Consider the following 72,089-nt stretch of genomic DNA (forward strand, 5'->3'; position numbering starts at 1 on the left):
AATTAAGTGGCGACTCTATGTCAATAAAGCAAGTCGGTGTGGGATGCATGCCTTAGGCTCAAAAAAAGCACAGCGCCCATAGGAATTTTCATAGCTAAGGCAGTGGAGGAGAAGAAGGATTGATGTTTGCTTTTAAAATTCACAAAGAAGCATAGAATTCTTAACCCCTTAAAAGGGAGGGGGAGGGGCTCCTTATATAGGCTTAAGGGGGCGTTGGGAGCAAGCTAGGACAACCCACATCACTTCCTTTACCGCCTCCCTTCAAAAATGTACCAAGATTGAGTTTCTAAAAATAATTCTACCATGTTTGGATGCGCACGCGCAAATATTGTACACACGCGCAACCATTGTGCACACGCATAGATAAGGTGCGCACACACGAGGCATGTGCACATGCACTCTTTGCCATGGTGCATGTGCCATCCCTGCATGGACTTCATGATCTTGGCTTGCTTATGGCCCAAGTAAGTCTGTATTGCCTCTAGATCAATGTTTTTGATGAAAACGGATCAATAATTTTGTAAAATGCATTTGATCAGAGCACAATCGAGCTTCTCTCTCTTTCTTGGGGTTAGAAAGTTGGTTTCCAGTTAAAAATGGGTGCAGTGGTACACAAAGTTGATTTTTGGCCAAAATGGGTTTGTACAACAACTTTAAACATCCTTTAAACATTCTAAAGATAAAAGTAATTTACCATTTCATCATCGGGAAGCTTGTAAGCACCCGAAGTCTTACGGTTAATCAAATTGGGGTGTCTACAGTTACCCCTCTTTAACAGAGCTCAAACAATCATGAAGTGATGAGAAGCGAATGTCAAAGATCCGCGACCATCCCAACTGACATGACCTTAAGGCTTAAGGCAGTGCCATACATTCATGCAACTGATCGGACCCGCAGGTTCCCTACGTATCCTTATTCGCAAAGAATTAGATCAGTGTAATTTGGGGGCGGTTGTGCAACAATTTATAAGTGAGTGAGTGTGAGCAATTATCTAAGCATGCATTCTAAGAAGAGGAGAACAGGCGATACCTACCGTACTCACGTGGCCATACCTTTGCCAAGTTCCTTTTCATTCTTTTCCAAGTTGTGTCAATCTTGCAAAATTTTCCAAGGAGAGCCATTCCAAATAATACACACCGCAGTGTAGTTAGAGTGATGCCATTATGATGCCAATAATGCTAATATATGCCATTCCATGCTCATATTGACGAGTCATGGGTCTGTTCCATGTTTGTATCGACGAGTTATGGAGGTGTTGAATGTTAAGGGGTGTCATCTTATGCTTGTATCGACAAGTCATATGGTTTAATAGTTACCAAGTAGTGCCTTTTCATGCTTGTATCAACAAGTCATGGGGTTTAATAGATGCCAAGTAATACCTTCCCATCGTCATATCGACGAGACATGGGGGTTTAATGGGTGTCATTAACGCTTGCATTGGCATGACGTGAAGTTTATTAGATTTCAAGTGGTGCCTTCCCATGCTCATATGAACGAGACATAGGGGGTTTTTTTTAGGTGCCAAGACATGGGGTTTATTAGATGCCAAGTAGTGCCTTCCTATGCTCATATTGATGAGTCATAAAGGTATTAAATGCCATTCCATGCTCACATCGGCAAGAAGTAGGGTTTGTTAGATGCCAAGTAATACATTCCCATGCTCGTATCGATGAGTCGTGGAGGTATTAAATGCCATTCCATGCTCACATTGACAAGATGTGAGGTTTATTAAATGCCAAGTGGTGCCTTCCCATGCTTGTATCGACGAGTCATAGAGGTATTAAATGCCATTCCACGCTCGCATTGGCAAGATATGGGGTTTATTAAATTCCATTCCACTCTCGCGTCGGCAAGACATGGGGTTTATTTTGATGCCAAGTGATGCCTTTTCCATGCTCGTATCGACAAGACATGGGAGTTTATAAGATGTCATTCCACGCTTGCATCGACAAGGTGTGGGGTTTATTAGGTACCAAGTGGTTCCAAATTTGCCAAGATGTACTAAGTGGTGCAAAATGTTTTGCCAAAATGTATTAAATGATGCCAAGTGCTTGCCTAGATTTACCATATGCCAAGATTTACCAAGTGTGCTAAGTGTATGCCAAGTTTTTGACAAAATTTACCAAATAGGTGCCAAGATTTGCCAAGTGTGCCATGATGCCAGACATGATTTTGAGAAATGTTTTTGCCATGCCAAATGTTGTGGCTATGATAAAATGATGTGCCTCGAAAGGCATGCCAATGCTTGAGTTTGAGTTCAGAATATACCTGGGTGTCTAGAGGGTGTCTAGAGGGTGCCATAAATTGGTTATGCATGCTAGGCATGTGGACCACACATGTGCCAACATAGGATATGGTCGCATATATTTGGCCAATGTGTGGTTCTGTTATAACCCAGAGGTTTTAAATGGCTTTGAGGCTTCATTTCCTTCACTTCCACTTATGAAAAATCCTCTCCTTCCTCTCTAGCTTTTTCTTTTCTGATCTTGGTGATCCCTTGTTGCTCAATGGTTCAGGTTTTTGTTTGTCCTTTTGGATTCCTTACTTCGTAACCTTCGTTTCTACTGAACGGTTTCGAGTTTCAACTACGTTTTGCTCATTCCCAAGTACTCTTATTGTTTCTCTATATTTTCCAACTTGTCTTCCATTGTTGTATGTTTTTATGGCTTTATAGAGCTTTATAATGACCTTTTGACTGTTTCTCATGAATGCAAAGAGTTTTCTCGCATGTTTCCTTTGTGTATGAGAATATTTTCTCATGCATGACACTTTTTTACCACCATTGTCTCATATTGCCTATAAATACACATGCTCTAGAGTTTTCGACCCATTTTTGACACTTTTTCACTGTATTTTCCACCTTTTTGCAGTGTTTCTCACGATTTTGGCTATTGTGTTGCTTGTGACAGACTTCCTTATGGTTGGGCAGTTTTCACCTTTTGATCCTGCTATCTATGTGCCTTCTACCCATGCTTTGCGGACCGGGATGGACTGATTCCCTGAGATGGACGTGGACAGCCCTCGTTCAGTGATTCTCCAAGAGCTGGAGCAGCACTTGTCCTATATAGGCTTCAGGGTATGACTACATTTTCTTACATACTTTTTATATTTCTCTGTTTTTCTTATTGGTTTATCTATCTCCATGTTTTTTTTTTTTTTTTTGCTCATATTCTATTCGTGGCTTCAGCTCCACATCAAGATGCTAATTGGCTTCTAGTTGGTGGTCTCCCCGTTCTTCTAGACCCTGATCTCACTCGTCAAGATGATGCGCTGAGGCATTTCCTGGGCGTCACTTTGCCTCATGAGAGTGAACTGGTTCCATACTAGTGGTTCTATATCCATTTCTGACACCGCCGACCGATCTCTCATATTCAGATTGCCCACTACACCAGAGGATTCTATTTATACCTATTCGGGAGCATTTTATTTGCGAATAGGTCTAACAAGGTCCGTGTCCGTCTACTAGCCTTTAAGGTAGATATGGACTAGATTGGGGACTACGACTGGGGACTACAACTGGGGTGATGCAGCTTTCACCACCATGTACAGTTATGTGAGTACTGGCTCGCATAACTATGGTACTGGACTGCCTTGATACTGGAGCCTGTGTGAGGTATATTGCTCACTATCTTTCCTTTATTTCTTGTTTGTCTCTCGATACCATCCATTTATTGCCCACTTATTTATTTGTTTTTTGTACTTGCTTGCAAATGTAGTTCTTTAAGTACTTCCTCAAGGTAGGTCCTGGGGTACGAGGTGTCTCTCTAAACGTCTTCCCTCAAGCTATCTGATACTAGAGGGCTCATAGGGATTGGCAACATCCCTCCCAATCTTTTTACTGTCACTGAGTATCAACAGATGTTTGACACCATCTCCCACGACCATGTGAGTTTTACTATCTTGTCCATATTTCGACTGCTTGAGTTTCTCTTATTGTTATAGTGATCATTGTATTGCCCTTTTCAAATCATATGACGTCCTTGGGCGGTTAAGCCCCCCTATTGGTGAGGATTGGTATCCAACTCTTCCAAGAGCTACTCGATAGTGGCTTTTGCTGGGGGCCTATTTTGTCAGGTTTAGGACTTGGTGGAGCAGGTCTACCGTTAGTCTCTAGCATGGCCCACCCATAGATTCTAGCATCTCTTTTAGCTAGCATGAGGGTTGAGGATTCTTTTACTAAAGAGGAGTTCCTCATTGTTCGTGGCGGCACAGATACTAAGGGGTTGTTGGTGAAGGGGGACTACATGGAGTACATCTAGTCCTACTGGGAGGACGATTAGTGAGAGTTGCGTTGGGTCCTGTCATCTTCCCATCTGGTCGAGGCCGATGATAAGGCCAAGTTCTTGCTCCAGTTTTGTGCGTGACACTGGCTAGAAGTGTGGGTGTTGTGACACTATTTAAGGGCTGGCCGGTGATGCTTTATGCCATCTCAGTGATGGTAGGAGAGGGCATAGTAGCATTGTCTATTCCTAAGCTAGCCATCGTCCCTTATCATCTCTCTCCTAGGGTTGAGCATGTATTCATTTGTCTTTGCAGTTTCTACCTCCTTGTCTTTGCCTTTCATCAATGTTGATCTTCGTTTCCTTTTCTGATATAGGTTCCTCGTGCATATGTGGAGGCCTGTTATAAGACAGTGGCAGGACTGGTAGAGATGGTTCAGAGGTACGAGAGTGGCACCTATGCCCCGAGTTAGGTATTCTTCTTTCCAATGATTCCAATTGCTCTGAAAGTCTGGCATGATTTTGAGTCTTTTCTGATTCCTGGTAGGGTGTTGGCCCGTCCAAGCATGTGAGAGGTGTTGTTGGAGGGAGTGATTTCGATGAGGATTATGTTGACTCTAACAGTGAAGAGGACTAAGCAAAGATTGACATTAATTCTCACAATCTCAGTACCCATCACCTTGCCCAAGTTAAATAAACATTTACGTTATCATATAACTTTTATAATTTAGTTGCACTAATCCTCATCACATAATTTAAATTCATGACAACCATTCATTTTCTATCTCTCCAATTTCGCATTTTTGATTCCACAAATATGAATGTAGTACACTAAATCATTAGAAACACCTATCCAACTGATTTATGAACCTTTCATCATAACTAGGTTTCGTACCCACTAATTAATCTTTCTTATTTTCATTTATCACATCTAGTTCACATACTCAACATGGTAAGGAATATTAACTCATCACTTTACCTCATTTCTAATAAATACTAAAGTAGAAATTAGGACTTTTATATTTCACATACCTTAAACATGTTTTGTTGTCTCCAAAATCTCTTAACCAACAATAAGGACATTAGGTTAAATTTCAAAATCCAAAACCCTAACTCAATCTACATGCCTTTTTGAAATCTCTACAAAAATCAAACTTTTCCATGCAATAGAGATAGCACATATCTATCTATAGCAAAGTATTAAAAATGAGCAAAAAAACTCCCTACCTCAAAGAGAAAAGAGGAGAAAAGCCCAAAAATTCAATTTCGTTAGAATTCAATCTCCACCGACCAAAATGTAGCCCTTGGCATGCTCGTTGTTTTGATACAAAGAACTAGTATCAAATACTCTGTGGACTTTGATGGATTGGAGGATTTGTGAGTTTTGGGTAAGAGTTTAGAAAGAAGTGAGAGAAAGAGAGTTTGAGGAGAGAGAGAGAGAGAGTGTGTGTGTGTGTGTGTGTGTGTAAGAAAATGAGTTTAGGCCCTCAAATCTAATTAAAAGTAGCTTTATTACAAGCTGAATTTGAACAGACCGCTCGAGCAGTGATTGAAAGCTATTAATATCTCTACTTTCTCGAACAGACCGTTTGAGTGGTAAAAAGTGCACTCTAGTGGTGAATCAATGCTTGTAGTATGTCAGACAATTTTGAAAAATAGGGCTGGAAGGGTCTATGGACCACTTGAGCAGTAAAACTTACGCTCGAGAGAACTATGCTCACAGTTCAGATTTGCAAACTTCGAACAAGCCTAACTCTTTCATCCAAACTCCATTTTGGGTTGCTCTTGTGCCTAAATCAAAACCCTAAAAATAAGCTTTTCAATAGTTCTAATTTCATGTTAAGATTCAAAGTATTGAGAGAAAAAATGGTAAAAAAATGAATACTACTCAATGAGACAATTATCTAAATCAAAGTTTTTGGTCTAATTTTACTCCACCATCATCAAGGCTCCAAAAGTAAAATGATAAGCCTGAATACATAAGTTCAAGTCAGTTTCAAGACCCGGGGTATCACAACCCTGCCACACATGAGGCCATACCTACCCAAGTCTAATTTTTATAGGAGGGCTTTTACACTTTTGTTTTCCGTGCTTACACCGAAAACTTGAATATTAAAGATGTCATACCCCAAACTCGCCCCTAAAAGTTCGGGCATGACCTATACAGGTACGGACACATAACCTGATATACATCATATATGGGGCCTAAACGAAAGCATTTAATATTACGAAGTAACATAGAATAACATCCATTGAGCTAAAACTAACATGCCAGGATCACATACGTGAGAGCCATTTATCTATATACATACCCATACACATAAATCAGCGTATATCCGAATATTGGTAAAGAAGGGTATATACATACATTTTAACCTTAAGTAAATAAATAAAGTGCAAGCCAAAATTTTAACAAAACTTCACATAAATGCATGGGCTTGGTTTGGGAGTCTGGGCATACTGAGGTTGACAATTGAAGGGTGAGCATCAAGGGTTAAGACGGACTTCCAAAGTAATTACCTGCAGAACAGACATAACACAAAGTGAGCGGAGCTCAGTGAATAATAGTACATAAATGATTCAATGCTCAACTTGAAGTATAATACATATTAATGCATGCATAAAAAGGGTATAAGGTTAATTGATTCTGCACTACTTTCATCACGGCCTTAAGCCCAGTCTTGAAACATAATGACTTAAAACATAATATCTTGAAACAAAATGGCTTTAAGCCCTTGAACTGAGTGGTAATAGGCCCTTGAACATATTGGCATTAAGCCCTTGAACTTGTGTGTATGAACTCAAGAGGTGGCTCGCACAGATTCTAGAGATGACTAGCATAGCAGCACTTAGTTCCGCACAGCACTTTGTTTCATACTAACAGATCTTACAGATCATACAAAATGGCCATACGCCTCATAACTTTCACAGAACAGCTTTCAGCCTCATAACTTTCACATATGTATGGACTCAAGAGATGGCTCGTACGAATTCTAGAGGTAACTCGCACTGCAATACTTAGTTCCGTACAGCACGTTGCTCCATACCAAAAATACAGAATGGCCTCTGGCCTAATTGATCATATAGAATGGCCATAGGCCCAGATTAGCTTTAGGCCTAGTTCATATATGTATGGATTCAAGAGGTGTCTCACATGGACTCTAGAGGTGGCTCACAATGTAGCACTTAGTTCCAAGTAGCACTTTGTTCCATACCAGTAATTAATAACCATACATATCATGTCAAACTATAAACGGAAACAAATTCATACATATGCATTATACTTGAATCATAAACAGAACTCAGAATTCATACTTGATTATATTTGGCACTTCGCTAGCGCTAACAAATCAATAAAAAGCATTCTTGTTAGTTCCATAAGGGAAGCCTCTGATACTGAAAACTTATAACATACGTGAACTTGTAACATACCTAAACTTGTGCATACTTGAACTTGTAACCTATGTAAACTTGTAACATCCTTGAACCACGATATTATTACCCCTGGGTAAGGGTCGTGAGCTACGGATGTCATGAGTACTTTACATATATGGACAACTGTTCATTAAGTCAAAACGTAACATACCCGAACATAGAGCATTTCTTGTTATATCATGTCATTACAGTACACTTAACAAAGACAGAACAGTTTACATCATAATGTGAGTCACATGACAAGGTCATTGATATTTAATTCTGTCTTCAGGTTGGGTCATCCGTAAATCAATCCGTTGCTTATCATAATGCTTAGCAGGTATTAACGTATAAAACAATCCGTGGTCTTAACTAATTATTCATTAAGAAATGGCGTAGTTCACTTGATCAATTAATAGCATATAGAAGCATACACCTTTGTTTGATCGTTCATATGTGTTACCATAGTTGACTTGTACTTAACAGAGTACTAATGGTAGCCGTTACATCATTCACATGAGTTAACATAGTTAACTCAAGTTTAACAGGACATTCCTAATAATTATTAATGAGAGATAAGCACATTTACAAATTGAATGATTTCAGAGATACGTGAATACCATGGTTCCATAGTGCTTGTACGTTCCCTTTGTTCATCATGAATCACTATAGCTATCTTGCAATTAACAGAATGTTAGTCTTCTTTGTCAACAGTAATATCGCTCAATAATGCCTCTAGATTTTCCAATCAACACATTGTTAACTTGATTACTTGCAAGGAACAGCATATTAACGATAAAAATCATTAACGATAATTGAATGTATGACTGCCGTACTACTACTCACAGTGTTGTGGCGGAGCGCTACTTCCCCCTGAAGCGTGTCCTACACACATGCAAAGTTCACAAATTAACTTCCATTTTTCCTTGTCAAATTACTTCCTGACTCATTACGTTTCGAATGAATTTACAACCATCCTAAGATCATCAGAAAAATATTTTAAAAATATCAGAGGGTCGAGCACGCGAAACGGAGCCGATCATTTTTTCCAGCTTGGGCCGCACGTGCGGCTGTGAGCCCCGCACGTGCGGCAGTGCTTCCCACACGTGCGGCAGTGAGCCCTGCACGTGCGGCGATCTGGGCAGATTACAGTTCGAAATTTCAGCAAAACTCAATTTTTGGTGAGTATTCTTAAAGCTCAAAATAGATCTTTTAATTGATGAAATATGGTTCAAAAATCATAGACATAAACATTACAAACATATATCAATCCCAACATAACCATTACTAACATTAAATAGCTTATCTTGACCATATCTCCAATCAACCAAGTGACAAGAGCATTTCTCAATTCAATAATTGGCACACACACAACTTTAATTACAACCCCAAATCTTACAAATGAAAGGGGGAATTCTTACTCAAAGTTAAGAAAAGACTTAATTAAAACAAAATTCGCATACCTTGAGCCTTAAACCCTACAACTCCTCTCGATTCCCCCATCTTTCCTCTTGATGAGTTTCTTCCTTTCAAACCCTTTCTTTCCTTCTCTAATTTTCTTCTCCCAGGAGATATTTTGAGCTAAAAGGCTCTTAAGTCCCAATATATATATATATATAAATATAAAGTTAAGTTATATAAGACAAACCTTAATCAATTTAATCTCTCCAAACCAAATTTCTACAACACATGCTTATTAGTACATAAAAACTATGACGATCTCAAATATAAAATAAATTTCAGATTATCAAGCCGTTAAGGTGTTCAATTTCTGATCTGAACATCATAATTGTGACAGATATGTTTTCTTATTAAACAGATATAGATCTATAATTACAAGGTTCACTTAATGAAACTTAATTTTCTCATGAACCTTCACAATAAGCATTTAAAGGCACAGAATAAAGGGACTGAAAATATATCAAAAAACATGTACGAGGGTCGGGTTATTACAAAAGATGTTAGATGCTACAAGGGAAAAATTACACTAACTCGTAAACACTCATCAAAACATAACTCGTCATACTAGGAGTCCAAAAATGTATCGGGACATTTATATAAGTGGGTTCAAGTCGGGTTTAAAATTCGGGACACTACATTATCTAAACTCTTTTCTTACTTATCTTTTACAATAGTTACTTTCTTACCTTTATCTAATATTATTATAAGTCGAATTTCATTTATAATTTTTAATTAATTGTCTTTAATTTTTTCATTAATTTCTTTTAATAACTTAGGGGATGTTTGATAATACAAGTCAGTACTTCAAATTGAATGTATTAAGTGATAATCAATTAAACTCATTTAATAAATACAATTAATATCACTTAAAAATTTAAGTGTCTCTTAAAATATAAGCTAAATGTTAAGAAAATTTAAAGTTATGAAACTTATTTAATTCTGACTGAATTTATAAACACTAAATATAAACATTGATATACACTATTATAAACTCACTACCACCGCCACCATCATCGCTACCACTCCTACTCCTACCACAATAACTACTAGGGCTGGGCATAGGGTCATCCGACCCGCCCTATCCGAACCGAACCGCACGCATGTGAGTGGTTTCGCAAACACATTAGGCTAGGGTGCGGTTTGAATTTTATATAAATTTCGATTTGCGGGCGGGTTGCGGGTTTGAACCGCACCCGCCCAACCCGCCCGCATTAAATAATTTTTTTTTCCTCTTTCAAATCTAAACCGTCCATCTCTTCTCTCACTCACCTATACTATAACAAACAAAACAAAAGAAGAAAGAAGCCCTAAATCTAATCGGCTCCTCTCCTCCCTCACTCTCTCTTAGTCTCATCTCACTGTCTCTCTTTCTCACTCTCTTCCCGTTTCTGCACACACCGATCACTCTCATCTCATTGCACCGATCATCATCGCACAGCACAGCCGATCTACTTCATTCACAGGTGAACTCTGTCTCTCTCTCTCTCCCGATCGTTGATTTTTTGTGGATGAACAACAGAACTGATTTTTTTTATCTCCGATCTACTTCACAGGTGATCTCGCAAGTGATCTCTGATTTTTTTCATCATCGCACAGCCGATTTTTTTCATCGCACAGCCGATCACTCTCTTTCTCATCTCATCGCACCGATCATCATCGCACAGCCGATCTGCTTCACAGGTGAACTTTCTCACTCAATCTCTGTCTCTCTCTCTCCTGATCGTTGATTTTTTGTGGATGAACAGATCTGATTTTTTTCATCTCTGATTTTTTATTTTTGTTGTGGGATCTGATTTTTTGTTGTGGGATCTGATTTGTTGTTGTGGGATCTGATTTTTTGTGGACCAAAACAGATCTGATGGGATCTGATTTTTTGCAATACCTCTTGAACTTGTCACAGCTCTGATCATCTTCTTGGTTGGATTCTCATCATCAAGAAACAATTTTCGTTTTGAGACTACCTTGAAATGCTAATCGATTCAGAAAAATTCAATAAATTGAGTGAATACATCTTTCATTCTTAATTATTTCTCTATCATATGATTAAAATCAAAGCAATTTGTTATATGGTGGAAACGCCATTTTAAATCTGATAATAATTTTGTTTTCAATTCATAGAAAAGGAAAATGAAAATAAAAATGGTTTTATTTTTTTTACTGTGTTCAATTGTTGCAGGAACAAGAAAATATATGTTATGTTACAATTCTTTTACTCTTTACACGATTTTTACAAATCCAATATTATAGTGAATTACATTTTTATAGTATTTAGAACAAAATATGAAAACCTTGTTCTGAATTACAAATCAATTTTATTTATTTATTTATGTTCTTACCATATTGTATTGCAAAACAATGTAGTATTATATTAGCAAGTTGACAATGAAAAAAGTTCCATAAGTTGGCATATGATTATAAAATCTGGGTAAACTATAATTGTCATAACAATGTACTATAATTGTCATAATTGATTATAGAATCTGTTTGTTCTATTTGTTTATTTAATGTCTGTAAAATTGATTCTGTGATTGTATTTTTGTAATCTAGTTTAAATGGAGGATAGTATTCAATCTCCCGCAATCAATCTTATACCTCCGGAATCCTCTAATTCTCAAATGAATCCTCTCTTAGTCGAACCCGAACCCAAATTAAGCCTCCTAGAGCCCCAAAGAGAAAGAGTGAGAGTGGAGAGGGGATAGCACCATCCATAGTTTGGGATCATTTTGACAAGGTTGTAGGGACCGATGGGAAGCGTAGAGCCGTATGTAAATATTGTAAGAAAGAGTATATGGCTGACTCTAGAACTCATGGGACTAGTAATTTGAGGAGTCATACACCCAATTGTAAAGAATATCCAAATAGGGATACAGATGGTCAACAAACACTAAATCTTAAACCGAAGCAAAATGAAGAGGGTGTTGAGGTTATAGCAACAATTTTTAATTTTGATACTTGTAAAAGGGCTCTTGCGGAGATGGTGGTCATTGATGAATTGCCATTTAGATTTGTGGAGGGTGTTGGGTTTAGAAGATTTTGTAATGTCATGCAACCCAAATTCACACCAATTCCCTCTCGTCAAACCATATCTAGAAAAGTGCTCAATATATTCAAGAATGAAAGGGATAAGTTAAAGAAGGCCATGAAGGGTTGTAGAATTTGCTTCACTACGGACACTTGGACATCTATTTAGAATTTGTGTTACATGTGTTTGACTGCTCATTTCATTGATGATAACTGGAAACTTTAAAAAAGAATCATAAATTTTCAATATATAGACATTTGTTTATTTTTTCATTTCTTACTATCTATAATTGAAGATTAAAGTTTATATTTTTTCAATTTGTTTGTGTAGGGTTCATCAACCAAATGCATGGAATTAGAATTGGAATTTGCGAAAGTTGAATTGGATGTGATTCGTGAAGATGAAGTTTGATATCTTAGAAGTGTTTTAATTTTATTTCATGGGTTTGTATTGAATGAAGTTTAAGTTTGACAACAATTTTTTTTTTTAATTGCGTTTTGGTTTTGGATGAATGTAACTTAATGAATTTTTTTTTTTTTTTTTTTTTTTTTGCATTTTGGATGAATGTAAGTTAATGAAGAATTACTCTTCTTTTTTTTTTTCAGAGGTTAGGAATGATGAATGTTGAATTTTTAATGAAGGATTTTCTTATTTGGATTATGAATGATGAATGTAGGATAGGATGAATGCAGGATAGGATGAATGCAAGTTAATGATAATGTAGATTTTGAATGATTTGTTTAGGTTATGAATTGAATTTGTTGTGTTTTTTTATTTTATAAGTTTTTTTATAAGCTTTAGTTCATTAATTATTAATGTTGGAGCATTTTAGAAAATATGAGAAAAAAGGTCCAAAATAAAGATTGACAAAATGGGAGAAAAAAAAGGTTTAAAAATAATTTTTTTGAAAAAAAGTTCAATCCGCAAACCGCCCGCAACCGCCCGCACAACCGCAAACCCTATCCGCACAAACCGTCATATACCATATTTTCGTGTTGCCATAGAGTTCTAGAGTCAGCCATATACTCTTTCTTATAATATTTACATACGGCTCTACGCTTCCCATCGGTCCCTACAACCTTGTCAAAATGATCCCAAACTGTGAATGGTGCTCTCCCCCCTCCACTCTCACTCTTTCTCTTTGGGGCTCTAGGAGGCTTAGGTTCAGGTTCGGGTTCGACTAAGAGAGGATTCATTTGAGAATTAGAGGATTCCGGAGGTACAAGATTGATTGCGGGAGATTGAATACTATCCTCCATTTAAACTGGATTACAAAAATACAATCACAGAATCAATTTTACAGACATTAAATAAACAAATAGAACAAACAGATTCTATAATCAATTATGACAATTATAGTACATTGTTATGACAATGATAGTTTACCCAGATTCTATAATCATATGCCAACTTATGGAACTTTTTTCATTGTCAACTTGCTAATATAATACTACATTGCTTTGCAATACAATATGGTAAGAACATAAATAAATAAATAAAATTGATTTGTAATTCAGAACAAGGTTTTCATATTTTGTTCTAAATACTACAAAAATGTAATTCACTATAATATTGGATTTGTAAAAATCGTGTAAAGAGTAAAAGAATTATAACATAACATATATTTTCTTGTTCCTGCAACAATTGAACACAGTAAAAAAAATAAAACCATTTTTATTTTCATTTTCCTTTTCTATCAATTGAAAACAAAATTATTATCGGATTTAAAATGACATTTCCACCATATAACAAATTGCTTTGATTTTAATCATATGATAGAGAAATAATTAAGAATGAAAGATGTATTCACTCAATTTATTGAATTTTTCTGAATCGATTAGCATTTCAAGGTAGTCTCAAAACCAAAATTGTTTCTTGATGATGAGAATCCAACCAAGAAGATGATCGGAGCTGTGACAAGTTCAAGAGGTATTGCAAAAAATCAGATCCCACAACAACAAATCAGATTCCACAACAAAAAATCAGATCCCACAACAAAAATAAAAAATCAGAGATGAAAAAAATCAGATCTGTTCATCCACAAAAAATCAACGATTAGGAGAGAGAGAGACAGAGATTGAGAGAGAGAGTTCACCTGTGAAGCAGATCGGCTGTGCGATGATGATCGGTGCGATGAGATGAGAAAGAGAGTGATCGGCTGTGTGATGAAAAAAATCGGCTGTGCGATGATGAAAAAAATCAGAGATCACTTGCGAGATCACCTGTGAAGTAGATCGGAGATGAAAAAAATCAGTTCTGTTGTTCATCCAAAAAAAATCAACGATCGAGAGAGAGAGAGAGACAGAGTTCACCTGTGAATGAAGTAGATCGGCTGTGCTGTGCGATGATGATCGGTGCGATGAGATGAGAGTGATCGATGTGTGCAGAAACGAGAAGAGAGTGAGAAAGAGAGACAGTGAGATGAGACTGAGAGAGAGTGAGGGAGGAGAGGAGCCGATTAGATTTAGGGCTTCTTTTTTCTTTTGTTTTGTTTGTTATAGTATAGGTGAGTGAGAGAAGAAATGGACGGTTTAGATTTGAAAGAAGAAAAAAAAAAAATTTATTTAATGTGGGCAGGTTGGGCGGGTGCGGTTCAAACCCGCAACTCGATCCCAACCCGAAATTTATATAAAATTCAAACTGTAACTTACCCTAATGTGTTTTAAAACCGCTCACATGCGTACGGTTCGATTCGGATAAAGCGGTTTGGGTGGATCGGATGACCCTATCCCCAGCTTAGTAAATCCCGCCGAACCATTTCCCCCTCGGCCCTCACGGACAGGACAGGACAGGAGTGTCTCACTAGCTATCTCTCAATCACAGCCGCCCATCAGCGAAGTCGCATCCACCGGCGAGCGAGGAGCGATGGCTCACCAACAGCCGTACGATCCATACTACCTCCACCAAGCACCGGAGTACGGGTTCAACAACGATCGCAACGGCATCAACACCCTCTTCGTTTCGGGCCTCCCCGACGATGTCAAAGCCCGTGAGATCCACAACCTCTTTCGCCGCCGTTCCGGCTTCGATTCTTGCCAGCTCAAGTACACTGGTCGCGGCAGCCAGGTTCTTCTATATACTCTTTCCCGAGAAAATGCGTGTTTTTGTTTTCATTCTGTTTGGTTACTGGGAAAGCCGGGGAGAATAGAACGAATACCCTGCTTCAACTTATCATGACTTTTAACTGAAAAATTTGTGTTTTGGATGCGTTTGATTGCGTTTTGTTTTCCTACATTTGCTTTGAGACCAAAATGAGCGATTTGTGTTTTTGTATTTTGATGATTTAGGGGCTTAGGGTAGAACTATTAGACAAAAGAGAAGAAACTGTTACAAGTTTCATTATCAAGTTTTTATCTTTTTAGTGAATTTTGGCATTATAAAGGGTCACACTTGTTTGGATTGAGGTGTTTAGGGAGAAAAGAAAAGAAATGAAGAGAATGTTGGTTTTCATCACTTCTTTGGATGATTAATGAAGTGAGAAATGGTGAATAAAGACAAATTCTTGAAACTTGGGTTTTGTTTATGTATGAAAAGGGTTCGAGAAGGTCCTATGGAAATAGAAGGGTGAGGTTAGAGATGATCAATGGTAGCCGTGTAACTCAAGAAATGGAGAAGAAGAAGGATAGATGGTTGGGTCAAAAGAGGAAGCGAAGAGGCTAGAGAGAGAGAGAGAGAAATGACATAGCCCCCATGAGATCCTCACTTTCACCTCTCAAGAATGAAGAACTATGGATGGGTCTCCAATTTCATTTTATTCATCCTCTTGAAGGCTGTGAGTGGGTGCATATTTATAGGCTACCCAAGAGTTACTCCCTGAGAAGGTTGTAACCAATCAAGGTTGAGCCCATGTGCAAGCACATGTAAGTACATGGGGAAAGATCTCTCTAACCGCCTTGTCCGATGAGGTCGCTTTCCTGAGGACATCTTATTATTTCTCTAGATATCCACGAGAATGATGAAACCTCAAGAATATTGCTAACTTTTCAGCGAACCTTTCTTGTTAGCCACTCCAAACCAATAATCCCCAGGGGTAGCCTAAGAGGACGTCCTGCTGCAAATAATGCCAAGTCCGATGGACCCCTCGGGTCATGCCACCATGACTTTGAGTATAGACTAGTTTAACTGAAGCGTGAATTTATCTTCGAACTCACCGTCTTCGAGATCGGGTTCTTTATTTGGTCTCGCTACACTTATGGTTTTTGTGTGTCGATCTCGGAAATAGCTTCGAGCCCACAAGTATTCTGGGACTCATTTATGGAGTGACTTCTAGATTGCTTTGAATTCGTTCGAAGCCAAATGATTTGGATGTCTAGGTTTGCTTTCCAACCCTTTCGAGTCCGACCTCAAGAGATCTCTAGGTTTGTGAGTCCAAACCTTTTGGAGTTAGAGCGCAGAATCGGGTCTTGTTTGATTTGTCTCTTGAGAGACTTTTTGAGAAAAAATTTCAAAAATTTGTTTGGTTGAAAATTTTTGAAAAAAAATAAAAAATTCAAAATTACTTTTCTCTCTACTATATATTAATCAATCACTTTATTTCTAGAACATATATCTATCTCATTAGTTTGTGAAGTTATCAACTTATTCAACTTGTTGAAATACAATTTTTATGTTTTCTAACCAAAAACTCAGTAATAATCATTCTGTTATTGATTTTCATTTTTCTTGTACATTTTTTTTCCTTTTCCCCATCATGTTCTCAATATGGGTTTCAAAATATATACATAAATTGTTGCTTGTCATTTAAGTGCTGTCCTGATTTAATTAGAGAATCATTGTCACTAGGTGAGAAATTATAGTAATTTTCTTTATTTTCTCACTTCATGATCCAAACAGAGGCTTAGGTTGGACTAGTTAAGAGAATCGAGAAGAAACTATTACGAGTTATATTATCAAAATAATGTTTTTTTTTTTTTTGTTTTTTTGTTTTTTTGTTTTTTTGTTTAAAGTGATAATTTTGGCATTGTAGAAGGTTAGTAATTACTCAATTTTTTTTGGGTCTCCTAATCTCTCCACTTTTGAAGAGATTCAAAAAAGGGTTTTGAGTTCCATTTCCCCCCATTTCTCTCCTCTTTAGTAATCCAAATAGGTGATTAGGACAAAGGGAAATTGTTTTTTTCCCCTCTCCAAATCACCCAATCCAAACGGGCTGCATGTGTTTTTATATTCTTCTAATGTATTATTTAATCAGTGAATGTGAGAATAATATTTACAAGTATTTTTGTATTCTTCTTACTATTAATTTTGTTATTTTAGAGTGTGTTTCTCAGTGATCATTAATGTTGTGTTTGGTTTACGGATTTGGATAGGGATTTAGAAATGGAAAGGGAAAGGGAAAGGGAAAGGGAAAGGGAAAAGGTAGATGAAATATTAATAAAATATAACTACATTTCACCTATATTTCACATACATTTTCCCTTTTCCTTTCCAAATTCTTATCCAAATGCATGAACCAAACACAACCTAAGAGTTGAAACGATTGTTGTTACAACGTTCACTAATTTTACGGGTTTGTTTGTTAGGATACCTTCAGGGCTGATTGAATTGCACAAAGTATATTTATGAATTATGATTATACCTTAGTTTGTGAAGTTATCAACTTATTCGAGTTGTTGAAATACAAACTTTATGTTTATTAACCAAAAACTTGGTAATAGTACTTATTCTGTTATTGGATTTCATTTTCTTGATCTTTTTTCCCTTCTTGTCCTCAATATGGGTTTCAAAAGATATACAAAATTTTTTGATTGTCATTTAAGTGCTGTCCTAATTTAATCAGAGAATCATTGTACCGCCATCACTATTTTTTTTTTATTTATAATTATTAGTTATATATATATATGTATTTTTAATTTTTAAATTTTTAAATATCATCACTATTACTATCACATCTTGACACTGTTTAGTGTAGGCCTTATGGTTCTTCTCAACTATTTTATACATGTACGCATTCTTGATTTGAATTTACATTGCAAGGCGTGATATGTAAATTCTGGGAAACATCATCTTTCTAGCGTAAAAACATGAAATGTTGAAGCATCGCATCAGTTTTGCTATTTCACCCATTCTGTTCTCTAAGAAGGGCAAGCTTTAGCTTTTCAATTCTTAGTTGGGAAAAAGGTTGTGTTACGTATTAATAAATAAATAAAATAGAAAATACTTTTCTTAATAAAGTGAGAATACTGTCACTGCCAGAAATCCCTGGGATTTTTATTGAAGTCAAAGGTGTTGGAGATGGTTGCTCAACTCAAAATAGAGGAATGACGTATATGGAGAATTTATTTAGTGCTTCAGGATTTAAGCCTTTGCAGTATAAGTGTTACCTGTACTTCAGTGGTCGTCCTTGTAAAATTTCTATACTATCCATCTTGGTTGCTTGTGTGAGACTTTCTTGATCATTTTTTCTGTATCATGCTAAGAATTTTCCTCCTTATTGAACCTTTACATTATAAATATGACTCCTACATCAAGTTAATACTTTAAATTATCTTAACGAATCTTTGTTACCATTCTTTTGAAAATGTTTTGTTTGCTTTTATTCTATGGTTGGTTGCCAAGTTAGTTACTCAATGCTATGTTACCTGGAACGTGGATCGTTCTGATATGTGGAACGGAAACGGAAACGGAAACATGGTACGCTACATGTTCTAAAATGTAGTACGATAAGGGTAGACTTGTATCTATTACACTTAAGAATTTAAGGTACTTCTACAGTAATTTTTTTAACTATTATGCATCTAATAAAATATATATATATATATCCATTTTTTTTTTATTTTATGTTTTTGTCTTGTCAAAACTTAAATCACCTTAAATTTTTGTTCATTATACTTGATTTTTATTCCTCCTAAGGTAACATTTTAAGGAAATATATTGGAAAAAACTTTTAGGATTGCTTTGGATCATTAAATTTATCATTTTGGAACGGAAGTGTACTTACCAATACGTAATTTGCTAGGGTATTAACGTTTTCTGGTAACAAACACTCAATGTACATGTATAATATGATCTTTATTGTATGTGCTTCATAATTAATGCCACAATGATGACTCACTAATTATTTAGTCAACTTGTTTCATAGGTGGAACATTTATCAATAATATATTAAAAAATGTGACTTTCTAAAAATATTTAAATTGCAACAATTTGCTCTTTATGATACAAATAAAGAAGTATTAGATGATCTGTTGCAAATTGAATTATGCTAAGCACATAATGGTTGGGCCATGTGATGTAGTAGAATGGATAGGTTAGGTGTCTATTAAGTAGGCTATTAGTTGTAGTCTATAAATAGGTGATGTAACACTCGTTGTACTTAGTTTTGGAATAAAGAATATGCATTGTGATTGGAGCAGAGCTTAGTTTCTCTCTCTAGCCCTTGGGGGTTTTACCCTTAATTGGGGCATTTGTCTTCTCTCTCTCAATTTGATCTTTGATTTGGCATTTGGATTTCATCATTTGGTATCAGAGCTTCAAGTTTATTGTTCCTAATTCATGTTCTAAATGCATGAATTGTGAGAGAGATACATACCTGAAATTTGAAACCCTAATTCGCAACCATTCTAGATTTTGATACAATGCCCCAATCCCTTCATGTGCTTCGTTTGGTTACCAAGTGACTTAGCAATTCGAGTTGGCAAGAACCACGAATCACAATCATGATCACAGTTGTTGTGTGGGAAGCCATCACGAAGCAATAGTGGAAATCCCGTCGAACTTAAGAAATAGAATCGAAGTTTGTTGTTCGCAAATCTGTCTCAGATCGCAAAGGTGTTCTCAGCTCGCAATCATGAAAGTATTATTGATTCGAGTTCGCGAAAGTGGTTCTTCGCTGTTGAGTCAATCAATCAACTTCTTATCTCAAGCTTTGACTTTAAGCTTTGATTAGTGTGTTGTTCAATTTGAAGTTTGATTTCGCAATTAACAACTTGGGTTACGATAAGATTCGATTTCAAAACCCCAAATCTGAGCTCAAATTTGAAGTCTTAGCCAAGATCCGACATTGTGGCCAAAATCCGGCTTCGATTTGACATCCTAGCGGAGATCTGACTTTGATCCGCAAGCCTAATGGAGATCCAAACTCGATCCGATTGTTTTTGTTGAGATCTGAACTCGCAATTAGATTGTAATCTCGATTTTGACATTAGATTCGATTCTTATCAGACTTCAACTAGGATTTCTTGGTTGTGTGACAATAGACAACTTCAATTAGGTGAGAACCCTAGCTGGGAGTGTTGATCTTGGTGCAAGTATGGAGCATCATGAAGCCCTGGCTAGCTATTGCGATCTTGTTCTTACCCAAATTGAAACCAGTTAAGCCCTAAGACCTGGGTTCTTGATTGTTGGTTGCATTCGGCGTTGACATTGAGTTCGAAGTGAATTTGCGTGGAGCAGACTATTGAATCATATTTGAGTTCTTGTTCTTCGACTTGGCTAGGTATTCTTTGATTTTTCTTCAATTGTTCTTTGTTTGTTTCTTGGATATTGCACTTCTTAAATGAATTTGCTGTTGGTATAGTCCACTATATTCTTGGTTGGTGGCGTTGTGCTTCGATTTTTATGCTTCTTGGTGATCTTGGGATAATATTCTTGTGTTGGACTGTTCCTATTACATCTGTGTGAATTGAACTGTTCATAACATTGAATATTGTACTGTTAGTATCAATGGTTCAACAAGGAAGAGGTCGTAGGGGTAGTTGTGATAGGGTTTATGCTACGAATTTGGGTGAAAAATCCATTACAAATCTCTCAATTGGAAGGAGCAATGATGCAAGTCCAAATCAAATTCATAATGAAAGAGATGAGTTGAAGCAAATGAGTGGACGACTTGTGGCATCACAAGCCGCCATTGAAATTTTCGAAAGCTTCAAAGAAATTATTTGAAGTTTAATGTTGGGACTCGTTTCATACCTCTTTATGATGTTTCGAGTTGAGTAGGTTGCTTCTTGTGTGCTCAGTTCACATTTGTGCCGAGGAAAGAAGGAAAGAACGCATGCAATGCTGAATTCCAACTCGTGATTAGCTACTGTCATGGTTTTGCCTAATGAATGCATCATTCGTCCTATCATTGTGTCAATTTTCTCAGCTTTGTGTTGGAAGATGTCATTTGCTAGCCATTAGCCTCATTCTGATGGAATGATTACTCTTCTCCACAAGTATGCAGGCTGGAGGTGAAGGGGTTTGGAAATGGGGGTCTATCTGAGTTTTAGCGAGAGGGTATGGACACACCTATGGTTGTTGAGCCAAGGATGCAGGGATGAAGTTCAATGTATTTGTAGAAGGCTAATTTGAGAGAATCATGTTTGTTCTTGAGCAAGGAAACGCAACACCAATTCCTTACCTATGGTTACATGAGTAGTGTTACATTGAGTTTAGTTAGCGGTTGCTTAAACTTGAGGACAAGTTTCTTCAAGAGGGAGAGTCTGATGTAGTGGAATAGATAGGTTAAGTGTCTATTAAATGTGTTATTAGTTGTAGTCTATAAATAGGTGATGTAATACTCGTTGTACTTAGTTTTGGAATAAATAATATACATTGTGATTAGAGTAGAGCTTAGTTTCTCTCTCTAAGCCTTAGGGGTTTTGCTCTTGAATCAAGTGGTTCTCGCTGTTGAAGTCAATCATTCGTGACTTCATTTTGTGGTCTTGGATTGATTAGAAATGGTGACTACATCACAATTTCGAAGTTAAAGGGCATATCGAATCAAAGTTGCTGTTTACAATCGTGATCATGATAATGACTTGGGTCCTCTGATTGGAGTTCGAAATCAACCTCCGTGACTTTGTTGCGGGCTTGCAACACTGTTCTTGCTATCTAGTTTAATCGAAGCTTGACTTCGTTTTGTAAATCGACTTGGGTTCTTCGACTTTGACTCAAGGTCGACTTCAACTCATCCAATCGAGGTCTAGCAAGTGTTGTGCCCAGTTCTTGACCTGGGTTCTATTCTCATTCTGCCCTCTCGAGTTTCAATTTGCAACTCGCGACCAAGTCTAACTCTTCATCACAATCTGCCTTCGCAGGACCATTCACAATTGTGGTTTGGGTTCCAATCAAGCCAAATTCGTCGACTCTCTTGTTCCATGTTCGTGACTTCTGATTTCTGTTTGCAAATTCTGCAATTCTTGATTTGGGACTTCATCTTCTTGATTTGATTCTTGCACTTGATTTTGAATTGTTGGTCTATATCTGGAATTGGAATTTCATTGGGGCCTGTTTCTTCTTGTTTATATTGTGATCTTGCACTGTTTGACTTGTTTGCACTATTTGGACTAGTTGGTCAAATTGGATTTGTGATTATTGTGAATTTGAATATTTGGGAATTTCCAAGGGCTCGATGAGGATGAGGTCGAGGTCGAGGTCGAGGTTGAGGTTGGGGTGGTTGTGGTAGGGCTTATGCCTTGAATTTGGGTGATGATGCCGAAGATAATGGGGTTCCATATCAAAGAGAAGAAATGATCAAGATGAAAAGGCAAATTGCCACATTAACTAAGATGGTGCTACGTCTCCTACCTCCTATTGAAGGTAGTAATGGTTCCAAGGATCATCGACTTGATGATTCCTTCAATGCTCCATAGAGGCTTAGAGCACATTCCCATGAGTTTGATTCTAAATGGAATGACACCGTAAAGGATTTAGAGTTTCCCAAATTCTGTGGAAGCTACAATCTGGTTGTGTTCGAGGAATGGTTTAAGACAATTGAGAGTCATTTGGAGTGTTATGATGTGCCGGAAGCAAGGAAGGTGAAATTGGTCTCTCAAAGCCTCGAAGGTCGTGCCTTTGATCGGTGAAAACCATTACAAGTTAGTAGGCAAAGAAATGGACAAGAAAAGGTTAGGGAGTGGAGAAAAATGAGAAAGAAGCTCAAGGAGCACTTCTTGCCTTCTAATCACACGCCACCTTTGAGAAGCACCAAAAGAAGGGCATTTCAAATTTCAGACATCACTACCAAAGAGGCTTTGCAATCGAACAACCATCCTATGACTACATCCAAGTTGGTTACTCAACTAATGTGGGAATGAAAGAGACTTTTGATGATAGACGTCATCATAAGATGCTCTTTGACAAGGTGGTTGAACCAAGGTATGATGAGGAAGAAACTGCTAACTTTGGTGAAGAAGACATGGAGGACAATTGTGGCCAAGAACAAGATTATGGTCAAGTTCTTTCCGTTTGTGACGAAGATTTTCCCTTCTTTGATCAAGATGAGGAGGAACAAGACTATGATCAAGATTTTGCCATCTTTGATGATGATAGTGAGTCATTGGCTTATGAGGAAGTTGACGTTTGTGAATATAAAGAAGAAGTTGATGTTTGTGAGTACAAAGGAGTTACAATTTTTGATAATTATGATGATGAAGGCGACCTTGTGAAGAGTGAAGGTGTACATGAGGATGAAGAAATATTGCTTCCTATGAAGGTAGTGGTTTTAATCCGACCTTCTATCCCTTTTCTATATTCCATGAAAATTATGGTGGAGAGTCATAACATTGAAGTTACATGGTTGTTGAATGAACTTTGCTTCCGAGAAGTGCCTTTAGGCTATCTTCAAAGCCATATGTTCTACTTTGTGTTGAAGAGGATGAGTTTGTTCTTGAGTCATGCGAGAAGCGTTATTTTGATGACATCTTGCTTCCAAAACGACATGCTACATGGGTGGCCTATTCACAACTCAACATGGCTTAGGTTGATGTGCATGAACGAGAACTTGTTTTCCTGGAAGGATATTTGCTAGGGTGATCTTGAATAAGGACTTGCAACTACTTAGCCACTTCCCTTGTTGTTGGGTTCTTCTTGCACTAACGCCATTTCCTTTATTATAGATTAGTTTCCTTTGTGGAATTTGTTTGTATTGTACTTTCTAGTTTTGTGTTTCTGTTCTAGTGCATTGGTTGTATTTTATTTGTCTTCACTTGAGGACAAGGTCTTTCGAGTGGGAGAGTATGATGTAGGATATCATGTGCTTGGCATGTGATAGTTAGAGGTGGGAAATTGTAGCCTATATCTAGAGGAGTCATAACTACTTTGTAACCAATTCTTGAGATAATAAACATTGATTGATTGAGATCTTCTCTCTATATTCTCTCTCTCTTGTTCTTGATTGGGCCTATCATCACCATGTAAATGGCTCTTAGAGAGAGCCTCAGTAAAGCCTTTTGGAACTTTGGTCTTGAAAAATCTAAAATCACTTTAGTGATGTTGTTCTTTTTTTTCCATTTTTCTCCCCCAAATAAATTAAATTAAATTTTTTTTAAAAAATTTCCAAGGTTCTAACTTTTGGTAAGAGAATGTAGTAGGAGATAACACCTTGAAGGCTTCATTTCTTGTTTGCAGGTTGTTGCTTTTGCCACCTTTGTTAATCATCAATCAGCAATGGCAGCTCTGCATTCCTTGAATGTAAGACATATCTTCATTACCAGATATATATCTCACTGTTTAATTCTTATTCTACCATTGTGCTAGATATAGATGGTTCTGTAAAGTTTTCAGAAGTATATTTTTCATGGAGCAACTGAAGGTGTAATGATAAAAATGGAGGAACATCCTTGTAATGAAACCAAATGAGAACAATGTTGTTTTATGCATTGAAGAAATATCATCAAACTACTTTATGCTCTCTCTTTTTCTTACCTTTTTTATGAAGAATTGTTGTGTAACATTGTAATTGAATTTTAGAATAGGAAAGAATTTATTCAGAGATTGAGTTGTATGATGAGTGATCAGACTGCTCAAGATGCTGGACTAGCTGTTTCTCCCACCTGATCAAATTTAGGATGACATTAGTTCTGCATCCTTGTTGACAAGCTCCACTGTTACTGATAATCTATTTCAAATGTGAAAAAAAAATGTTTCTCTTTGAATTGGAATGTTTTTTGTTTGTTTTTTTGGTGGTTTGTGAGTATTTGTCATCATCAGTGGAGTGAGATTTCTGCTAGAAACATATATTGAAACAGATGATACCAAGGAAAAACAGAAATATACAAAAACAAGAAGAATGGATAAAGAAAAGAATTGAAAGCAATCACTGTCTAATTTAAGCCTTTGGATCTTCCTCAATGATTTAAGTTACGTAGAACCATATGTTTAAATAAGGAGAATAATTGATGCATTTCCAAATCATTGTAACTTCCTATCTGGTGGTTACAATGGTTATTTTCAGGGTGTAAAATTTGACCCGCAGACTGGATCTGTTCTCCATATTGAAATGGCCAGATCAAACTCAAGGAGGAAACGTAAACCAGGTATGCAATTTTTATATCATAGTGATGAATTCTAGTGTTGCAAGATGTTTCCTAAATGAGTGCAGAAAATTGTTGGTTATGAACTTTTGACCTCCGTGACTTGAGATGCTTAGCAAAGTGTTCATTGGTCACAGGAAGTGGAGCCTATGTTGTCATTGACAAAAGAACTAAAACTACGGCTGATGCCCAAGAAACATCGAGTGATGATGGTAATTTGTTTTATAAATTATGAACTCATTGAAAATAAATGTTGATAATGTCCAACTCTTGCTCTCTATTCTATGATGACTTTTTCCCTCTTCACTTTTAATAAATAAAAAACAAATGATGTTGTAACTTTTCTTTGCTACTTTTTTGTTCACTTGTTATTGCTTGACAATGATTTAGATTTCACTAGAGGGAGGCACTGCCTCCTGAACTTGATTTTATGGCTCACAAGCACATATTGGGTACCTTTCGCAGATTCAGGTGCTAGTGAATCTGATGAACCTTCTGGGGCCAACCAATCTGACTCTGGCGATAAGAGTGAATTAGCAGTTGCGAAAAGGTTGAGAGCATTTATAAAGCATAACAATTATTTAATTACAAAATCTAATTGATGTCTTTCAAAATTTGCAACTCATTAGCATATTAATTTTTAATGTTTATGCATGTTGGAATCATTTTCAGTGATCGCTAACTTGATTCCGTCTGGTAATTGGCAGTGGTGAGACAGTTGGTGGTGCTGAAAATACTGTAGCTGCTGAAAATGTGAGTGAAAATTTCTTGAACACTTACTATTTTCTTTTTTTTTTTTTCCCTCTTATTTATCGACTGTGGAGTTGTGGTGTATAATTCATCAGCAGATTCCCAGGATTGTATTCTTGCTCTCTACTTGATTGCCGTTGAGTTGAATTTACTTTTTGAGATATGTGCTGACTTTCTAACCTTTTGCGACTTTTTAGTCCGAACACCTTGTATATATGAATAGACACAAAGCCACTAAACAGATTACCATGATAATAAAAAAAGAAAACAAAATATTGCATTATACTCTGTTTTTTTTTTTTTTTTGTTTTGGCAGCCTTCTGTATTATATAAGGTGTTTTGGCTGTCTTCTCTAACATATAATATTTTTGTGTATGTGCTGGTGACAATCTTTTTTCTCCGCCTCTAAAACTGGTTATTTAATTATACATTCTGGGAGGAGAGTTATAAAGTTTGCTTAAATGTAAGTAAAGAACCAAAAAAAAAAAACTGTTTGTTTGTGTAATGTGTGGCTAAATTCTAATTATTTTCTGTAAACGCGTTAGGCTCAGTTCCTCTGGTTACTGGATATTGCAGGAGCAGACAGAAAAGACAGTTGATGGTGTCTCACCATGTTCCACTTTGTTCATTGCAAATCTAGGTCCAAATTGCACTGAAGATGAACTGAAGCAATTTCTATCTCAGTAAGTTTATCTGCGAATCCTATTTATGAATACATTCATAAGTGTATACATATATTGCTTTTCTCAGGTTTGTTCTCTGATGTTTTGTATAGCGTTGTCAATTAGATGATTAAAAGGCTTGTATATTTTTGGTGCCAGATATACTGGTTTTAAGGTGCTCAAGGTGCGTGCTAGAGGTGGAATGCCAGTTGCATTTGCTGATTTTGAGGTATCCAATACTACTATTACAGCAGCCATAGGTGTTACGCAGTAGGACTTCTAATAACTAATATGGGTAATTACATAAATAACCCTTGGGTTTTATACATTTAACAAATTTTGGGGGTTTTAATTTTTTCAATTTAAACCTTGAACTTTTTAAGCTAGTCTCAATGCAAATCATCCGTTCTTTTCCATTTATTATAGCCACTAATGAAAGAGGGATAATTTTGTCAATTTACCCATCTTCTTTATCCCTTCTTTTCTCTTGGCAACCTAGGTCCATCACCATCCACCCATTCATCGCGAACACACTGCAACCCCCAACATTTTCCCCACCATCCACAACCCCCACCTGTTCCCCACCACACACTACCACCCCTTTTGCCACAACTGCTGCCACCTCCACCGCTCATCGCTTTCCCATCACACGTAGTCACCCACCACAGCTATGCTCTCCTAAACTTAAACTGATTCCACGAGACCCAATCAATTAGGAGATCATAACACGATCATGATCACACCTAGCAAAACCCACATAGCCAAACCTAAAACCCAAGAAAGACTGGTTCCTATTGACAACGATATGGGTGCGCCTCTATGGCTGTACCACCCAACTCCAATTTATTTGGAAGCAAGTTTCTCTGTTCTCACCCCTTTCTATACAAATTTATATTTGTTGGATATATTCAATGGGAAACACGAGGTGGTGATGGTGGGAGGTGGGTTGGTAGAGAGAGGTGGAGTGCTCATGGTAGTGGCGATGGAAGGTGTCATGAGGGGGGTGAGGTGGGTTTTTAGAGACAAGTGTGGTGGGGGAAGCGGCAAGGGAAGGAAGGGGTGGTTGTGGGTGGTGGCCGTGCCACCATCAACTGGGTTTGGGGCTTACAGGGCATGCGAATAAGAGATGGAGAAAGAGAGGTAGAATGACAACCATGGTGGTGGGATTGCTCTTATAGGCATAAGAGAGAGGGAGGAGGGGACAAGAAAGAAAAAGAGAGGAATCATAAGCTGAGTAAATTGACAAAATTATCCAGAAGTATGAGTAAAATGAGTAAACTGATAGATATGGACTGTGGAGGGTTGTGATTGTCATCAAGTTGAAAGCTTAGGGTTTAAATTGAAGGGTTAAAATGTTATAGGGATAACACCTTTTGGTTATTTATCTAATTTCCCCGAACTCATAACCATATCATTCCTTCCCATTTTTTAAAAATCAGGGCATCATTTGTCACCCAACGCTTTTAATATTAGCATATTATAAAACCTTAGAAAGATAACATCTTGTGTTTGAGAGAACACTTTCTTTATTGGGTTTACAGTAACAAGCAATGGGCTTCTTTGTTGAGTTGAATGCAAAGGCAACCCCTATACTTGAACTTCATTACATCAAATGAAATGTTAATGGTGAGCAATTATTCACCACCACCAACAGCAGTGAAGTGGTCATGCCACAAACTCATCCCAGCCATTGATTTGTGTGGGTCTCAAACAGTAATGACACGGCCATGTGTCATGGGCTGGCTCTTTCTAGAAGCACAGCGGAACATTTAGGCGCTTGAACTCAACCAAGTGTCAAGCCCGCCCAAACTCTTCTTCACCATCCAGTGTTGAAACTTAACCCGTCATGTCAAATGCAAGCCTAATGCTATGTCTAGCACGAACAATTCCCACAAGGAAGCTCTGGCTTCCATGCCACAAGTAGGATAAATGCCCGCAAGTGCATCTCACGCAGCTCATGTTGCTTCATGGTGCCAAATTTGCCCTTGAGCAAGGCGCTCGCCCAACTGAGGTCTAACTCAATCAAGGCGTCTTGCGCCAGCATGACTCACAACTGACCCAACACAGTGTTACCCAATTGTGCACCGATCTAGAACTCTCAATTTAGTTGACAAGCTTTTCCTCTCTTGAATAGGGTCTCTTGTTGCGCCCGTCTCAAATAGTTCGCATGTGCCCACAACTCAAATCCTCATGCATGCATTGACGTGCTAAACTAGCCACCAAGAGTCATTGCGCACGCGAGGCATTGCACTAACGTGTAGCATGTGCATGACAACAAATGTCAGTAGCCCCCGATTAGCATTCCGCCTTCCCACAAGCTCTGCACAATGTGTCTTGCATGATGGCAATGCTTCATGACATTCAAATATTAGAATTTACGGAAATGCCACCAAGGCATGCTTGACACCCACTAGTGTGCAAGCATGGGCGGGTGGGTGTGCGTGCAAAGGCGCAGGGCGTGCATTGGACTACTTGGAGCCAACACACCATGTTGGGGTGCCATGCCACTTGCAAGAGTTGCGAGCTGAAGAACTGTTAGCTCGTGACACCATGCCACAAGTTCATCTCTGTGGCATGGGATTATTTTGCGTTAATGAATGTCAAAATCTCATCTAAATGTTTTTATCTTGTCAGGATGTTGAACAAGCTACCATTGCCATGGGTGCTCTTCAAGGAAGCTCGATACCATCATCAGATCGGGGAGGGATGCACATAGAGTAGCATTTTTCAACTTTCCTCGTGCCTTTTATTATGATTTCTGAGTACTTGTATTTTTTTATTTTTATTTGTTAACTTTATTGCTTGGTGCTCTTCAGGTATGCAAGGTCTAAAATGAGGAAGTCGTAGTAGAAAAGTAAAGAGAGCCTTCCACCAAATCCTCCACTGTTTCCTACTTGGAGTTCAGAGATGTTATGTAATTTTGTTTCTTAGACATGATGATTTAGATGCCCTGCACTGTAAGATAAGGAAACATTGTTTCTTAGACATGTTGATTTCAGGGTTTATTGATATAAATCTGTAGTGGTTAGGGCATTGTAACTTTAACATCAATCATTCTATAGTTTCAATTTTGCAAATTGTTGCCTTGAATTATTTCATTGATTGTCTTCTTTAACCTACTGAAAAATTAAGCATGTACTAAGAAATAATTTTGTTTACAGCCCTCTCTGTACTTTCAAATTGAATTAGCAAGGGATGCACACCAATGCGTGTGCTACGAGCTATAGTTTATGAATAAAGAAGATGAATAGAAATTGGAATTTTAACCATTTGAATTAATTTGATTTTTTCACATGATAATTTTTAAACTCCGCAATTGGCAGGGATAGTTTGAAACTAAAAGTTCTAGAAGGGTAATTTAGTAGTTAGAATTGTTGTGATTAAACTTTTCATGCCAAGTGACTTGAAGACTATATAATAGTATAGATGTGTAATTTCTATTGTAAGGTATAAGGCTTTTTATTCTACATTGACTAGCTAAACTTTGTATTATATTTTAGCATTGTCAAAATGTGTTAAATTTGGTACAAGGTTTAACTATAGATTTTGTTTTTGGCAAAAATATAAGAACTTCAATATAATAGAAAAGAAAGCATACATGGGAATTCAACATGACAAAGGTTTAACTATAGTTAAAATTTGACAGTCCTTTTTGTTTTTACATCTTTGTGATTTTTTTTTTTAATTTAATTTTTTATTTTTTATTTTCTTGAGGAAAGACATTTTTGTGATCAGATCCACATATATTATTTTTATTTTGCATTTTGTGAGAAGAAAAAAATGAAGAAAAAATAGCATTTACACCATTGGATTGATATTTGCTAAAAAAATAGTATTTTAAAACTCTTCATTGGTAAAATATATCAATAATTAGCCATTTAGTAATTGAACCCTTAGAGATGCTCCAACAGAATTATACGTTTGATTGAACGGATAATGTTTAATTTGGTAGCTTTTTCAAGTTATTATATGGTAACCTAGAACTCTTTTAAAGGGGTAAATTACAAATACACTTTTTGAAATTTATTTAAAGTACAGATTGTCCCCTATAGATTTGAAAATTACAAATATCCTTTTATCAAAAATTTTTTATTTAACAGAATTAATTAAAAAAAAAGAAATTCATAATTACTCTCTAATACAATAATAAAATTACGTAAATTATTAATTGAAACATATTTATAATATCATTAAAAACTATTAATTAACTTCATAATTTATTAATAAAAATGATAATTCGTTACGAAATTAAAAATCTCAATGGGTAGAATGTAATTTCTAAAATTACAGGGAACAATTCGTATTTTAATCAAACTTCAAGAGGTATATTTGTAATTTATTCTTTTTAAAGCGATTTTTCAAATTTTTTTCCCCCTCTCTAATATATAATACTTGCTTTACTAGTATAAAAACAAACAAAAAAAGAGGTTCAATTTGATCACATTAAACGTACAATTAGACAGAGAAGTGATAGTTGCAAGAAACTCAAGTATGCAAAAACATTAGGAGAGGTTAAAAAGCATTTTATTGATGATTTCACCATTCTAGAGGGAGATTGGGAAGACTACAAAGGCAAGTGATCAAGCACCATCATTAACCTATATATTCATTCCTATGCTGTTATGACAGCTACCTAGCTAGAATCTTCAAACATGAAGAAACAAAACCCACAAAGAATAAACCGAAAACACATTGATGCACCCAAGTTCTGACCTTGTCAGTTGGGATCAATCTACTTCATTTCCAAAGTGTAAACTACAAAACCCTCCTTTTTCTAATTCCCTTATATATATATATATATATATATATATATACTATACAAAAACAAAATCTTGATAGCATTAGACCCAAAAAAAAAGAAATGAAAAAAAGAAGTGAAATACAATAATGTACTTCAGCATATCTATCATTCATGCCATTGCAGTTGGAGAGTGAAAGAGGTCTTTACTAGTCATCGTCCTCACCTGACATCCTCCAGGCATTGTCCCTTTCCCACAAAGGTGGCCTTAGAGAAGTCTCGAGGGAGAGTTTCCCATGTAACCCTTCCAATGATTCGTTTAACATTGGACCACTGTATTGTTGTTGCTGCTGTTCCACCCAAGTCCTTCCGCTCTGACTACCCACCTCATATCCAGGTGCTGACATTTGATTAGAGTCCATAACTGTGTCCCCTTGCAGTATACGGTGCTGCTGTTCCACCCAAGTCCTTCCGCTCCGACTACCCACCTCATACCCAGGTGCTGACATTTGATTTGAGTCCATAACTGTGTCCCCTTCCAGTATACGGAGCACCTGTTACCCCAAAAAATGTGAAACAAATCAGCAGAAGCCCTGCCAGAATGAAGACATCTGACCCACAAAGATGAAGGCAGGTATTTTATACTCTTATGCTGGGAACCTGCTTCATGAGAAACTTAAATGAACTTTTAGCACTTTAGTAATGTTATTCTATTTTTTTGCATTTCATTCCACTTTTTTTTTTTTTTTTGTTAAGTATTTTTCATTCCACTTTCTAAAACAAAGGAAGACCATGTGATGTCCTCAGGGAAAATGCTTAAGATATATCTCCAGAAATCAGAACAATAAAAAATAAGCCAAAATCTTGGCTCAAAACCATTTGAACAGATTATAAAGCTTACACTGAAGCGTGTAAACTGCCAGTGAGAGACATTAAAATAAATAAATTCAACTTCTTATGTATATATATGTAATCTCTTACTTGTGACATGCGAGGCCTTAAATGAGGATCCCGTCGAATGCACAAGGATCCAGCGTGTAGCATGCAATTGACCTCATGTTCATCATAGTTGTTTCCTAACCGTGGATCAACCAGTTCGTCAATGGCATATTGTTCAAGTAGTGGACGTGCCTGTTCCAAATCAAAGGCATAAATATCAAGGAGAAGGAAGAATCTACCGTGGAGGACCAAGATTAGCATATAATTTAGTTTAATTTTTATCTATTTGCTTCAGCAAGTGACATCACTTCCCAACAATACCATACCAACACTTATACACCGACTTCTGTGCATATATGTATTTGATGCTGCGTGGCAAGCCTCAGTGGCACCACGTCACCTCCACATCAATAAATGGATTTCCAAGTGGCAAGCATCAGTGGTGTCACATCATAAGCATCTGAGGAGTGTGTTGAGCCTAAGTAGAAACATGTGGATTAACTCCACACTAATGGGCCTAGCCATCTAACTGTAACCGCACTTGGTGCTTTAGACTTGAACCATGGCTCCAAGGGACAAGGGCAACACCCCTTGTTTAGACCAATGACTCTCCACTCAGGCAAGGCATAGGGCACACCGAGATATCTCCATGGTGATTCCACAACACTCCTTGGCTAGGCCGATGAACTTGGGCTTGGACATTGCCCCTTGACTTGGTAGAGGCATGATTCGGTACCCCTCAGGTTGGCCAGGTGATTCTTGGCGAGGGTATGACCCACTTATGACTCAGTCCCTCTTCAAAGGATATCTTCAGAAGCGCTCATGCTTCGGCCAAACGGAATTCTCCACCTTGAGCCAAACATCTCTTCATACTTGGTTTTTTAAATGACACATTGTGCTATTATGCCTAACTAGGCTGGGAACAAGGCCTAGGGACCACCTCAGGATTGGTGCCACAACATGGGGTACTTGAGAGACCACATATCCCTCACCCAAAATCATCTGTGACTAGCGGATTGACAACTAGGGCAAAGAGATTGTCAAAGTTGTTTGGTTCACCCCCCTTAGTGTGGCTCCACCTTTACCCGTCTTAGACAATAGAGCATTTTCTCGTACCTGGTGTGCAGAGAAGTTATCTGTTAAGTCCAACCTACCATGTGGTTGCGGAGAAGTTGTCTGTTAAGTCCAACCTACCACGTGGTTGTGTGCCTACCTTATAGGAAGAGGACATATAAGCACTGTCTAAAACATAGCAGAAAAAATAGGAAAAAAGTACTCACATGACACTATACAATTGCAAGGGCACACCACGTAAGATATAGGCCGGACCACCTAGATAATTTCTGTAGTGAGCACCTATCACATACCTCTATCAATATTCCACATTCTATTTTTCGGAGACTTGTATGGGATTCTATATCCCCATGTCTCCAGGCTTACCTATAAAGGAGGCCTATTCCCTCCATATACAACTATGGGCAACTATCAAAGTTAATATGGATTTGCATAATCTCCCTAAGCTCCCTCTGATTGACACAGCTTTCTCCCTTCACTGCCACACACACACTCTCTCTCTTCCAAACCCACCCCCCCCAAAGGATACCTCATCTCTGCCATCTCCACTTCTAGTTATTCCATCATCATCTCAGTGCCTACTATAATTCCCAGCAGGCCCACGGTCTACCCACATCACCAGTGATTGTTCGCAACTTTAATGGGTAATAATTGGTCAATACACAGAATTTCATCTAAAACACACCCATTCAGTGAGGCACTGCTGACCCTTCGGCCGGTTAAGATCCACAGCTTTTCTTCCAGTAACAAGCTCCACCAAAACCACCCCAAACGAATAAACATCAGCTTTCTCCGTGATCTGGCCACTTTGAGCATATTCTGGAGCCAAATACCTACATTGAAGCATAATAATTTTATTTGATTTCATAACTCCACTGATGGTCTGGGAGAAAATTAAAGCTATATCTCAAGACATACCCAAAAGTTCCAATTACCCTTGTTTCCACTCCAGTGTCTCCATCGGGTTGCCATCTCGCCAAGCCAAAGTCTCCTACCTAGCAAATGAAGAATGGGGTAAGATTCCACTATTTTAAAACCAGTCTCATGGATGTGCATCTTCAATCATGGCATAAACAAATCAGAACATTAAAACTAATAAAATCAGAAAAGGGTAATTGAGTTTATGAAGAGATTAAAGTATTATGACCACAAATATATCTACTGTGTCAAAAGTTACATTCTTCAATGTCACGGCAATTGACTATTAAGCATAACACGTACTGGATTCTGAAGAATTTCATAGAGTGAGTCAACAATTTATCCAAACATTACGTCTTCATCAGACAACTTGAAATACTAACATCTTGATTCCTGATTCTTTGATCAATAGTAGAGACTATAATATAAGATCTTGATTCCTCATTCACAATGTTCTGACCTCTGTGAAGTTCTTCTATGAAATGGAGGTGTGCTTTTGTAGAATTCATTTAATAGGACATTAAAGGTCTACATTTTTCATATGGCTTTATTTTGTATGCAACTATGCATAATAGTGCATGAGTTGTGCCTGCTTTAGGTGTTATTTATTTATATAGCAATTTTTTTATCAGCTTATTTATATAGCAATTAACATAAACAAATATGTAAATAAAAGAGATAACAAATTTGCATACTAATGGCTCGAAATCATGGGTGATGAGGATGTTGTTGGGCCGCATGTCTCGGTGGACAATGCATCCCACTCTGCATTCTTCATGAAGATATCGCAGCCCTCGAGCAGCTCCCACCGCAATTTTTTGACGTGCAGACCATTCTAATGGATCTTGATGACGACCTGAAAACAGCAAAATCCTATATCAAGTTTAGTTACAATTACAAGGAAAGGGTAAATGAGCTTAAACTCTGAAAGATGAGATTGAAGGACCTGTAAAGAATTTTACAGAGCAGTAAATGAGCTTAAACTCAGTCCTAGTTCCAAATTTGGTCAGTTAATGCAACAAGAATTTTACATTTATATCTGCCAAAAAATCCTTACACCCGAGTCATAACTGTAGACATGGTTCATTTAATGGATAGGACAGATCACATTTCATATGGACACAACCAAACTAAACAGAGTAAGACTAGAACGCTTCCAATAATGAGCACGTGTGACATCGCATATGCCAAGGCTTTAATATAAATACAAGTTTACGAAAGAAATCCTGCAGGCAAGAGTTTTTTTTTTCTTTTTCTCACAATGGTGTTCCATTGCATTGACTACATATTTGTATAAATAGAGTGGATTTGCATTGTTATAGCATAAAATACTCCAAAATAGGGGGAAAGGCAAATTACCATATATATGAGAATCTAGTGACCCGTTGCATATATATTCGTAAACCAGCAACCTTCTACTGTTCTCAATACAAAATCCAATTAACATAACAACATTTCGGTGCTGAGCACAACTGAGGACTTCCACTTCTGAGCAAAACTCTTGATCACCCTGAGAACTTGCCAATTTGTGTTGCTTGACAGCTACTGCCTGACCATCTGGCAGGACACCTCTGTGGACAGATCCAAAACCTCCTTCCGCCAAAAAATTAGCTTGTGAAAATCCTCCAGTAGCAAGCTCCAGCTCAGCATAGGTGAACCACCTTGGGGGTTTTCCAAACACAGGTGCCTTGTGTTGACATATTGAACACAGAGGAGGGGGCCCAAGAGGTGCATTTCTGGATAGAGAAATTGCTTCTCTCACATTTCCACTGTAGTCTAGATCAGATCTGTAATTTGGTAATCCAAATCCAGCTTCTCGATCAAGTTTAGAGAATTTCTCTAACAAAGCCTTGGTTGTCAATGTATGAGGACTTGCATTGGATCTTTGTGAGCTTTCTTCCAGGTGTTGTGACGATTGATGATGAGGATTGAGAACTTCTGTCATCCATGGTTGGAATCTTAAACTTGATGAAGATGAAGATAAGTTTCCACTGTCTGTATCTGAACTTGATTCATCAATATCAGGAGTTTCCTTTGTGCCTAACGGTTCCTCTTTCTTCAAGTCCCTATTAATTTCGGAAATGAAAAATGGTGAGGTTCCAGGATCTGAGCTCGATACTGATGAAGTTCCAGCTTCAGTTGCAGTAAATAGCTCCGGACTGCTAGTTGGAGTCACGACAGGTCCTCGAACGGATTCCATAGCATCAGTCTTGTTTCTAGATTGTTTCTCAGATGATTGATCTATCTCAGATGGTAATGAACACACTGCTTCAGCTTCCTTATAGGGTGACCCAACCAAGTTTAGACGCAGAACCTTTGGCTGGGAGCGCTTCATAACCACAATGTTGCATTGTAGCTCTTCCATACAGCGCTTTTCTTCATGCTTGAGCTGTCTGCAATGAATGCAAACATGGATCACTCATGTAAAGAACATGAATGCCAAATCAAAGATCAGCAAATAAGAGCTAATAATTTACTAAAGAAATTGAAAACACAAATTAATGGAATTGAAAACCCCCATCACTAAACAATCTTATACAAGTAAATTGCGTGCCTCAAAACTAAAATTATTACTTGTCCAGTACAACCCAATTAGCTCGAGTTCTCTTGGCCTCCGCAGCTACTGCCCCACATGGTGATCCAGAAACAATTTTTATCTTCACATTTATCTATAAAAGTGTCAAAGTATATATCACATGTTAGAAGGCATGGTTTGTGTATAATAACACCAAACATCAAAACACAAATACAGGCACTGACTTTGTTGGGATCATAAACATCGTGGAGCTGAAGGATCATCTGGGAGCAGAAATCTGTGATATCGGATTTCTGCTCCAAACTTGTTCCTGTATGAGACCTTCGGTGGCCACTGGCACAGTCTCCTGCAAATCTAGGGAAATTCCATAATTTCCTACCTGAATAATAGGGGAATAAGAAAATAATTGTCAGTACTATAAAATTGGAAAGACATGTAATATGCAAAGGAGACTTGCCTTACTAAGTTACATCATAGTTGTAGTGTAACTTGGTAATATACAATTGCCAAACATATTCAAACCCCAACACAAAGCCAAGGTCCCAAAACTCCCAAGTAAGAAACAAGACAACTACAGCCCATTTTCTTGTTATTGAAAAAGTTATATAATAGGCGAATCTGTTGATAACACATTTAAGTATAAAATAACTGAAAGCGAGTTTGACAAATTTAAGTAAATAGCCAATTTCATCAAGCTGCACAAGAAGTACCAAAGAGAAATGAGGAAATAATCAAGAGAAGCACACTTGCATTTCCATGCCTGGTTAAATTTTGATTCCGTGCAACAAGAATGAACAATCAAAATAAAAATATTCCTATGAATGCATCATGAGACAAAAAAATAACCATATCAAATTAAAATTTGACAGCCATAAAGGAAAAAAATGAAAAAAAATCTAGCATTGATTAGATAACCAAATTAGTGGAAGAGATCATGAAGAACTTTCTTAAAATTGAAGAAAAGTATTTACTAGGTAAGTAGATGGATATACTCTTTAGTCCATACAACCATGAAAAGGTTGCCGAACATGTTAATCATTTACAAAAAAATAATAAATTAAAATTACATCATCTAGCAAAAAGAAAGATTTATTGTAGGCATCAAACCCAAAATGAATTAGTTATGGTTGGATGGACCTCTGTTTGGTTGGAGAATTTGGAGAGGAATTTGGGAAGGGAAAGGGAAAAGGTGTGTGAAATTAAGTGAAATATAGGCATATTTTATTCACATTTCACCTATATTTTCCATTTCTCTTTCCAAATCATGCTCCAACCAAACATAGCATTAGACAATATGAACCAAGTTTGGAGATGTGAGACAAATCTCTAACATTGCTAAGTTCAAATCTACAGGAAGTACCCATGCTATTTGATCATGAAATGCAAAAACTTCTGTGCCCCTTGCCAATAAGAAAGAAATCATTACAGAAAGAAAACTAATGAATATAGCACAACTTAAGCATAAAGAATAATGAATTTACAGGGCAGAGAAAGGTACCCGAACTTTGAGAAGCTAACACAACTAGCAGTGTGATACAATCCCCAGGCTGAACAACATGAGTCAAAGCCCAAATCAGAGCAGTCTTGGGGATTTCCTTCGATGCCTTAACAGCGACAATAACTACCTTTTCATTGACAACCAAGTCCCTTTCTTGCTTCCCTCGCTTCAATTCCCGATTCATTATCCCAGAAAACAATAATGTTATGTTATCCACACTCCCTTCTCTCTCACTCTCAGCAGATCCAATCCTCCTAACCCATCACACACAATTACATGATTTCATAAGAACAAAACCCAGAAAACCAAAAAAGAAAAGAAAAGACATACATGATTATTTGAATTATTGCATACAATGGCCCATCCACCACCAAAGCTATAAATCTCCTGTATGTATGTATAGCTGACAGTCTCACTTTAATCAACAGTGTACAAGACAGTTTTTACCAACACCACTTCAAACCATTTTTTTATTTAAAAAAAAATCAAATAAATAAAAGCTTTATTCTAACAAAAGTGGTCCTCTGAAATAAAAGATAACCCATAAAAAGTAGTCAATTCAATTTAATTCATTGTGCTAGTAGAGATAATTTTTTTTTTTTTTTTATATATAAAAATTTTGCAATGAATATTCGAAAAATAGCCAGATTAGAGTGGATCTGCAGAAACTTGGGTTGAGAGAAGCAGATGAATCCAAAAGCAATGAACCACTGGGGGTGGTGGCCCAGTGGAGAAAGCAACTCGTCTTTACGGGCATGATCCAGGGTCGAATCGTGTGGAGTGTGGAAGTGTACTCTTTGAAACCTCTTCTCTACTTCGATTCGAATCCTCGGCGGCCTATGACGTATAATTGAACTCTACTAGTGCTTTGGCAGTGGGTCCCTCTTACATGATGGGAATTAATTTTTGACTGACAACCGATTATTCCTCCGGAGTCAAGCCCACGGAGCCGTGATTACACCGCAGACAATTTTTTTCTTGTTTAAAAAAAAAAAAAAAAAACAATGAAAGCGTTATCTGTGGTAATGATTTCGAACATGCATCAAAACACTGTTGGGCACATGATGTACTACTGCAACACAAACGAAACGAAACGAAACGACACGACACAACACAACACACAAAAAAAAAGTCTGACCTCAAAAGCGCTAGTTTTTATGTCCTTTCAAATCAGATAGTCAAACGGTGAAAGGGCCAGGTTTATGAGCTGCTTTCCAGATCCAAACACAACACACCCACTTTCTCTCTCACTATATTGAGAGTGGACCATAAGGAAAAGTCGAGCTCAGATTCCCAAACTTCATGCCTCACCACCACAATGTTAAAGCAGCCAAAAAAATTGTAAAACCTCAAATTCAAGCTAAAATTCTCAAAATCAAAGTCCGCAGCTGAAAAACCTGAGGATTGAAAATGAAGCAGAATCATCCAAACACAGCATTCAAACATATAGATAGATACATACACATATATCCATATATATATAGAAATATAATATTATAGCTTACTACAACTAGTGCATTGAAGAAAGTTGATTTTGACGAGAAAAGCGTTGTTGGAGTTGTCGATCTCTTTATCTGTGTTTATTGTTGTTGTGCTTTCACATCAAAGCAGCAAAAACACACGCCAAAGATATACAGACAGAAAGGAAATTAAATAGGAGAGAGAAAGATAATGAGAGAGAGAGAGAGTGCGCGACAGTGAGAGCGACAGCGCCAAAACTGTTGAATAAACAAGTATTAGGGGTTTTAATTCAACTACCTCACCGTCCGACCCATTTAAATTTGATTTATTTAGGGGATGTTTGATAATCTTTTCGTTGTTGGTTTTTTTTTTTTTTTTTTTCCGAAGTACCAAAAAAAAAAAAAAAAAAGATAATCCTTTCGTTTTTAATTTTTAATTTATTTTTATAAAAATTTTAAGAATAATCATAAAAATTTATTTGATAATTTTTTAGTTTATAAATAATTATCTTAGTTTATAAATTTGAAAAAAAAAATATAAACTCAAAAAATGAGTTTACGTTGATTTTAAACAGAAATTTAAAAATTTGACTAACAAATTTTTTTTTTCAAATAATTTTTTATTTAAATTAAGTTTTTTCTTCAAATAATTTTTTTTCAATTATTTTTTTTAAATAATTTTTTTTTAATCAATTTTGTTTTTCAATTATAATGTGTATGATCTCATTGTCATAAATAATAAAATATAAATATAAATATTTTATGCCTGAATAAATATATTTTTTAGTTTATATTTTTAAAAATTTTCTAACATTTTGTTCAATCTAAATGCATTTGTAGTTTATGTTTGTCTAAAAATAAATAAAAATCAATTTATAACAATTTTGTAAACATAAATAGAAAACATAAACGTTACCAAACGTTACCTGGCAACCTTTAATTTTTTAAAAAAATTTCACCTCTTTTTCCTTTGTTTTGCTGGGATAAAATTTGGGAAGATTTTATTATTAAGTAGATTTATTATTTAATAATTTTTATGATAATTAATGGTATTTTAATTATATATTATTAAGGTTATGTTTGGGAAGTAACTTTGGACTAAAATAATTATATAAGATAAAATTTACTATTTTAGTCAAATAGAATAAAATGTCATATTTAACTCATAATTATTTTATTTTTTCTTTCAAAAAAGTCTAAAAAGTCAAAAAGCTTATTTCAAACGAGACTTTTTAGCCTCAGGCGGCCTCGTTTAGGAACAAGTTTTTTTTATAACTCATTGACTTTTTGGCTAAAATACGATATAAAAAAACTAGTATGTTTGGGATAATTTTTTAATTTTTTACAAAAATATGTGTAAAAAGTAAAGAGAAAAAGAAATTTTTGACTTTTTGGTATAAGTTCTTTGTTTTTTTTTATTTTTTTGGGGACTTTTTGGTTTTTAGACTAATATAATTGTTTTTTTGGTGACTTTTGGGTTTTTAGACTAAAAAGTGATATTGCCAAACGAGTCAAAAAATAAAAAAGCCAACCCACGAAAAAATTATTACTAATTGTTAATTCTTAGTAATAATTTGAAAATTTTGTTACAAAAATATCATTAATTATAAGTTTTAGCAACAGTTTAAAAAAATGATACAAAAAAATTCAATAATTTATAACTTTCAGTGATGTTTGAAAATTTTGTCACAAAAAACGTCACTAATTGTAAGTTTTAGCGACAATTTGTAAAATCGTGACAAAAAAATCACTAATTGTCAACTTTTAGCGACATGTAAAAAATAGTCACAAAATATTATTTTTAACGACAATTATATTAAGCCTTATTTTAATAAGACTTAATAAAAATTAAATATAATTATTAAGACCTATTGACAGTATACCTTAAAATTTAGTGTTACAACGATACTAATTACGTTGTATCATTAATAAATAATAAAGGGAAATTGTGGGATAGTGATATAATTAAAAAAAATTATTATACAATAATGTAATAGTTTATAATTTTAATGATTAATATATATAAAAATTGTCAGTTACTTTTTTTAAATTTTAAAATCTACACCGAAGTGGAATTTCTCTTATAATAAAATTACATATGACAAATAAATCTCACTTTCAATAAGTAAATTATCTTGCCACATCATATATATATATATATATAATATTAAAAATAGTGTTTGCTCTTAATTTTTCTCTCTCTTTTGTGGCACATTTCTCATTTTTTTTTCAAATTAAAATACCACATCAATATATATTTTTACCAAAATTCCTTCTAAAATTTAGTATTTGCAAAAATTCCACTTAATCTAAATTACCCATAAACAAAGCCTAATACAATTATACATACTAAAAGTACTTTACCAATTAATATATTTATTTAAGTTATATTTTTGTATCACGAAAGGTTAAAATTAGCAGAACAATATTTCTTTTTTTGTGTTATAATTTATAATTATTATTTATATTTATTTAATTTTTATTTTTATAGCTTGATAGAGTTAAAATTATTATATGTGTTGATTTAAAACACTTTTATAAAATGCTAGGACTAATATTATCAAAATAAATAAAAATATTTTTTACCTTTTAACTTTTTTTTCCCTCCCTTTTATGTAGTGCATCTCTCTTTTTTTCATTTTTCAATTTTTTTTTATATATTAAAATTCCAGATCAATACCCTTACCAAAATTCTTTCTAACATTCAATAATTAAAAGATTTTTACTTAATCTAATTAAACATAAACAAAACTTAATAGAATCATACATACTAAAAATAGTTTACCAATTAATTTTAGGGGGATGCACCAATAAATCCCAAATTTGTATCTTGTAACCCATTTGGTCCTATGAATTTTCTTATGAACCGTTAGGTCCTATCCCAATGTTAATGACCATTAAACATCAAACATCATCATCGTCAAAACAACAACATCATCATCAAAACAATATCAAACATCACAACATCATTATCAAAACAACATTAAACATCACAACATCATCATCAACATCAAACATTATTATCATCAAACATCATCAACATCAGATTTATTTTCAAAAAAATTAAAATTATTGCTCGAGAACCATCATCAAATTCATTATAACATCAAATCCATCAGATTAAAAGAGAGAAACAGTGTAATTTTTAAAAAGTGAACAAAAATTGAAGGAAATGCAAAACATATTATACACAAGAAATTGAACTACTTCACAATCTTTAAAGATACAAAAATCTATGAGGAATAATACCCATAAAACATATCTCTAGAGAGAGAGAGGGAGGCAATAATAATAAAATACCCTTGGAGATAAACATTGCCATAGATTGGGAGAACAACAGAGGACCCAACTGGGTTGACGACCGACGAAGAAAACATTGATTTCCACCACGACTTCTTGTTACTGATTTTCATAACCTGATCCTGATGTTGATGTTGACGAAGGAGATGAAACAGAGACACCCAAAAGCATAGCTACTACTACCATCACCAACATAACCACCCCGCCGCCTAGGGTTTTACGATCTGAGAGAGAGATGGGCAATGGTTCTGTCTGAGAGAGAGAGGGGCAACGACCCTACCCTCGCCTTTGTCTGGACCCACATCGCCGCCGTACAAATGAACCACCACCACCGCGGCCGTATCGACGCTGCCAACAACCTCCTTCCCTTGCCCGAGACAACGATTTGAAGAAGAAGATGATCGTTGTAGAAGAAGAATCATGGATCTGTCTGTTGGGAAGTCGATTAGGGCTCGTGTTGATTTGATCTGATTTGAACATCGCTGAAGAACATCATGCTGTTGATGATGTTCGCATATTTTTTTTTTTTGGGATGATGTTTTGTTAATGTTTGATATTATCGATTGGTGCAGTTAATGTTGCTAATGTAGCTAATGTTTTGATGATGTTAATGATATTGATGATGTTGCTGATGTAGATAGTGGGACTAAATGGTGCATAAGAAAATTTGTATGACTAAATGGTTTAACTTTTTACCACATAGGATTTACTGGTAATTTTTCCTTAATTTTATTCTACTTTTTTTTTCTTTTTTAAAAAAAATTAAATATAAAAAATATTTATTTTTATGAAATTTATTATATATATATATTTATGTAAGTTATATTTTTATAATGTGATAGAGCTAAAATTATTAAAATACACATAAGTAATTTATTTAAAATTAGTATATGTATTGATTTTTTTTTTTTTTTGGTACAAGTATATGTATTGATTTAAGTAATGCTTTTATGGAACGATACAACTAAAATTATTAAAATAAATAATTAGAATCATTATTTAAAATTTAAATTATTGCTTCTTTTTTCTCAAATTTAACGATTATTTTAAATATTTTATATATTCAAAAATATAAATAATTTAACTAAATTTTATAAAAAAAATATTTTAAAATAAATATATTTAGTCCGTACATCACACGGGTTAGGTACTAGTATATATAGTAGTAAATGGCAATGGCATGAAGTTATTGGATAGTGATAATAATGACATGGTATTGTGGTTATGGGTAATGTTATGGTACATTATATGTACACTTGTTATATATTTTGGTGATATATGTTACGTATTTTTGTGATAAATTTTAAGTATATTTTTTTTGGGTAGAATTACTATAATTTGTGATTTAAAAATGAAATTAAGCATTTTGTACTAATGTTACACATTTTTAACATTACCACAAAATACGTAACTTTATTTTTGAACTACAAATTATAGTAATTCTACCAAAAAAATTATGTAATATTTATCACAAAAATACATATCATGGTGCATATGGTCCATCTTCTTGTTTGTTTTTGTCTCAAGGTAACCTGTAAGGGCATAATTTTTGTCTCGTCCACATAGCTTGGCTATTAGTTGAGATGCCATATGGTGGAGAGTGATTGGCCGAGGTATAGAAGCAATTCACCACCTCATCCGAGGTGATTAGCGAAGGACCAGAGTCCTAGTGCATGTTGACTCCTAAGTTAAATAGATCGGGACTCCCCAAAGAGATCAATCTTAATCCGGCTAGGAAATGAGAATCCTAAGTGATTTGTTATTCCTAAAAGGGAATAAGAGTTCTAGTAAAATATGATTATGGCAAGGACTCTTTATAAAGGCAGACACCTCACGGGTCAAAAGTATGTGTGACTTTATTGCTTGATGTAGACATTTCATTTTGACTGGCCTTAAAACTAAGATGCCTCCTTTTGATTGCCCAATGATGACAATCAGAATATGTTTCTCACACAATTCTCAAGAAGAGAAATGGAATTTGAGCTTTATTCCCAATCCTAAGTCTATTTTAGTCAAGTGTTTCAGCCCTGTCGGACACCTGGAGTGAAGTTGGATTGAAACAGAGCGAAATGGAGTCAAAACAGAGCAAAACGGGTGTTTTCTTCTTTGGCAGGTTGACCGACCGCTCGATCGGCCGTCTAGAGACAGATTTGTCCAGTTTTGGTGTTGGTTCAGGTGGGGCACTTCACAACCTATTCTTCTAACCGATTATGCATTGAATGCATGAATACTCATCCTCTATTGCTTGGTGCTTAATCCATTGAAGGTAATGCACCGCTTTTGTCTTCCATTAGCTTCATTAGTGCTTCATTAGTGCTACGTTATCTTCATTAATGCTCCATTCTTGTCTTCCGCCATTTCTCTACTTGCATTGCCTATATGTATACATCCTTAGCATGCAACCAAAGCTTTGTTGAAAGCTCTAAAATCCTGGAAACCCACACCTCCAAGACTTTTTGACTTGGCTCCTTTCTACCAAAAGTTACTCACAAGTATATTAAGCGAAGAACACAATTTCTTGAGAAAAAGAAAACACACCATGGCATAAGTGGGAATGGCTTGAGCCACCGAATTTATAAGAGTTTGTCTCCCAACATGGGATAGGAGCTTGAGTTTACAACCTTGAAGTTTGTCCCATCATCCTTTTTACCAAGAAATTATACGCCTCAGTCTTGGATCTTCTGCAACATGACGGTAGCTCCAGATACTTGGAGCCCTCTTTGGCCAAAAACCATACCCAAATTTGTTATTTTAAACGCAACCCAACATTTGAGGAGAACTGAATATTAGATTTCTAGAAGTTGATCAATTGGCCAGATGCATCCCCATAAACTTTTAGAATTTTAAGCAGATTTGGCATTGAATAACATCTGCTCTGAGGAAAAGCAAAACATCATCCGCAAAAACAAGCGGGACAAATTAGGCTAGCTCTCCTTACTTTCATTCTTGAAAATTATGTCCTTGTTAAACCTTGTTGAATTAGCTTTTATAAAACATTCGCCACCAAAAGAAACAAATAAGTGGACAACGGATCTCCTTGCCTAAGGCCCCTAGATGATATGAAGGACGTACGCTTAGCTCCATTGACAAAGACAGAAAAAGTGATCGTGACCACACATTGCATAACCCAGTTTGTTGACCTATCATGGAAACCCATCTTTTGTAGTACCGCTCGCAGAAAATCCCATTGAACTCGCTCATATGCATTGTTGAAATCCAACTTGATTGCCATGTATGATACCTTGCCTTTTTTTTTTTTTGCAACTTTAAGATATGGAAAGCCTTATGCGCTACAAGGATGTTATCTTAGATCAGCCGGCCTGACACAAATGCCGATTGATTAGGAGTAATAATCTTACCCAAACACCTCTTTCAAACGGTTGGCCGGAATTTTGGTAATTATCTTGAGGTTAAATTGCACAGGTTGATTGGACGGAACTGCAAAAGCATCTATGGAGCCTTAACTATTAGGATGAATGATTTGTTGGAATATCCACCTCGATGGTCAAATTCGGTGCACCTATATTGATAATTTAAATTATTTATTTTGTCGGATCGTCTGAGGCAATCATACATATAAAAAATCAGGCCACCTGACATTGGGAACCACTCGATTGGATCACATTTCTCTAAAATATAATTAACGGACAACATAATTTTGAAAGCAGTCTATTTATTATTTTTCAAACAAATGTAATCCGATCAAGTGATTCCCGATGTCTAGTCAACCTGATTTTTAGTATGTATGATATCTTTGGAGAGCTTTACAAATTAAATGATTTAAATCATAGATATGAAATGAGGCTACAAATGGGCAGACTAGACCGTCTAGCTGGTTATCTCTCAACTATAAAGGATCCAATCCCTATTATTAAATATTTTAATGGTTTTCAAATTTGTATACAATTACTTTATAATTAATATTTCACCAATTCATACGTAAAAATAATGTGTTCGACTTCTCTTAAATTATTATCTCAACTTGAGAGAGTATTTGGACTTAGTAGGCCCATTCTGGGATTGATTTTGGTGATCTGACCTTTTCACTTTTTAGGACTTGTTAAGTAAAATATTCATGCAAAAAATCAAAACGATTGGACATCAATAGCTATATGTTTTTATTATATTTGTTTTTCAAAAATGGACGATAAATATAATTTCAAGACTAGCTATTAATTTTTTTAATATAAATTTGATTCAAACATATAGATATCAATATCTGATCATATTGATTTTTTGTATGAATATTATACTCATCAAGTCCTACAAAGTGAATGGTTACAATTATTGAAATCGATCTCAAAATAAGCCTACCAAAGTCAAAAGCTCTTTGAAATTGAGGTGACCAACTTAAAAGAAACCAAACTCAAAAATATTAATTTAATTTCAAAAATTATTATGCGATAAAACATAAATAATTACTCAATAACATAACTTATAAATAAATGAAACATCACAAGACTATAGTTTTAAGTTATATGTAAACGTAATTATTTATGGTCTTGAAACAATATTTTAGACCATTTAACACATGACACTTATCATGTATCTTCCATAATCACACAAAAATACTGATTTTCATTAAATTGACTATTGAAAATCAATTAAAACTTCACATGAATTTACCGTAAAACTATTAAATAATTTTCTCATACCTAACTAATTTCCCAAACAAAAATGACTTTTTAAGCAACCTAGGGTCCCCACTTCCGCTCTCAGATACCCACCTGTGCCCTGTATTTTGAACTCTCTCCCAAGGACAAACGGTTCTCCGTTTGCGAGCTAACTAAAGGCCGTTAACAATCCAAGTTAATAAACACATTTAATGGCCGTTTAATTTATTGTAAGTTAAAATTTAATAATTAAAAAAAATTAAAAGGCGGTCTTATGTAGTTTATAAATAATCAAAAAAATTTAAACTATTTACATCTAGGGTAAATTACACTTATATTTCTAGAGATTTTAATTTAATATATATCACCTCCTGACGTTTGTAAAATTACACTAACTTTCTGTCATTGTAATTAGTTAGACGTAACAAAATATTGAACTTATTCACTCTCTCTTTTTTTTACTTTGCTTTACTTCTTTTATTTTATTTTATTTTCCTTTCCTTTGCTTCTATTTTTTTTCTTTTTTAATCAAATTTCTTATACTTTTCTACTAAGTTGATGCATTTTATATAAGAAAAGAAATTTGTGAAATGAGACTATTAATTATTAACTACAGAAGTAGGAATATAATTTCTAAAATGTCAAGAAATAAAATATAATTAGATTAAATCTCATAATGTGTTAATTTAATTTACCACTATATCTGATAAATTATAATAAACAATCTGATACATATTTTTAAATTGAAGTGAATTATTAATAGCTAATTTAAATTACAACAAACAAGACCAATAATTGGCTGACGGGGACAGAACCGCTGGGTGATCGACGGCTGACGTGGTCAGTTCTGAGCGCTACTTCCGACTGATCGTGTCTCAGTGCCTTTCGAACCTGCAAAACAATTGATTATTGGGCAAATTACATATACACCCCTCGAGGTTTGGCTAAATTACAGATACTCCCCTGAGGTTTCGAAAATTACATCCCGCCCCCTGAGGTTTGTATTTTCATAATAATTTGCCCCCTGAGGTTTATATTTCATAACAAATTACCTCCTAATTTCTTATGCAAATATAGCATTCAGGGGGGAATTCGTAATTTCTCAAACCTCAGGGGGCATCTGTAATTTAGCCAAACCTCGAGGGGTGTATATGTAATTTGCCCTTGATTATTATAAGTTTGGAGAGACAATTGACTTGCTATAGTATTCCTCTAATGCATGACCAAATATTTTTACTAACCGAAGGGTGGTGGGGCTTGTGTTAAGAACATGGGGATTAAGTCTTCAGGTCATGAGTTTAAATTTTTCTTGGGCTAATTTTTTAGGCGTAGTACAGTTAGTTAGGAGGTTGGACCTCAATTTGTCTAACCAGCACTTGGTATGAGTTTAATGTTCCCCGCTGTGTAAGTCTTGACTTAAGCGGAGCTTGTCTTGGGAGGTCGAGACAAGTTCTCAGGTTATAGTCTCCTCGCTCGAAACGGCTAACAGGACACCTTGGTGATTTCTACAAAGGGGCGCTGCCTTGAACCTACGGGAGGGAGGATTTTCCTGTAAAAAAATATATATATATATATATATATATTTATCATCGTAATCTAAAATGCGCATAAATATATGCACACTTACACACTCTTTAAGGCTTGATTTGACATGTTTTAGAAAAATAAAAATTAAAAAATTATTTAAAAAATTATAAAGTTATCATTATTCATTAAAAAAAATTTAAAAAATTAATTTTATACATAATTAAATTTCAAACAACTCTGACGTTCCACAGGTGGAGCTGATGTTTTGGAAATCATTCCCTGCTTTTCAGGCATTGAATTGAAGGTGTTGTTCGGCGCATAGGGCCAATCACGGGTCCCGTTTTAATAATCTGAATCATCCAATGTGTAGAACTCGTCGAGTACTATATGTCTGTAAAAAATCACGTTGATCGGATATCGGTAACTATATGATCAAATCAGTTAAAATTTATAAAATGGATGGTGTTACAGTTAATGGTTTAAAAAAAAAACTAATTCGATCAGATAGCTATCAATATCTGATCAACGTGATTTTTTGCAAGCATATAGTAATCGACGAGTTCTACACATTGACGGTTTTGCTTAGCAAAACGGGACTCGTGATAGGCCCCCATGGGCCGAACAACACCTTCAATTCAATGCCCGAAAAGCAGAGAATCATATCCTAGACACAGGCTGTCCTCAGTTCATCCCACCGTACCGCCTATTTCATCCCAATCTTCTCTTATATACTAATTTATTTAATTTTTTAATACATATTTTTTCATAAAAAGTCAAAAAGTTATCCCAAACAATCATATTTTTTCCCTCAACTTTTTAGTCCAAAAAGTTAAAAAGTACACATATTTAAGATACCCCAAACAACCCTTAAATTTAATATTTGTTGTATTTTGTCTTTGTGTGACGGCTAGTTATTTTTGATAATTTGAAATTAGAAATATAATTCAAGCGTATCAATAAGGATTTGAAAAGTCCTTATAGATAATAAATGTTAATTTTTGTTAAATGATTATGTTAAGATTCTTTTACCCTTAATGAAGAGGATTTTACTGTATTGTGTTGAAAAGATGAACTGAAACTTTAATTTAAATTCATAACAGAATGAGAGGAAGAGATTGGGCAAAAATTGTAATTCATTAATTGAATAAATAATTAAAAAATGCTACGTTTAGTAAGGGAAATTTTGAAACTTTTAAACCGATTGGATTTTGAAATTACAAGGCTAATTTATTCTTACGAAATGTAAGTGCAGTGCATAAAAGTAAAATGTAGAAATTTAAAAATAAATAAAATTAATAAAGACGTAGAGTCTGGATTTGATCAGGAGTCACTTTAGTCTTTGCTTTCATCTATTCATAGCCTTCTCTTGGCGCCTTCGAAACAGTTAGGTTGCTATCTCTCACTTTGATCTTCTTCCTTCTCGCTGCTATTATCTTTCTTTTGTATGTGTGTAACTGCTAGCAATTGCTCCTTGTTAGCTCTTTTTTCACGTGCCTCTCATATGTTACTCATTATTTTTACCGATTGATCTTGCATTCGCGGCTCACGTAGGCATCTTTGAAGGTGAGACTCTTTACTATCGCATCAAATACCATATAATACCCTTTGCCTGCCACGTGTCACTTTCGAATTGGATGGTTTAAATGTGGCACCAACAACACCCCCCGCACTAGTGTAAGCATAATGGTTGCACTAGTGGACATAACTTTTGGCGTTTGCACTTCTCCTATGATTACGACTCCTTAAATGTAGCTTTCACGATCAATGATGCTCTTCATCACGATCTTTTGGCTTGCACTCTTGGGTTCTATATTTAATGAGGTTGGAACTGAAAAGTAAAACTCATTAGCTCCAAACCATTTGTATTATGAAATTTTGAAGATCTAACTGCTTTGAACATGGACAATTTCAGTTCATATGATGAAATTGAAAACAATGTGAGGCTTGCCAATGCCCATGTTATTGTTGGGTTCAAATATCCTCATTTCATGGATCTGGACCTCTATCTTGAAGCCATTAGCCTAATTGATGTTCCTCCTATTGTTCCCGCTCTAAAGGATTCCATAGTCAATGCACACCATGCTCCTGAACTCCTTCCTAATGCTTTGAAACCGGAACTCATAGCTTCCTATTGAGAAATCCCCTATCCTCCACAATCTACAACAATTGCTGGCTGGGCTACATGGCTGTCTCTTCCTCAAACACGAACTTGTCCTCAACCACCAACTCTCTCCCTAGGCACATGTCAATAGAAACCCTATTATGAAAACCATAGGTTAGAAGACCATTTTCTATTCTATTGGCATTTGGTTGTAGAGCCAATTTCAACCATTCTTCAATGGGTTCCTTGCCTCGAGGCTAACAAGGGGCTTAGTCTTGCCTTGTTGGTGAGAGAAGTTGGCCTCAAACGTTTGGAATGGCTTGATTGTGTAAATGATAAGCAATATCCTGCAACCTTTCACGCATATCCTCCTTTAACCTCTTTGCCTTACCATCCACAATGGCTTTTGGAGCTTCAAAGGATTGTTGACAGTCACATGGTACCTATATACACTCCCCCTTGCCTAGTTTCTGGCTATAACATTTTTAGGGAAAAAATCCTTTTAGCTGCTTTTAACCAACTTCCCTTTAAAATTCTCTGTGAAAAAATTCCTTACAAGAATTTTATTTGGGCTTGTGATATCTTGACGAGGATTTCAGCATTGCATTCTTTAGCTATACTTGAAGTACTTGAAGTTGAAGATTTTTGTACTTTTTATCTTTACTCTCAAACTGGGATTTGATTACCAAGGCTAAGGTTCAGGTATTGGAAGAGTCTCACAATGCCTTTATTTCTGTAAAGAGTGAGGCTCAAAAAGTTCTAGATGACTTCACTGAATTCACGCAACAATTTTTTCTAGACTTCGTTGATGATACATCTCTTCAGGAATACTTAGAATTCTAGGAGAAAGAACATGCATCATTTGAGAACAAAGCTCATGAATTGGTTGAAACTTCGATCCTTTCAATATTGTCAAGTTAAAAAAAGATAAAGCTGTGAAAAGATTAGATAAAGAAAGGGATATTATTGACTACTTTTGGGTCAAATTCCATGATCGTGTAACATTTTCTTTCCCTTACTTTCATGAGATTGAGCCAATTAGCATGTAATCTCTTACAAGTAAATAAAATGGAGATTATGATTTATTACTTGTATTTTGCATTCACTGACCCTTCTATACCAAACTATGGTTCGAAGCTATAATCAACTTGTATTTGGATACATATTCACTTATTCTCATAAGTTTTGTACTTGAATTTTAGTCACCTCCTCACCAATTTAATAGTTTGAGTACCTCACATACATCGATCATCTTACCAACCAAAGATCTTAAACAAACTCGAAGCAAATTATAGCTTTTCAAGAAACTTTCACAATTCTGATAAACTTGAGAATTAAATAAATTTATTTTTAATCCTTGGTATTCTCAAGATATTGATATGTGAAAAGATCCCTCTTGAATGACTTTAACACTTAGCTACTTTCAAGGTTTATGGTGTTTTGTCACAAGACTAATTTGGGTTGACCTGACCCATTGGAGAGAGAGAGAGAAACATATAAATAGATGTTTGTTTGTCCAAACAACACTCTTACCTTTTGACTCTTAGAACTCAACTTTTCACTTTTCACTTCTTCTTGTAAAGCCTAATTTTCGTTTCCAATGGCATCTGGTTCTCAAGTCATTGATGTTGTTTCCTTTAGGGAAATACTTTCTCCCTCTCTTACTACAAAATATGGTTTTCGACTTGACCTTCGAAGCTAGCTTATCTGAAAACTCCATAGACACTTGTCTTTTTATTCCCCAAAGCGATGATGGAGACTTTGGTTTGGGCCCAGCCTTCAAGAAAGCTCCACCAACGACAATGTCAAATCTCTACCCTTGCCTTAAAGATCATACTATGCTCTACCAATGTCATCTTTCCTAGAGCTTTTGGACAAGGGCTAAACCCCTTCGAATGTGTCTAGTTGTTAAAAAGGACTAGACAGCTTGGTATGATCGAGCCACAAAGACTCGGGAAGAGACCTTAACAAGAGCTTAAATTCTGGACTTCCTTCGGCTTTTTAAGTATTCCATTCCCCAATACCCTTATTTGATCTTGTTGCTTCATACTACTGGAACCCTGCTTTCAATTTCTTTCATTTTTGAAATGGTATGATGTTTTTCACTATTCTTGACATTTGCCATTTATTTAGCTTATATCTTATTGGGGAAACTTTTTCCTCCGCCTATATCCGGAAGGCCATATTTAAGCTCAAACTGCCATCACAGAATCCTTCGTATTCCACTTTCCTCAGTAATAGTAATAAGAAAACTGGTCCTGTTTTAGACCAAGAACTTTTTGATTTTATTTTGTATTGGCTATGTAAATTCGTTATGTGTACAACCTCTCAGAAGTTCATCACATAATTTATTCCTTTAGCTCAAGCTCCTACCTTAGGTGAGCTTATTTCTTTTGCTCCTTTTCTTCTAGGCCATCTATAGGGCCTGTTCTTCTTTTTGCAAAAGTCCTCTGGATCCTAACCTTGGTGGTCCACTTTAGATCCTCCAATTATGACTTTTTCCATACTTCTCAGATTTTCAAACTTTTCTTATTTCTATGGTGGGCTCTATTCTAGAGTAAACCTTAAAACTCTAGCCTTCAAGTATTTCTTCCACTAATTCTTTAATCTTCCCTTAAATCCAAAACTAGAATTCTTTCTTCCATTCAAGCTTCCCAGGGGTCCTCAATGGCTTTATAATCTGCTGGCACATAAAGAGTGCACTGATGATGCCCACAAGGCTTGTTGGGTGTCCATCTTTACTGCAAGAGAACTTTTTGTTAGGAACTTGAACCCTGAAGCCTACAAGTGCATAGCTGAGTCATATTGTCCAACTCAATTTGTCAAACAATTTGGGCTTGTTCAACTTATCCATATTCCATTCTGTGCATCTGCCAACCCTAAACTGTATACTAGATATCTGAGGGCTTCTCAATTTAGATTTGGGGAATCTACCAAACTCCAGCAAGAGAGTCTGGAAAAATTCATCTTCACTCCTTTCAATAGCAGCCCAACAGCTTACTCTAGCTTCTTACACTAGTGGAAGGCTAACACAGAGGCCAGGTTTAGCATATCCTTGGGCTTGATGATCATGAACTTGGGTTATTGAGTCTGCCCCTCAGGCTGAAGCTGCAGCCTCTGTCATTCCTCCAGCAATATTGCCAGCTCCAACATAAACTGTTCCTTTAATACCAGTAGTCGTCACTTTCTCTAGGAGAGCTACCAGGACCTTGTTCAAACCAGGTAATCATCATTCGAAGCACCTTAGACTTCATTTATGTATTTATATTCAAGTGTTTGTACTTAACTACTTGTGAGTAAGCTATAATTATTTTTCATTTGTCTCTATTCCTTGAACCAACACGAAAGCCTTCAATTAGTAAGCAACAAGCTCTAGCCAAGCTTATGGCTAAAAAGAGCCAAAAAAAGAAAAATTGCAACTTCATCTGCTGACAAAGAAGTTGGTCAATCTAAAGCTTCTTCGACACTCCCAACTCCCATTTCACAACCAAAAAGAGAAGAAGAAAAAGGATGGGGATGATCACATCCCCATTGTGGTTTGGAGTAGGAGGAGGATTGACACCTTATCTCTTGAAACCCATTCTTCATGTCCATTCCCGACCTTATCTATATCTACCCCAAAGGTTTTTGAACCTTCAGACTCTGATTTCCCCTTTGTTTGTCAACAACCTCAAGTGCTTACTTAACCTCAAGTACAAACTATTGAACCCTTTCCAGATGTGGACGAAGTACCTTCACTTGAGGCTGAGGTTTTAAATGCCTATTTTAAGAGTACTGGGAGAGCCATGAGCAATAGACTAAAGGATGTATCTTCAAAAAGTGAGCACCAACTCTCTTTGTATAGAAGAATGGTGGCACATTGTGATGTGCATTGATTACTGAAAGTTGAATTGGGTAACTGTTAAGAAAAAGTACCTATTATCGTAAATAGATGATCTGTTTGACCAATTGAAGGGGTTGCGTTCTTTTTTGAAGATTAATTTGAGATCGAGTATCACCGATTGAGGGTGAAGGAGGAAGATATTCAGAAAATGACATTTCGTATGTGATATGGCCATTATGAGTTCTTAATAATGCCTTTTGGGCTAACCAATGCACTGGATTCTTTAAATACTTGATGAATTGGGTCTTTTGTGAGTTCTTAGATCAATTCGTGGTCATCTTCATTGATGATATCTTAGCCTACTTACCCTCCGAGGAGGAACACGAGGAACACTTGCTGTTTGTACTTAAGTTGCTTAGAGCACATTGTTTGTGTGCGAAGTTTAATGAGTATGAGTTTTGGCTCAACAAAGTTAAGTTTCTAGGCCATGTGTTGTCCGGAGAAGCGGTGACTATAGATTCATTTAAGATAGACGCAATACAAGATTGGGAGCAACCTAAGAACGCCTTTAAGATCCGGAGTTTCTTAGGCTTAACTGGGTATTATTGACGTTTTGTGAAGGATTTTTCTAGGTTGACTTCCCCATTGACTAGGTTGATAAGAAAAAGGAGTTAGATTTGTGTGGAGTGAGGCTTATGAAAAATCATTCCAAGAGCTTAAGGTTAGACTCACCATTATTCTAATTTCGATTATTCTGAAAAGGGTTTGGGTTATTCGGTTTATTGTAGCCTATGGTTCACGGTAATTGAAAACTCATGAGAAAAATTATCCTACACACGACTTAGAGTTAGCGGCGGTGATTTTTGCCTTAAAAATTTGGAAGCATTATCTGTACGAGGAGAGATTTGAGATGTTTTCCAATCACAAGTGTCTAAAATATCTATTTTCATAGAAGGACTCAAATTTGAGACAGATAAGGTAGATGAAGTTTATGGAAGATTACGATTTCAAGTTGCATTATCATCCAGAGAAGGCCAATGTAGTGGGCAATGCTTTGAGTATGAAATCCATGAGCAGAGTAGCTAGTATTGCTATCTGGAAATGGGAGATGTTGGGTGCTATTGGCTTGTTTGACTTGGACCTTGGTGAATCCATTGAGTTGGCCACTTTATATACCTCGGTTGCACAACCTACCTTAGTTAGGTAGGTTATAGAGGCACAATAGTATATCACGAAGTAGAGACTATTCAAGGAAAGATCTTCAGTGAGAAGGTAGAGAAGGGTTTGAATGTGTATTGGGATTTGAGTATGAGATATCTAGACCGCCTTTTTGTGCTAGAGTCTTGTCGAGAGGAGGTACTCTAAGAGTTCTACAATTCATGCCTTGTGGTATATCTAGGAGGCACAACGATGTTTCATGACCTTTGTTGCCAGTTTTGATGAAAAGGGATGAAGAGAGATATGGCTTTGTTTGTTTCGAGATGCCTTGCTTGTTAACAAGTGAAAGTTGAGCATCAGCGACCAACGGGTTTGTTGCAACCCTTACCTGTAGCCGAGTAGAAGTGAGAGCATGTCACGTTAGATTTTGTTGTGGGTCTTCTAAGGACTCAATAGGGGTAATGATGTCGTGTGGGTAGTTGTCGACTAGTTAACCAAATCTGCACACTTTATACCTATGCGCATGAGTGACTTGGAAGATTATCTTGCTGATTTGAATGCTGGAGATATAGCATGACTTCATAGGGTCTCGGTGACTATCGTCTCGAATAGGGATCCGCATTTCACAGTTAGGTTGTTGCAGAGCCGACAGTGTGCCTTGGGCACTAAGTTGACTTTTAGCACTGCCTATCATCATCAAACTGATGGGTAATCCGAGCACACTATTTAGATTCTAGAGGACATGCTTTGGGCTTGCGTTCTCGATTTTAAGGGGTTGTGAGAGAGGTATTTTCTTTTGTTAGAGTTTGCCTATAATAATAGCTTTCAAGTGAGTATTGGATGACACTTTTTGAGGCCCTGTATGGTTGACCGTGTAGATCTCTTGTGTGGTAGGCCAAGGTGGATGATGCACCTATGCTAGGTCCAAAATTAGTCTGAAAACGACGAAGAATGTTGCACTTATCTATAAGAGGTTGGTTTTGATTCAGAGTTGTCAAAAGAGCTATGCCGACTGAAGGTCTTTTGAGGTGAGGGATCATGTTTTTCTTAAAATCTCATCGATATGGGGTTGATGAGATTTGGGAAGAGTGGAAAGTTGCCTCCGAGATTTACTAGGCCTTTTGAGATTCTAGAGCGGATTAGGAAAGTATCTTATCGTTTGGCCTTGTCGCCCCAACTTTGTGGGGTTCACGACGTGTTTCATATTTGTATGCTTTGAAAGTACGAGCCTGATCCTTCACATATGTTGGATTGGATCAATTTAGAGATAGATGAGGGTGTTTTGTATGAAGAGAGTCCGGTTTGGGTGTTAGATACTTAGGATCAAGTCTTGAGAGGCAAGACTATTCCATTGGTTAAGGTGTTGTGGTGACACCATGGAGTAAAGGAGGCGACTTGGGAGCGTGAGGTTGAAGTTCGTGAGAAGTACTCAGACCTGTTTATTGGTATTTAAGTCTTTTGTACTAAATTTCACTATGTTGTAATGTGCAAACATTAGGAATGTTATGGAGAATTGTAATCATAGTATTTTGGGATGGATTACTATATCTATCTACTATTTGTTAACATGAGTTATCGTTGTTGTTAATGATTTATTGTATTATTGTTGTACTGGTTAAAATTTCGAGGACAAAATTTCCTAAGGGGGGAAGATTATAGAGACTCGGGTTAAGACCCAACCCTTTTGAATTCTTTGATCTGAAACTCGGTACTCATTATTATTGTTTAGACTTCTTGATGTCTTGTTGTTAATTGGGATTTGTTGTTTAGAGTAGTTGGTTGTGTTTTGAACAAGTTGGGAGTTAGTTTTTCAAAAGAGTTTCTACTTGTTTCTCCTCAAGTTCGCTTGAGCGGTCTTTCCTTTATTCGAGCAGTCTTTGATTCCTTTCAGTACCTATGTTTGTAGTCTGAACTTCTGGAAGTAGGGTGCTATTTGCACGAGCCATCTGTTGGTCGCTCAAGCAGTATTCTGTGTCTGAAGCTCGAGCAGTCTTTCTTTTCCTCGAGTGGTCTCTTTGCAAGTATGAACTACTAGGAAGGGGTCATTGTACGCTCGAGCCATGACTTGGTCGCTTGATCAGTTCTTTGCGTTTGATACTCGAATGGTGTTTTGGTCGCTCGAGCGGTCTATGCTTATATCAGTACAGGAAAAAGATCTTTTCTTTCACATTTTGATCTCTCTCTCTCTAAAAGGTAACTTTACCAAATTTATTCACTCTCTCTCTTTAGTTCTTATCTAAACACCCCTATACACTCAAATCCATTGGTCTCGTCACCATAGTGCTTTGGAGAAAAGTGTAGAGCTCGTAGAGATGAACATTCTAATTAGAAAAGTTTTCATTTTCCCCTTCATCGAACTTTGGGTCTTGTTCTCCTCTCCTTCAAATCTTGAGGTGGGGATTTCTTCTACCTCTTTGTATGATTCTTAGCCTTGTTATGTGTTCATTGAAAAATGTAATGATTTGGGAATAGTGGGTTTGGTTTGGTTTGGGGAATATAAAAGAGGGGTTTTACATGGGTTCATGGAAAAGTTGTGAGTATATTGGTAAGTTATGTTCAAATGTTGAAAATTTCTCATTTAAATGTGTTTTTGAAAGTAATTGGAAATCATAGGTTTTGACCTAAGAATGAAGGGAAAAATGTTGAGTTTTTGAAAAGATAATATGAATATATCTGTTGATAATGAGAGTGGAGTTGGATATGTATTATCACTCCTATATTGAGATTATGAAATTAAAACTGTTGTTTGAGATTTATCTCTCATATAGAGATATCTGTTTTAGGCTATCAGTGGAGGATAGCTTTGATTATTGTAGAAATTGCATGATGATTAGGTTAATTGAAACCAACTACTCATCCGTCTTGCATTGAACGTTGTTTCATATTTATTCATTAAAAATATATTGTTTTGAGAAAAAAAGGGTAAATACCTCGGTAAATCTGGTTAGGGAGTGTAGTTGTGGTATAATCTAGGTTGGCTTGTGTGTCCTTAGTGAAAGTCTAGAAACTCGTGCGATTAGGTGCCGATCCTTTTGGTTAGTACTAGTAAAATGGGTTTGGTAGTACTTGTATAGCCTACTGGTAGACACGTACCTAGAGATTCCTAGTGTTGTATATCTAGTGCCTCTGTTTTTTGATTTAAAAAGTATTATTTTACGAATTGATTTGTAATCATGGCATTGCATTGTTTTGAATGAGAAAAGTGTAATGTTTAGGTAAATGGCATGCATATGTGTAACGCCCTCAAAATAATAACATTAAAAGCCATCAACATAGACATGCATTGGTATAAAAGCTAAATATTCTTCTATTCACCAGAGTAGTTCCTTACAAAAGTATTACATGTTAACGACAAAAGCAAATGTCCTACGGGCTTACAGCTTTCCAAGTTAACACTTGGTTACAAAAAAGAAGAGTGCTAACTCATTACATATAAAGCCCTTGGCTTAAATTTACATGTAATACACCAAAAGAAAATAAACAAAACAATCCGCCGCCCTCTAGCCTACCAAGCTATGTCCTTGGAGGTGGCATGCTACTTGTACCTGAAAATGATGTCCCATAAAGGGTGAGCCACAGCCCAGTAGAAATACACTAAGCCAGCCATGAACAATGACTAAAAGATTAGCAGTTGATAGATGGTCAACACAGATACATCCACTTACATCACATTCGATTTCATGACATTAAGTCTATGTTACATTTCATTCCCCACGTCCTTTCAAATTTTGATTTTTTTGAAAACAAGGCTCAACACTTAGCCAAATAACTTAATGAGGTTTAGACTCATCTTTAAAACACTTTCAAAATTCATGATGTAATACTTTTGTAAGGAACTACTCTGATGAATAGAAGAATATTTAGCTTTTATACCAATGCATGTCTATGTTGATGGGTTTTAATGTTATTATTTTGAGGGCGTTACAATATGCATGCATTCACCATATGACTTTGTTAAGTATCATGCAGTGTATTAAGGTATTCTCTACTGGGCTTCAACTCACCTTATGTGGAAACCAATTTTTAGGTGCCGATGGTGTGCTTCCGCCAAGGACTTAGTTTGGGAGGATGTTGGAGCTGAAGGCTTATTTGTCTTTCTTTTGTTGTAAATATCATTTGTACAAGCCTTGGGCTTTTTATTTATTTTGGGATTGATCCACTTTTGTTGTAGCCAAGTATCATCATGAAAATACGTAGCCATTAAGCACTGCAAGAATTTACACATTTGCCGACCACTTTTGCCGACCAAAAAAATTTTAGTCGCAAAAAAATGACATTTGGCGACCAAATATTAATTAGTCGCGAATGATCATTGTTTTTGGCGACCAAATATTATTGGTCGCAGAAGGTTATATTTTGGCGACCAAAAAATGAGTTGGTCGCAGAAAGTGGTATACTTTTCCCGACTAACTACAAATTTGGTCGCGGAAGATCACATATTTTTTGGCGACCAAATTTTTGGTCGCCAAAAATTTATTTTCAACAACCAAAAAAAATTAGTCGCCAAATTTGTATTTTTAGCGACTAATATTTTAGTCGCCGTTGATTGAGATTTGGCGACTAAAAAAGTTTGTCGGCGAAGGTACTTTTTCTGCGACTAATTTGGTCTTTTGGTCGCCAAAAGTTTGGGAGGGAAATTTGAACAACCAGGAGGGGGGAAATGAAATTTTTTGGCGACCAAAACAATTTGGTCGCCAATCAGAAAACGACGTCGTTTTGTACCTGCAAAACAGAAAAAAAAAATAAATAAATAAAGGCAAATCCAGTGAGTAGCCTTTGTGTATGTGAGGCCGATTTGAACCCTTCTTCCTTCGTGGAATCTATGGAAGGGTTGACGAGTGATATTATCGCGATGAATGAAAGAGAGAAAGGGGTTGCATCGTTGGGGTTAGCTTCGGTGGAGGTTGCACAGGGGGATCCGTTTCGGCGAGTTACTCAGTCGAAGCCCTTTGAGGAGTGAAGAGAGGAGCTTAATCGTATGAAGGCTTCCATGTCTGGTGTGGATCAGGAGTTTCTGATCCGTGTGATCTTACCCAAGAGGAAACTTCAACCCTAACAGCTTCTGCCCTAAATCTTCTCTGTTATACTCTAACAGCTTCTACCCTAACAACTTAATCGTATGGAGTTGGTGGTGGTATGGCTGATTCGAAGGTTTACACACCTATTGGAGGTCGATCTGGGTCAGGTGGTCGTGGAGGAAGGGGAGGCAGAGGCCAAAATCCTGTGGCCCTAAATCCTGAGTTGAATGTGGTTTCAGCTGTAGACAATGCGACTCTTGATTATCATGGGCTTCTATTTCTGATCTCTCTCGCTCTGTCTTTCTGTTATGTGTGTGCGCGTCTCTCTCTCTCCATCTATTTCTGATCTCTCTCGCTCTGTCTTTAAATCAACTTTTTTTTGTTCTTTTAGGGCTTAATTGATTGAACAGGTATCTCTCTCTCTCTCTCTCTCTCTCTCTCTCTCTCTCTTTCTCCCTGTTTTCGCCTCACTCTCTCTCCCTCTGCTCTCTTCTCATTTTTCCGAGCTCCCTCTCCCATCTTCTCGCTTTTCTGACCTCCATCTCCCATCTTCTCTATCTCGCTATCCCCTTTCTCGTCTCTCACTTTCATAATTCATTTTTCACCAATTTGAACCCTAATTTGTTGGATGCTTCGCTGCCTGTGACCTCCCAACTTGGTTTTTCTCTAACCCTAATAAGTATCCTTCAAATAAAGATTTTTTTTGGTGTTTATTTTCCTGAATTTTTGAAGATCACAGCTTCAATTTTTGTATTGTAGCTCAATCTTCAAATCTCCATATTGATTTTTTTTTTTTAATTACAAGTCAATTGTTTTGCTATTGGGTCTGAAAATTGCTTTGATTTTTCTTTGAATTTTTGGCCTTGGAATCCAATGAAATAGTTCTAAAATCCCAACTGAGAGAGCTACTTAAGCTCATTGTGAATTATTTTTGATGTTATTTGAATTAGTGTTTGTGGGTATTTGACTGCTTACTGGATATGTTCATAAAAAGTTCAATCAGCAATATAAAGCTACAATTGGGGCTGATTTTGTCACCAAAGAACTACAATTTGATGACAGGCTTGTCACTCTACAAGTGGGTTCTCAGTTCTATTTCAATTTTATTGTTCTATGCCTGCTTTTGTTTAGAGCATGTTTGATCAATATCTCTCTATTTGCTGTGTGATTGTGTGCTTTGCTTTGGTAGATATAGGACACAGCTGGGCAGGAGAGGCTTCAAAGTCTCGGCGTTGCCTTTTATAAAGTGACAGATTGTTGTATTCTTGTAAACGATGTTAATGTCATGAAATCATTTGATACTCTTAACAATTGGCATGAAGAATTTCTCAAACAGGTTAGTTATTCATCTTTATCTCATTGCTGCCAATGTTGAACAATTTGTCATGTATCTTTTATTTTTTGGTCTATTTGTCTTAGTGAGTGTGTGTAAGTGTAAACGCATCAATAAACAACCTCTGAGGCCCATTGTTTAAATTGCACATTATGCATAACTTACAAGATAGTTAATCAATCATTTCAGAATCTTGAAATATATGGAGCTATTTTAGGCTGTCATTTTCTTTTTGTATCGAAGGATTCAATTAGAGGTACTTTGCTCTCAAATACTTGGTTCATTGATTCTTTTTGTCTATAGAATTTTTCACAACTACTAATTTTGAACAAATACGAGGGAGTGTAGTTGTTTCAAGTTTTATGAGGATCACATAACCATAAAATTGTCGATAACATTTTGGTCGTTTTGCTGTAGTGGCTATTTTCTGTATATAGGTTGATTCTTCCTACTTCATATATATTTTACAATGTTGTGGCTGTGGTTGTTATACATGTTAATTTTTTGCTTCATCAAGACTTTTGGGTCCATAGATAACTTGACTTCTTATCAACTCTTTTTATAGTAAGGGCTAATTGAGCTGTCATTGTTGTGCACCCCCTAAAGGAGACCTTTTCCAAGCCCCCCATGCCTAGCAGTTAAGAAATATGTGTCATCCTATCAAGCAATCCCATTCAAAGGGACCATTTAAGATTGAAAACTAAAAGAAGAAACAAATTCAATCACCAAAAGAAAAAACCGCAGACCGCGTTTGGACTTGCAAAGCAATGGCAGTACCTTTGAAGGCCTTAAATTCCAAAATGTTCCTTTTGATTGCGAAGCAATGGTACTGCACACAAGGTGTTAAAAAAAAAAAAAAAAAAAGAGCCCGAAACCGGACAAGATTTTAGGATTGTCAAACCTCACCTCAAACAATGTGTGAACTCCATTCTATATATGAATCTTCCTCCAATAAACTCTAGAAATTGAATTACTATCATCAAAATGGTTAATCACAATACAGTAACACACCTACATTTTGTCATAGTTCTTTGAAGAGAAGATTTGTTACCTGCAATGGTAAGGGATAAAAATAGAATTTGACAAGAACAATGAAATAATTAATGGAAAAGAAATACAAAAGCATAAATAAATAGTAGTTGCAGGGCATTACCAAGAACACCACCACCACACTTGAAATCAATAGTGACGTAAGTTAGATTCAGAATTTGAAGATTTTAGACATTGCCTAGGAACATGTCATAACTTTTTCCATTATAAATGAAGCAAAAATGCTAGAGACTAAGAAACCAACTTTGGAAAAATACAAAGAAAAAATTGTATGGCTTAGCTTTAACACTTGTATTGTAAGTCCACACTTGAAATAAATTTTTCCTCGTATTTTTTTTTTTTGTTGGTAATTAGTTTCTTGATTTCTAACATTGTTATGAATGGAGTGGATCCAACTATAAAGAATGTGTTGGTGGGAGTTGAACATCCGACAAATAATTTTTTTTTTTTTTTTTTTGATGAGTTCGTAGCTTGGTCACTTCAAATGTTTCAAAGGATTCTGTATGTAAGGCAAAAGAAGCTAGTTTACATCATCATTGATTGAACCACCAATGAATTTTCATATGACCTTACTCTGATGTTGATTTGTAAGAGCAATCCTTCACAACTTTTTTCTTTGAATTCAAATTTGTAGTTAAAAAAATAAATTAAAAAAATATATCTTTTCTTGAAACTTATGGTAAATTAAAAAATAATTTTTTTATGAAATTAAGAATGAATCAAATCATTAAATTTAAAGAATTATATTTGTTCAAATTTAGTAAAATTTTAAAAACCATAAAGATTGGATGTGATTGAGACTTGTATAAGTATTTTATAAATTGGTGTTTCCCATTTTGTTGTTATGGATTTTCCATTCAAACTTGGAAGAAATAGAAAATTTCAAGTTGGAGGTATAGTGATGCAGGGCATTTTCATATAATTGGATCAATTGTCATAATCATCAAACCCAGAAAAAAAGTCTTACTTCTCAGGTGATATTGATCTAAGAGATACTTCTCAAGTGATATTGAAGCCAATGAGTGTTTATTCAAAAATTCAAACTTCCAAATCATTGTTTTCTTATAAAGATTATTTGCTTGTCTTTCACTGTAAGGCTGAAGATGGGTCACACATGTGAACTTCCAAATCACTGTTTGCATTCTTGCAGAAATAGGGTCAGCTATGGCCTAGAAACATCTTAATAGTTTTCTAACGTGGATGCTTACACATATACCTTCCTACATAAGTATGATGTCTTTGACATTAACAGTTTTTTAATGATTACTGTGGAATAATATATTCCCAAAAATTCTATTGGTTTTTGTAAAAAAGAAAAAAGTAAAGTTGCTTATGATCTTTATCATGTTGGATAGGATGAGTTTCGAAAGGTTCCATAATTGTGGGGTTGTCCATTGTCTAGGGCTTAGAATTAGGAAAAAGTTGCAGAGATTATTTAGATGTAATCATTTTTTCTTTCATGATTGCTATTCTGTTTTTACATTTCTGTCCTGTCTGCTTTCTTTTAGTAGACACCGTCTTCAGTCAAATAATTTGTGCTCTTTGCTTAAATCGTAAGTTCTTTAACGGATTCCTTTTCCTTCTCCTTTACCTATTCTAGTTTTAAAGAAATTTTGTATAGAGTGGATTTGCCGAGTATAATGTTCCTCTCTAATGGAAAATGAAGATCAAATATGTCCCATGTAGCTCAGATCAGAGTTGGCCTTTGTCCTTTGCTATTCCAAATCTAATTCTTGTACCAATATCAAATTTTAACACTGCTAATTGCACCATTTTTGTAAAAAAGTTGGTAGCATTGATTATCATGATGCACAATTGGCAACTTGTCTGACAGCTTCCTTGAAAATGACCCAAGTGGAAATTAGTTCCTCAGTGAAGGTACTAGTGCTCTTGCCCCAAATGACTAATCTATAAGTCAAAAATCAAACTCGTCCATGGTCCTTGAATCTTTCTCCTTCTTGAGGTATCTACAAGACTAGCAAGTTTTCTCTCACAAACCCTTCATATTTACAATTACTTCATATTGATTCCGGTGCGGCAATCAACCAATAAACTAAACTGCAATTTTTTTTTATTTTTTTTTCTGTTTTATTTATTTTCTATGAAGGAAAAATTAGATTGCAATTGTTGTATTGTAATTACTTGAACCAATAATTTGTGTATCCATGTGCTTTCATATTGTTTCTAATTGCAGCTATGCATATGTTGATTACAGTCGTGAAGAACTTTCTTATATTGAAGAGTTATAGTGAACAATAGGAACTGAAGGAATGAATTGAGTGGTTGCGAAGTGTTTTCATTGTAATTCAGTGAGCTCAAGAATCTCTGTGGTTCTTTCTTGAATAATGGGTTCAAGAATTCAGATCTGTTTGCTGGTTGTTTCTGTCCAAATTTTACTTGTAGCAGCGCTGACGAATAATGACTGTAAGTTCCATTCTTATGCCTAAATTGTTAATAGTTATATTATTGTTGAATGATATATGCATATGAGAGGCTCCAATATGTGTTCTTTCTTGCTTTGATTAATACAATCAAGAATACATCCCTGCTCATCAGTTAATGCATCCTCCAAAAACACAAGTATATGCTAGTCCTGTTTATGGTTTCTTTCTAACGCCTCATTTATTGTGGGGTTGATCGCTGATAAAGGAGAAGAAACAAAAATGAAATAAAAAATTGTGTTTTATGTTGTTTCTTATAGTGAAAATTAAAATGATCTGCACTCCACTGCTGGATGTTATCTTCTCTTGGTTTCCAAATGACACAAGATTTGAGATTCAAAGTTTGAATAAATATACATTTTTACTTTTATTTTTAGCCCCAAGTCTTTCAGCAATCAAAGGAAAGCCTTACTCAAATAGGGTCTGGGTTTGAATATAGGCTGAAACATGAGTTGAAGGGTCCTAGCTATGGTCTTCTCGATTCACCACTGCGAGATTTTAAATGCATGTCCTTGACTGGGTTATAAGAAGCCATTTCTGTCTGGAGTTTTCTAATTTACCTGGGAATAATTTCCACAATGTAAGGATGTGAATCCCTTCCCACCTCTGGAATACATAGTTGCATTCCTACTACGTGTTAACTGCTTTCCGAAACTAGAAATCTTAGGTCTTATTTAGCATCAAGTTTTCAGCCTGCATACTAGTTTTGGGGTCACTTGGGAGCAAGCTTTAGATGTCCCAGTTCTTTAACCGAAATATCAAATGTTCTTTATTATTCAGAAGTGGTAATCCTTGAAATAATAATTCTTGGTCAAATGAAATCTGTTAAGAGGCTGAGCTCCAGAAAGCTGTTCCTCTTTTTTTGTTTTTTTTTTTTGGATTTCTGGCTGCTGTTGGTTTCTCACGTCTGTATTCCTGAATCCTCATGCAAAAATTCATTTGACCAAGTTGTTTAACAATTCATTTCTGGCTGCTGTTGGGATGAAATTCATTTGACCAAGTTGCGGTCGCATGAATTCATTTGGAATTCATTTGACCAAGTTTTTTTGGATTTCTGGCTGCTGTTGGGATGGAATTCGGTGCAACAATTCATCACATGGTTATTTTTGCATTGCCCAAATTGTTTAAGAAATGCCCACTGGAATTAGGCACAGCACACTTGAATTATGCCACTACCAGAATTATGCACGCTTGAATTATCCCACTTGAATATTAAATTATGCAAACTTGAATTATGCCCTGTTTTTTTTTTTTTTTTAGGAAGTGCGCACACAATTAAATTGTGTTGAAAATTTGTAAACTTTTAAACAGCCAAACCGATTCGTATCTATCTGCCAATCCGCTCATCCGCTCAATCCGCATCCGCCGGATTGGCGGACGGATGCGGATTGATTTTCTCCAATCCGCCAATCTGGCAGACGGATGGCGGATTAGAGGTTCCGTGGCCACAACCGATCCGCGCCCACCCCTAGCTAGTTGTCTCAATACGATGTACATGTTTATAGGATTTAATTGATTTTTGCAAAGATACGGGTTTGCAATCCAGTGTTGCTGCCACTATCATGCTTCTCTGATAAACTTTCCAATTCTGTTTCTTTATTAGGTGCCTTACATCACTACTGCTTTGATGGATGTGAAGCTTGGCACGGAAGGGCGCAAGGATCTTTTTGATTGGCTATCAAGGCAACTTAGTGGATTAAGCAATTTTCCTGATGCTGTAAATCTGAATTATGTATTGTTTTAATTTGTTATGCTAGATGGATGTGACTTGTGAATGAAAACTTAGAATAGTTGTATTGTATCGAATGCTAATGAATTATGTATTGTGTCAAATGTTAATGAATCAGTTAATTTGAATGATGCTTTAAAATTATAAGTTTATTATGGATTGAATGAATTATTAGGAATTACAGGTGTATTGTTTTCCTGCTTTGGCGACCAATTTATTAGTCGTGACAAATAAATTATTTTTTTTTGCAAAAAATGACAATTGCCGACCAAGAGTTTTGGTTGCAAAAAATACATCTATTGCCGACCAAAACAGCTCTTGGTCGTGGAAACTCACTTTTGCCGACCAAAAGTTTTGGTCGTGAAAATTAACAAATGGCGACCAAAATGTTTTTTGGTCGTGGAATGTCACAATTGACGACCAAATTTTTTGGTCGCGGAATGTCACGATTGGCGACCAAAAATTTTGGTCGCGGAATGTCACTATTGGCGACCAAATTTTTTGGTCGTTGAATGTGATAATTGGTGACCAAATTTTTTGGTCAGGAAAATATCACTTTTCGCGACCAAAGTGTTTTGGCGACAAAATAAATTAGTCGCGGTAATTAAATATTTAGCGACCAAAAATTTAGTCGCGAAATCCAACTTTTGCCGACCAACCACAATTTTGGTCGCGAATTACTTTTGCCGACCCTCAATTGGCGACCAAAGTAGCGACCAAAAAAATTGGTCGCGGATAACTTTTGCCGACCAAAAATTGACTTTTAGCGACCAATTTTTTTGTTGCTAAAAGTGTTAATTCTTGTAGTGAAGGCATGAACTTATTCAAATTTCCTTTCATTTTCTATGTATTACAATGTGTCACATGCTATAGATTCAGAATCTAGGGTTTATGAATGTATAACGCATGTGGTACCTTTGGTAATGTTATCAAGTGAATTAATGAAATAATGAAATCTTATTTGTTTTTGCATAATTAACATATTTTATGGGATTATTTGTTATTGTTATTTGGGGTGTTAAAGCTTATGTGCCAACTTCATCCCTTCAAATCTTGAGTGTGAAGAGCTTTTCCAAGCTACCCTTGTTGGCTTTAAGGAATCCAACTTTCAAACAAGGAATTCATTTATGCTGTTAATCCTTGTTTCATCATCAGTCTCCTCTATCTTCTATCTTGCTAAAGGCTATGGTCTCTTTGGACTTCCATCTTCATCAACAAGAGCTTGCTTTGAGTGCTTAACAACTTATTCATGGCCAATCTTTTGTTAGTACTACACAGACTAGGGTTGTCTCCATTAGGGCTGAGTATGTAGAGGCTTCAACTCAACAAAATATTCTGTTTACAAAGAAAGAAGCCTCAGATAAGGAACTTGCAAAGGTGAAAGCAACATTGCCCACCAACCATGAGAAGATGCAAACTTCAAGTACTAAATTGGTAGACCTTAAGGTTGATATGTCCAAGTCACTTGACCTGTTTCCTTTTATAGATAATAGGAAGCTTATTGTATAGGAACAACTCAAGTAATGTAAGACATTTTGAACCCAACTATGGGCATCTGTACAATTTCCATCAAATGAATGAAAATTATTCTTCTCAACTTGTTCTGTGTTGTTTTACTTATGCTTATCTATTGTCAACTTTTGATTCCTTATTGCATGAAGTTTCCCAAATAGTTAGAAAAAATGCTTTTCAAGAATTTACCATTGATTTTCCTTAGTTGTATGAAACCATTAAGGTTCCTTAAGTGATATACACAATTTGGAAACACTTTATGGATTTGAAATGGTCTTTCCTAATTAGGTGACTGTTTACAAATTTGTGACTTTTGATGCCAATGGGTGATATGGTTTTCCATACCAAATCACCTTCATCAAAGCTTTGATGATGTACTCTTTTATTATAGCACCTTGTAGCCTTTTTCTTTTGGATTAACATTTTGTTTAAAGCCAAAATTCTGGCTTCATCAATGTCCTCCAGTTCCATACACATGCTTTGATTATACTGATCTTTGTCACAATAATCTTGTGCTTTGACCCTCAAAGACTTAATGTTGATCTCAACTGGAAGTACGACATTATGCCCCATATACTAAAATAAATGGTATGACTCCAGTACTTGATCTTTTGAAGTTCTATAAGCCCATAAAACTTTTGAGAGTATATTATGCTTATTTCTAGGATTATCTTCAACCATCTTCTGAATCCCTTTTTTGATGGTTTTATTGGATGACTCTTCTTGTCCATTGGCTTGAGCATAATAAGGAGTGGATTTAATTATGCTTATGCCAAAGTTCCCAGCAAGAGCTTTTATGAGACCACCCTCGAATTGTGGAATGCAAAACCTATGAATTAAATCTTCAATGAAGCTAGTTACCTCACATTGATCTATAGATTTATAAGGTTTTGCTTCAACCCACTTTGTAAAGTAATATGTGACCACTAAAATGAAACAATGATGTTTCAAAAATGGAGGGTGAATCTTTCCATTCATGTCTATTGCCCATCCCCTAAAGGGCCAATGCTTGATTGAATGCAATTCATTTACTGCACATGCCTAATCATTCCATGTTTTTAGCATACTTGGCAACCCTTTGCATACTCAATACAGTCTTTAAGTATACTTGGCCAATAATATATATACCTTCTCAATAATCATCTCATTTTAACCCCCTGGTTGATGAGCACCACAAATGTCCTCATGAATTTTAGCCATGGTTGTTTTAGCCTCTTTGGGACCCAAACGTTCTAATAAGAGTCCATCTGTTCCTCTCTTGTAGAGGCTATTATCATATAGGATATAATTTATAGACCTCAACTTGACAGCTCTGCTAGCTTTTGCATATGGATTGGACATAAGCTTCCATTGCTAATCCTCTTTTTCCAAAGGTAGAATCCTCTTTCTAAAAGAAGCATGAGATGAATTTGTCTAATATTCACCTATTCTCTTGTAATTCAAAGTTATTTGTGTTACTTCATTAGCTTGTTCATTCATAAATTTAGGAATGTGTGATATTACTAGATTCTTGAAATGAGAACTCAAGTATAAAGTAGCCACATAATATGGTAGGAAACCATGATTTTGGTACTTAAAAATACCATTAACTGATTTACTATCAACTGGGAATCCCCAAAAACTTCTACAACTTCTGCCTTTAATCCTAACAACACTTCTAGCCCTATAATTAAGGCTTCATACTCAATTTGGTTGTTAGAGCAATCTGGTGTATCAACTCCAAAACCATATTTAGTTTGCACACCAGTTGGAGATTTAATTACAACTCCTACTCCAACCAAACCATTCGCTTTCAAACCATTAAACCATAATTTTCAAGGCACAATACTAACCATGTCTATATCATTTTGGTCTCCTTGCTATTTCTTACATGGATGGTCAGCAAGGAAAGTTTCCAAAGCCTATCCCTTAACAGATTTTTGAGGAACATATTCAAGGCAAAATTTTGCTAGAGCTAAAACCTATTTACTAATCTTACCACTCAAGATAGGCCTTGTTAACATGTACTTGAATAGATAAGTTGAAGTAATTACATGTACATATCTAAGCAGAAGGTAATATCTTAATTTGATTGCAGCAAAATATAAGATCAAACATAGTTTCTCAATAATTGAGTATTTACATTCACAAGAATTTAATAACTTACTAAGGTAATATATTGCTAGCTCCTTGTCTTCTTCATTGTCTTGAGCCAATAATACTCCAATGGATTATTCTTCTATTGTTATATACAACTTCAAAGGTTTGTCTTCTTTTGGAGGCATCAACACAGAGGGCTTAGCTAAATAGCTTTTGCTGGCTTCAAATGCTGTTTGATGTTCTGCTTTCTACCTAAACTCCTCATGATCTTTAAGCTTCAACAAAGAAGAAAAGACTTTAGTTTTACCAGTAGTGTTAGCAATAAATCTTCTAAGGAAATTAACTTGACCAAGAAATTTTTGCAATTCTTTTTTACTAGTAGGTGGCTTAGCTTCTATGATGCCTTTGGTTTTATTTTTGTCGATCTGGATTCCTCTTCTATGGACCATATATCCTAGAAAATTACCAGCACACATACCAA

The 72,089-nt window shown here is 35.9% G+C and overlaps 3 protein-coding genes across 6 annotated transcripts; 2 read left to right on the plus strand and 1 right to left on the minus strand.

Moving 5' to 3' along the window:
• The first annotated feature begins 11,883 nt into the window (after positions 1–11,883).
• LOC145823922 (uncharacterized) lies at positions 11,884–12,285 on the plus strand. Its single transcript, XM_082923484.1, has one exon. The coding sequence runs from the start codon at positions 11,884–11,886 to the stop codon at positions 12,283–12,285; it is 402 nt and encodes a 133-aa protein (XP_082779610.1).
• Positions 12,286–14,810: 2,525 nt separating this feature from the next.
• On the plus strand, positions 14,811–29,859 carry LOC114290956 (RNA-binding (RRM/RBD/RNP motifs) family protein). 2 transcript variants are annotated; one of them, XM_028234967.2, is made up of 10 exons: positions 14,811–15,183; positions 24,445–24,507; positions 25,271–25,352; positions 25,487–25,561; positions 25,815–25,899; positions 26,057–26,102; positions 26,676–26,782; positions 26,921–26,990; positions 29,396–29,478; positions 29,578–29,859. In XM_028234967.2, exons 1-10 carry the CDS (start codon positions 14,983–14,985, stop codon positions 29,606–29,608), a joined length of 843 nt encoding a protein of 280 aa, XP_028090768.2. In that variant the 5' UTR covers positions 14,811–14,982; the 3' UTR covers positions 29,609–29,859. The 2 variants fall into 2 exon arrangements, with proteins under 2 accessions (XP_028090768.2, XP_028090769.2); XM_028234968.2 differs by having other exon boundaries at positions 26,682–26,782.
• A 1,404-nt stretch (positions 29,860–31,263) lies between these two features.
• LOC114290959 (inactive protein kinase SELMODRAFT_444075) lies at positions 31,264–40,160 on the minus strand. Of its 3 annotated transcripts, XM_028234971.2 has the most exons (11): positions 39,970–40,160; positions 39,603–39,861; positions 38,465–38,718; positions 37,191–37,345; positions 37,005–37,099; positions 35,790–36,823; positions 35,126–35,286; positions 34,431–34,507; positions 34,198–34,345; positions 32,481–32,630; positions 31,264–32,053 (listed from the first exon to the last, which is right to left on the minus strand). In XM_028234971.2, the coding sequence occupies exons 3-11, from the start codon at positions 38,646–38,648 to the stop codon at positions 31,709–31,711; spliced, it is 2,349 nt and encodes a 782-aa protein (XP_028090772.2). In that variant the 5' UTR covers positions 38,649–38,718; positions 39,603–39,861; positions 39,970–40,160; the 3' UTR covers positions 31,264–31,708. The 3 variants fall into 3 exon arrangements, 2 of the variants coding, with proteins under 2 accessions (XP_028090772.2, XP_028090770.2); XR_014366776.1 differs by lacking the exons at positions 39,603–39,861; positions 39,970–40,160 and adding an exon at positions 38,795–38,904 and having other exon boundaries at positions 33,719–34,345; XM_028234969.2 differs by lacking the exons at positions 39,603–39,861; positions 39,970–40,160 and adding an exon at positions 38,795–39,491.
• Between the last annotated feature and the right edge of the window lie 31,929 nt (positions 40,161–72,089).

The sequence above is a fragment of the Camellia sinensis genome, chromosome 4, assembly GCF_055761805.1.
Source record: "Camellia sinensis isolate YWXY chromosome 4, ASM5576180v1, whole genome shotgun sequence".
NCBI lineage: Eukaryota > Viridiplantae > Streptophyta > Magnoliopsida > Ericales > Theaceae > Camellia > Camellia sinensis.

What these genes read in the sequence shown, in the direction of transcription:
- LOC145823922 (XM_082923484.1), top strand. Translation starts at nt 11,884, where the DNA reads ATGGCTGACTCTAGAACTCATGGGACTAGTAATTTGAGGAGTCATACA.
- LOC114290956 (XM_028234967.2), top strand. Translation starts at nt 14,983, where the DNA reads ATGGCTCACCAACAGCCGTACGATCCATACTACCTCCACCAAGCACCG. An exon ending in AGAAACATCGAGTGATGATG is followed by an intron (nt 25,562 to 25,814) that starts GTAATTTGTTTT and finishes TACCTTTCGCAG; the next exon opens with ATTCAGGTGCTAGTGAATCT. An exon ending in CGGGGAGGGATGCACATAGA is followed by an intron (nt 29,479 to 29,577) that starts GTAGCATTTTTC and finishes GGTGCTCTTCAG; the next exon opens with GTATGCAAGGTCTAAAATGA.
- LOC114290959 (XM_028234969.2), bottom strand. An exon ending in AATTGGGTTGTACTGGACAA is followed by an intron (nt 36,824 to 37,004) that starts GTAATAATTTTA and finishes CATTCATTGCAG; the next exon opens with ACAGCTCAAGCATGAAGAAA. An exon ending in ACTAGATTCTCATATATATG is followed by an intron (nt 35,287 to 35,789) that starts GTAATTTGCCTT and finishes TGCTGTTTTCAG; the next exon opens with GTCGTCATCAAGATCCATTA.